The 57909-nt window shown below is 53.2% G+C and overlaps 3 protein-coding genes across 4 annotated transcripts; all 3 read right to left on the bottom strand.

Moving 5' to 3' along the window:
- Positions 1 to 10024: 10024 nt before the first annotated feature.
- On the bottom strand, positions 10025 to 31067 carry UBE2G2 (ubiquitin conjugating enzyme E2 G2). The gene is made up of 6 exons (XM_059822637.1): positions 31022 to 31067; positions 23283 to 23318; positions 23146 to 23191; positions 17419 to 17537; positions 14262 to 14402; positions 10025 to 12324 (listed from the first exon to the last, which is right to left on the bottom strand). Exons 1-6 carry the CDS (start codon positions 31062 to 31064, stop codon positions 12212 to 12214), a joined length of 498 nt encoding a protein of 165 aa, XP_059678620.1. The 5' UTR covers positions 31065 to 31067; the 3' UTR covers positions 10025 to 12211.
- A 550-nt stretch (positions 31068 to 31617) lies between these two features.
- On the bottom strand, positions 31618 to 36030 carry LOC104259405 (small ubiquitin-related modifier 3). 2 transcript variants are annotated; one of them, XM_059822464.1, is made up of 4 exons: positions 35981 to 36030; positions 35502 to 35630; positions 33781 to 33852; positions 31618 to 33111 (listed from the first exon to the last, which is right to left on the bottom strand). In XM_059822464.1, exons 1-4 carry the CDS (start codon positions 35999 to 36001, stop codon positions 33049 to 33051), a joined length of 285 nt encoding a protein of 94 aa, XP_059678447.1. In that variant the 5' UTR covers positions 36002 to 36030; the 3' UTR covers positions 31618 to 33048. The 2 variants fall into 2 exon arrangements, with proteins under 2 accessions (XP_059678447.1, XP_059678448.1); XM_059822465.1 differs by lacking the exon at positions 33781 to 33852.
- A 3940-nt stretch (positions 36031 to 39970) lies between these two features.
- On the bottom strand, positions 39971 to 50206 carry PTTG1IP (PTTG1 interacting protein). The gene is made up of 7 exons (XM_059822816.1): positions 50128 to 50206; positions 47401 to 47453; positions 46344 to 46452; positions 42842 to 42947; positions 42669 to 42734; positions 42255 to 42301; positions 39971 to 40710 (listed from the first exon to the last, which is right to left on the bottom strand). Exons 1-7 carry the CDS (start codon positions 50204 to 50206, stop codon positions 40667 to 40669), a joined length of 504 nt encoding a protein of 167 aa, XP_059678799.1. The 3' UTR covers positions 39971 to 40666.
- Between the last annotated feature and the right edge of the window lie 7703 nt (positions 50207 to 57909).

Genomic DNA, 57909 nt, shown 5'->3' with positions numbered 1-57909 from the left:
CAGCATGTACTGGGGGGATCCTCTGTCCCCTCCGGTCGACTCCACCCTGCCCGAAACAAACCCCAGAACCCACAAGGTGCATATTTCTCCCCCAAAACGGCCTCGGGCAGGTGACGCACAGCCAGTGCCCGGGGCAAGGCTCCAGCCCAAAGGCTCCAGCCACCAGACCCGGCCCTGCCGCGAGGAGGGCGGCAGCGTGCCGAGCATCGGTTCGGAAACCCTCGAGCTTAGGCTCTTCAAACGGGAGAGACAGCAGTGGAAAAACTCCCTGCACGCAGCAAGCTCCGCTGGGTTTCTCCAGCCGCAAAACGAGTTACTTCCATTCCCTGAACAATTGAAATGAGCTCCCACCCCCCCCCACCCCCCCCAAAGTCTTCCCGCAAGGCAAGCGCCGGAATAGAAAGCGAATGGCCGGGTCGAAACGCCAAAAAATTATGTCGCAAACCGGGGCTTTCGTCAGCAAGGAACAGCCGGAGCTGGACCCGCGGCCGTGTCTTGCTGCCAGTCTGCCCGCACCCCTCGCTGGCCCGAAACCCACCGTGCCGGGACCGGGAGGGTGCAGCCCATGGGGCGCGGGCACATGGCGGAGCAGAGCACCCTGCACTTCAGTCCCAAATCCTGAGAGGATCTGCTACCGGAGCCTGGAGACACCCCAACGCCGTCTATGCCTCCGTCTCGGAGTCAAACAACCTGGAGGGCGGCTGCGCACGTGCCCGGGGATGCGCTGCACGGAGCAGGGCTGCGCGGAGCACCCCTTCCCCACAAAGCCTCTCTTTGGGCATCCCCCAAATTAGGGCTCTACCAGGATCGCGCTTAAGCGGAGCTTAAGCACAGCTTAACCTCTCTCCGGAGAGAGCTGCAGAGGCGAGGCACCGCTGGCTCCCCACTCTTCCTCACCCCTGCGCTGGGGACGAAGCCCAGCAGCACGGCCACCGCCCAAACCCGGGGATCCCGAATGGCAGCCGCTGGCGGCGACCGCAAGGGATGCGGGAGGTGCGAACCGTCCCACCTCCCGTGACAGGCTCAGCCCCTCGTGATGCTCCCCGCAGCCTTGGGGATGCCCGCCAACACCGGGGCCGGGAGCAGCCGTCTCACCGGGACCCCACGCCGCGCCTGCTGCCGGGAGGAGCGGCGACCGGCACCCCGGGCTCATCCGGCAGAGAGGTCGGTGCGTTGGAAGGGAGGCTGGCGTGGAGCGGAGCGCGGCTGCCTCCCGGCAGGTTGGCGCAGGGTAAGGCGGCACAAATGAGAATCAGAGCCGCCCCGTTTCCCAGGGCCGCACACATGTGTCAAGTTAAGCGTGGCTTTGGGAGCTGGCAGCACCGCCCCGCCGCCCTGAGCGGGGGACTTGCACAAGCGGCCGGATTTTGGGAAGTCTCCCGCCGATGCCAGCCCTGGCTCTGTGAGGGTCCGGGCAGCCCACGTGAGTCTTCCCGGGGAGGGAGGAAAAGTCCTGCCGGGGACCCTGGAGCGGCTGGTTTTACCGAAGGGGATGCAGCCACCTTTTCAGCGCTTCCTCGGCCAAAACGCCGGTCGGTGGGAACATCTCCAGACCCAAGGACACAGCCGCAGGTATCCCCTCGGGAAGCAGGGGGACCCGGACACTTCCAGGCAGGAGGTGGAGGAACCGAAGGCCCAGTCGATGAGCACGGAGGACGCACGGGGCAGCACCCAGCCCAGCACCGCGGGCTCAGGCTGGTTTTCAGCCACGTGCTGTAGACGAACAGGGACGGCCCCGAAGCCCGAGGCTGAAGCTGGTCTCCTGGTGAGGACGTGGACGTTGATGGTCCTCAAGGATTTTCTCCCTCCTTGGGCTGGGGACCTTGGCACGGCAGAAGATGGTGAAGCAGCTTGGGCAGCGCCCGGAGCTTTTCTCCCTCCCCAGGAGGACCTGTCCAGGGAACCGAGCTGGGATGTGAAATAAGGACAGGGGCCCATCGCTGCCCGCTGTCGCATTGGGTCCGGGACCTGCTCCGCATCCCAACAACAGTAGGAAGCGGTCTGCAAAATTGTTCCTAAACACACACGCGCACATTCCTATGCGCACAAGCAAGCGCAAGAGGATGAAATAAAAGAGACAAACAGCGAGCCGTTTGCCTAATTCGCATGGGTCGTAAATAAAACCATGTGGTGGCTCCGAACAAAATGATCCTTGGATTTCCACCAAAAAGGTTTGGCCATTCCTGGGTTAGAAAAGGTTGAGAAACCCATCTGTAGACAATACATTTCAAGCAGAGCTTCCATGCAGAGGACAGCGCGAGGAGGGCACCTAATCAACGCCAGGGACGGGCTGGACCCTGCACACAGGGTAATGTTCTTGCTCTTCCAAGATTGTAACTCATTCCTTATTATTTGCAGACCCAAAGTCATGTTTCAGGGCTTGTTATGCCCTATTCATTCCAGGCTTTATTCCTGACATCTGCAAGAGCTTTCTCCCATTAAACGCAGCGCGCGTACAGGCACCGGCCGTGGCAAAGCTTCGAGGGACTCTATGCGTAACGCACAGACCAACGCAGCACTGCCCATCTCACGGGTGGCCCCAGCCCCGGCTCCGGCCGGCAGCGGGCAGTGCCGTGTCCGTCCTCCTGGCTGGTGCCGGCAGGGCCAGGGGAGCCAGCCGAGCCCGGCTGGCCACCACACATCCACGGGGATGGAGCTGGAGGTGAACGATGAGCACGCGGAGCCGGTCTCGCCTGCGTGAGCAGGAGGGGCAGGATCAGCCCTTTGGGGTCAGTCACGAAGGGGATGGGGGAAAATCGTTCTCAGAGCAACACCCCAGACGGCAGATGGACAGTTCAGGTTGGGCACCGGGAACAACGCTTTCCCCGGGATGGTGGGATGGAAAGGGACGGCGTCTCCGTCCCTGGCAGTTTCCAAGGTTCCTCCCTCGTCAACTCTGCCCTTTCTTCTGGGCTGAAAATTCTCCCCGTGTTTCCTGGAGCCACTTCAGATCCCTGCGCCCAATCCACCGAAATAAACTGGAGTGCCCGCAAGAAATCTCCGCACCAGGAAACCCGCCAGCATCGTACAAGAAGTGTGAATGTCTTTAACCCCATCGCCTTTCAAAGACTCAATTCCCAGAAGTTTTGGAGGGGTTCTGCCAGGAAAAGTTTTGTCGAAGGACTAGGAGGATTGCAAAAGGCACAGTTTTGAGGAAAGCCGCCACAAAAAGCACAACGCTGCCCCAACGCTGCAAGTCCTGCTGCCAGTTTCCCAGGCACGGAGCTGCCTTCGGGAGCAATCCCTGCCGGGCGGTGGTGAGGCACCAACATCGCTCGCGTCCCAGAGCCCTCCGTGTCCACACACCCGCACGCCTCCCCGGCACTGCCAGCCCCGTGGCCCCAGGGAACGAAGGAGCCGGGAGCAGCCGTCCCGGCAGGGCTCCCCCGGCTTTGGCCACATGCAGCAGGCAGGGTTGGCGACCTGCAGCCCAGGTCCCGTCCCAGGCAGCCGGGAGCGAGCCAAGCATCCTGCCTCGCATTTGGAGGACACATGGCAGCCGAGTTGGCAGGCTTTGAAAGGGCTCCAAAAAGCAATCACTCAGCTTTCACCAGTACGAGCAAAAAGACGGGCTTTAAGACCGCGTTTCTTCACCAGAGCTGCTCAAGATGGGGCTAGGCAGCGCCCAGCACCCGCATCGCCCCTTGCTTCATCCCCGCACGTGACAAACAAGCCCTTTACGGCTGCCTGCCCCTCGGTGACAGTGGCTTTTTTCTTTTCGCCACCTCTTCCCAGCGCGCCCGAACCTCTTGCGAGAGGCTGAGCCACCTCCCCGCAGCCGTGGGACCCCCAACCTTTCGCTGCAGTCACCACTTCCCAGCAAGGCGGCTCCGTATGGATGGAGGGCATCAAACCCGAGCAACCATGAGCATGCAAACCATGGAAACGGTGCTCCGGGTATTCTCTGTAGGTCTTACAGGGAGGCAAAAGAGTAGCAGGAGGGGTAACACGCCACTCGGCAGCGGTGCAGGGCACCCAGGAGCTCTGCCTGCTCCATCCGCAACGTGAAAGCCCTGCTTGCCTTTGAGCTCAGCTAAGATCTCTCTGCAAAGGGAATAAACAGAGCTCCTAAGGCCAAGAGGAAGGAGGCAACGTTCCCATTTCACGTTTACTGCTGGAAAGCCCCCAGAGACCCGTGCCCACCCCAGCCTGCTCTCAGCTCTGCGCTTCTTCGGCCACGGCACTTGCCCGAAGACCCCGGGAGTTTGCAGAACAGGCGCTTGCAAGCGGAGAGGGGAGAACAGGAAAGGTTTTGCAAATGTCTAAGCCTTCTTCAGTCGGGAGCAGCAGTTCACCAGGCTGCATATGCAAACCTGAGGGCTCTGCGTGGAGAACTGTAAGCGGGAGGGTTTGGCCGAGCAAATCCGGTGCCAAGTGCCGCATCTTTCTCAGCAGGCTGCCTCGGGGTAACACCTGAGCCCCAGGGCCAGCTCTGGGACTGGGACAGCCGCTCCCCGTGCAGAGAGGAATCTCCCTTGGCAGCCCTGCGGGAAACCCTCCGCCTTTTGCCTCGTAGCCCTTTGATCCAAGGGGTGACCGCACACTCCAGCTCGCAGCAGGCGGATGGTGGTTAACAGCAGAAAAAGCCACGGCCGGGAAGCTTGGGGACTTGCCCCTGCATGCCTGGGCCCGTCAAGGACCTGCAAGGATAGAAAAGGGGATGCACGAAGCTGCTTGGACCAGAAACGATCCCATGGCTCTCCAGTTAGGGCTGGGCCAGCACCTTCTCTCCCAGCTGAAGCCCACCTCAGACCAGCCAGGGCAGTAGGAAAAGGTGTGGGAATCGCAAGCCCCTCCGCCGGCCAGAGCTCCCCCGGCGCAGGCAGCATATTCCCTGCCTGCACTCAGGGCTGGAGCCAGGTCCTCCTCCTGCCAGGCTGCGCTGCCCGGAGCAGGGGCAGGCTGAGAGCCCCGCAGCAAAGAAAAGCAGCTGTAGCACCGCTTTGCTCTGCAACCGTAAGAAAACCTCTTGCCCCGCGACAAAGAGAATCACGGGCCAATTCTATTGCTTGCCCGTATAACAATGTAGAGCTTTTATTATTATACGAGCGATGATTCAGGCTCTGGAGGAGCTGGCGGGACCGGGAGGGCGGCGGGCGGCAGAGCGGGCGGCGCGCAAGGCGGGCTCCCCGGGTGCCAAGGCGGGAGCACAGGCGGCCACGCTCGCTCTGCCCACCCGCCGGCAGCCGAGTGTGGCTCCATCTCCTCCGACATCCGGGGAGGGAAGGGAACAAAGACAGAGAACAATTGCTATTGTTTTCCAAGACTTTCTTCGGGCCAGTTTCTCCAGCGCGGTGCTGTTGCCCAGCCGCTCCAGCTGCGGCATGGCGGCCCCGCTGCGCTCGGAGCTGTGCAGACGCCGGTGGGGACACGGCCCCCGTCCCCAGGCGCCTGCCACCCAACCGTCACAGCCTGGTCCCCTCTAGCACACACAGAGATGGAGCCAGCATCCTCGGCGGGGTTACCCCACGCACCACAGCTCCCGTCCCGCTCCCCAGCACCGTCGGGCATCCCCCAAATGCTCAGGCACAGGGACATCCAGCTTCCCATAACGCACCGAGGTGCGATCCCCACGGCGGGGAAGGGACGATCCCAGCCCACGGCTCGGAGCGGTAGGGAAGGAGACGAACAGAGCAGGCTGTCCCAGGGAACCTGGCTCGCCCTCCCCTTCGCCGGTCCCGCGCAGCCCACGCGAGGAGGAGAGCAGCCCTTGCTGGCAGCGGGGCCTCAGGTCGGGGAGCGGGAGGTCACGCAGCGGGACCGTGCACGAGCGGGACCAGCATCCCCTTGATTGCACCCTGAGCAGGGCTCTAATTACAACCCGTCCTCTCCCGCCCCAGCGGCGCAGCACCCAGCCATCGCTGCCTTTGAAGTCCGGGCTTTCTAAAACCACCCCGAGGCTGCTCCCAACTGCGCTTCGCAAGAGCGGGGAGGGATTCGAGTCAGGAGGGGACGGGCGAGGGTGGCAGCAGGGGCTGCTGCGGGAGGGGGGAGCCGGGGTCCTGAGGCCGGGGTGCTCAGCATGGGCATCGCCCTGGGCTGATCGGTCTCCATGGGTCCCACAGAGGGAGTAGAAAGGTGTCTACAGAAGGGTGTCTACAGAAGAAGAAGGTATCTAACGCATGATGAGAAATTCAACCTAACACGAGCCTTGTTTGACAGGGATTGTAATTAAGTGGTAAAATAAATCAGATGCCCCCTGGTCACTGACTGGCTGTTAAAAGGATGGATGCTGAAGAGCATCAAATGCTAAAAGTGAGGCTGCATGGGGACAGTTTGGACAAGCGGTTTCAGCAACAATACTGATGTTTTAGAATCATTCAGGTTGGAAAGGACCTTTAAGATCAAGTCCAACCGTTAACCTAACACTGCCAAGGCCACCACTAAACTACGTCCCCAAGTGCCACGTCTACACGTCTTTTAAATACCTCCATGGATGGTGTCTCCACCACCTCCCTGGGCAGCCTCTTCCAATGCTTGACAATCTTTTCGGTGAAGAAATTGTTCCTAATATCCAGCCTAAACCTCCCCTGGTGCAACTTGAGGCCGTTTCCTCTTGTCCTACCACTTGTTGCTTGGGAGAAGAGACCAACATGCACCTCTCTACAACCTCCTTTCACGTAGTTGTAGACAGCAATAAGGTCTCCTCTGAGCCCCCTCTTCTCCAGGCTAAACTTTTCATCAAACCAAGTTTCACATAGAGCCCTAAGACCTCAGTAAGGCCCTCAAACACAAACGCTCCCACCAAGGCCATGCCTAGGTTCCAAGGTAGAAGATCTTGAGTCAAAGCAGGATCTGGCCAAGGACAAAACTCAACCTCTAATTGCTGCTCCAACCGAAGTGGATTTGAAAACACCTGCCCTCCGCCCTGCCCTCCAGGCATCCCTCTTTCATTGCAACGGCTGCGGGATCGATGCGTTGACCAGACCTGCAGAGGAAGACGGGGATCCCAGTGAAGCAGCACACCGGGAGAGGAGCCCGTGCGAACCCGTCACGGGCAGACTCGGCGAAGAAACCCCGATTCACCCAACATCATCATGCCAGCCCAAATTTGGGTTCAATTTGCCAAATTGCTTTGGCGTGGGAAAAAACTGTTTTGGGGCAAAATTCCCAACCCATCTGTGGGTGGCGAGCCTCCCCATGCTGGGCCCAGCATCCAAGCGCGTGGGTGCCCCCCGGCATGTTGCATCCTGCATCTCTGTCGCTTTGAACCAACCTCCCGCATCACCCCGCAGCCTCCAGAGGGGTGGCCGCAGCGGGCGCGTTCAGCCTTCACTCCACAGCTCCGCGAGCCCTGCCCCAGGGCACCCACCCTCCCAGCCGCCCCTGGCACCCCTTCCAGCCAGGGCGACCCAGCTCCTTTCAGGGCTGTGCCAGCAGCGCAGAGCCACAGCCTCTCCCCCCGCCACCCTGCTAGCCGCACACGTCCGACTCCTGCCTGCATCTCCCGGTTAAACGCATCAAAGTGCCCCCGGAGAGCCCTGCCCCGGCGAGCTGGGGCTGGCTGGTGCCCCACGTGTGGAGGAAGGGGACTCGGCCCAGGACTTGGCTCATCTCCCCCCACGCCCTTCAGGAACGACATGACTAGACAGACCCGCTCGCAAATCGCTCCCCGAGAGCTCATGCACACGCTGCTAACACCGGCAGCTACCCTGTAATAACCCACCGTCCGTATCATTACCATTCATTATATATTAACATACCCCATAATCTTAACTGCTGCTAAGTCGCATCTCGGGGGGCGCGAGCCGCTTTCAAAAGCCACCTGGCTGGTTGTCCTCTGGCTCTTACACCACCCGCCCCGGGAGAGGGGCTGGCGGCCGAGGCAGGGCTAGGATCTGGCAGGCAGCTGCAAGGATCAGGGCTGGGACAGGCAGGAAGGTCACCAGGGCTGGAGTCACGGGGAAGGCACTGATCTCCCAGCCGCCGCGTGCTGCCGGGGGACCACGAGAGCACATTATGCAGGACCACCAAGCATTAAGTGGCTCGAGCAATTCCCTCCTCAGGGCTGGGTTTCATCCCTGCAGCGCCAGGGAGCCTTGCACGGCTGTAGCTGCCTGCGTGACCCCGACGGTGCTTTTGGTGCTCGTGACATAGGTGGGATGCGGTTGCATGAGCGGTGAGAGCGGAGCCCTCGCTGAGGCTGTTCAGGTAGCACATGGGGAGAGCAGCTCATCCCAAGCAGACCCTCAGATGCTAGAGGAGTTTTCCAGACGCCTGCACCTTCCCCAGCCCCATGCCACCCCCAACCATCCCACCAGCTGGCAGCAAGACCCTCACCATCCCTCACCTCACACTCCTCCCAGCCCCTGAGCTTGCTGGAGGGCAGCGTGATTTTCTTCTTCCACTGATCGGAGGAAATTTGGGAGAGAAGGAACACGGGGCAGGTAACCAGTGCCGCTTCTTACCCGGGCAGCGCGAGGACCTCCCATGCTCATACCTCCATGCCCCGCACTGCCCCAGCTCGACGCTGCTCAGCCAGCACGCACAGCCCTCACCCCACGCCACGGGGCAGGGGAGGCTGCTGCTTCGAGCCCCTTTCTGGAGCTACCTCCTAAAAGCTGAGCCGATCCCACATCCGAGACAATCCCAGTGTCAGCAGCACGGCTGGCACTGGGGATGGACGTTTCGGGTCTGTGCTGACAGAGGGGGTATTTCTCCTTTCGATTCTCATAGGAGTAAAACAAACACAGCATCCTCACCAAGAGACAACTTCAGGAGGAAAGCAAGGATCCTCCAGAGACACAGAGCTTTCACCGTTTCATCTCGAAGGCAACACACCACCTTCCATTCATGATACAGCTCCAGCCAAAAAAAAGCTGGAAAGAAGCCTGGGGCTGGCTCTGCCCCGAAGCTGCAGCCGTTTCATGTGGCTCCAACGCCTCTCGCCCGGCAGCTCGCACTTTCAAAGAACTGCTTGCATGCACACAGGCACACAAAACACAATTAATGAATGTCTCGCATCCCACTGTGTGTGTTCTGACCCAGCCCCGTTTGCCAAGAAAAAAAAAGTGTGCGTGTGTGGATGTATGTATATACAAAGGCTTTAAAGAGGACGTTGCTTGCATTTTTACAGCTTTGTTGAAGGATTTTGGTTTTTTAATATAAAAGCCCAAAGCAAATACAATTCAGAGAAAGGGGTTTTTTTAAATCTTTAATACTTTACCTGCATGCGTAACACCTTTAGAGCTCCGACACTCCCCAAGGAACATGTTTTATAATAACTGTTTCAGACTGAAAAAAAGGCAACTGCTCAGAAAAACATCGCTACTGGCTAGTATTACACACGCTGCCAACATGAGTATTATTTCACGAAGTGAGAGGATTAAGCCTTTCAGTGAAGTCTATCATGGGATCGACATGGCAGCTTTACAAGCTTTAACTCTCAGGTGTTCCCCAGTTGTAATAAGCTGCCTGCGTGGTGAAACCCTCTTGGGGCAAGCCGCCAGGCACAGCAGGAGCCCAGCCGCCTCCGCACAGGCGTGGAGCTGTGCGAGATGGACCCTCGTGCTGTGCGCAAGGATTCAGTTTATTATGGAATAATGACAGAATCGTAGAATGGTTTGGGTTGGAAGGGATCTTAAAGATCACCTCCTTCCACCCCCCCTGCCGTGGGCAGGGACACCTTCCACTAGACCAGGTTGCTCAAAGCCCCATCCAGCCTGGCATTGAACACTTCCACAGTTGGAGCATCCACAACTTCTCCGGGCAACCTGTTCCAGTGCCTCACCATGATGATAAAGTTTTATTTCTTTCCTGCGAGTAAAACAGGGAATCTAACACACCAACCGCGGTGCCATGTTTAAGCCTTTCAATGAACACAAATGGAAATTCTCAGTAGGAATTGGACATCTAAGTGTCCTTTTCAAATCCAAGAGCTAATATCGGCAGATTTTGAACGATGTATTAAAACTCACGATTCACCTGTGCCAGAACAAGACCTTCCTAGGCCAGACACAAAGGTCTTGTTACGATCCATGTAAGAAGCATACTGCATCACATCTGCCGGCTGTCAGATTTTTACAGTTTTCTTTGAATTATCAAGTCATTGGCATCATTAGAGACAAGACACTTGCCTGGAAAGCCCAAGCAAGTATATCAACTCTTCCACTCCTCTAAAGCATCCCCTGCGCCTTAACTGAGTTAGAATAAACTCTTCCACTCCTTTGGACCAAGCCAGAATTAGACTCTCTTGAGCAGTTCGTTACCCATATAAAACACCCACTGCAATACATGTGCATACATCTATGAAAGGAGAAAATATAATCACTTTATTTTCAGTATACAAACTAAATCCCACCATGAAATAAAGACAATAAGTGAGCACACATGAATAAAATACTCCGCACTTGAAAAAAAGCCTGCTTTTACCACGTCTGCTGAATCCATCGTTTGCCATGGGGCGCTCACAGCTCTCCAGCATTGTTTCCAAAAGCGGCTGCAGTGCTCCCAGGAGCAACGCTCCATCTACTACAATTCAAAAAACGCTCCCAGTTCGCATACAAGTGCTACATTTTCCTGTATACCCTGAAATACTAGTTAGGTACAACACTATTTCATCATCTCTGCCCCCAAACTATGACAGGTCCCCCTCCCACCCTTACACCAAAGCAAGAAGAATTACTTCTACAAGGAGGTAAAAATCAGCAAGTTGTAGCAATATAAACTCTTCAGAAGTGCAGAACGATGGCATACTGCGATCTGCAACACGTGATTATGCAGCACGGACAGCAAGACTTAAATACTGACGAGTTGTACACGCGCGCATGCACACAATCACCTCCATAAAGCTTTCTCCACCGTGCGACTCCTTCCGTGTCACACGCTTTTCACAGAAAAAAAAAAAAGAGCCCTTCTCAAATTTAGCCCGTTTAAAGCTGCCAACAAAATTTGATTCCATGTGCTATCAATGGGCATGTTATTGCTTGTAGTAAATTGGAAAAGATTTGGACCTACACAAGAGGTGCGCTTGCAAAGCACAAAGCTCACCAGTGGCCCCTAAGCAGTTTTACAAACTGATCATTGCAGCTGGTATGTCCCGCACCCTCCACACCAGCGGTCGGCTGCAATACTCTGCAGTTCTAAACATGCGTCGTACCATCCTCTGGAAAACACGGTCGGTGTCTTCTCTGACTCAGATTTAAATACACAAAAGCAGTCCGCATAAAGAAGTGTTACAGTTAATTTTACAAAATGCATCACGTTCATCTTCGCTCGTTCACCTGAAAAAACGGGAGACCTGGGCTATAACGGCAAAGGCCAGCAGCGCCTAATCGTCTCAACACCCGAATAATCCTCTCAACACTCAAACGTCAACAGAAGAGGAGCTGACGTTATTGGAGAGATATTTTACATGTCCAGCAGAGCAGACGCATTCTCACTGGATTTTCAGGCTGCCAATAACCTACCTCGCCCATGGTGAACCTGACCAAAGCGTTTAAGAATCCAGTCTTTACATCTTGCACCTCTAACTGAATGTAAAGTTTACGACTGAGTGTCTTTAAGGAGTAATGAAGTAGCTCTCAGGATTTCTTCCAAGCAAACACTGACTCAAAGGCTCCAGACAAACTCACAGCGTTACATGGGAACATCAGCCCATTCTAGACCCCCAGCCAGTCACTGACAACAACTCCTTAGATCGTCTCTTAAAGTTACATGCTGCACAATCCCTTTCTTTGCTAACGTATCCTGACTATAACCCTCTTTTATAGCCTCTCTTGCTAACTATACTCTTCAAATCACTTCTGACTGCAAATGCTGCCCTTGACTTAGCGATTATCATGAAATCGATAGATTATTTCCTGCCTACTGGTGCTCCAGGTGCAACGCTACCTATAAAAACATACAACTAATTCTTCCAGCAGGTGATCCAAACCAGCTCTGTTCTCGAACAGCAGATTGACGAAGTTGGGCTGCAGATTGCAGTCTCCAAGCTTTCCATACCATGAAGTGAGGTAGCAACAAGCAGCCTTTGAAAGAGCATTGTCTCCGTATTTTCCCCTAGTATTAAATCCCTTTTCCACACGATTTAGTGAGTGAACTAGAGGCTTCTCTGGAGCAGTGGAAGAAGAAAAGAGATGGTAAATAAATAACGAATGATAAGAAGAACTAGGCCAATAGTTTTGCAAATTTTTCCTTTTTGGTACCAGCACTGAGCACTGCTCGTTTTCAGGTGGAGAGAAATACAAAACACTTCAGTCTCTTTGCGAGCTTAAAGTCCAAGTGACTTCTGCACAATCTGCTTGGCAATTTTGTTAAATTGTTCTCTGTCTTCCCGCCACATCTTGGAGGCGTCTACATTGGCTCCGCTTTCATCATTTGGCTCTGAAACGAGAAAGACTGAAAGATAGGTGGGCAGGCAGGCAACGGAGCAAGACTCTCTCGCTTTTTCAACAATGCCTCTGTACTGCCACTTCCCTGTGGTTTTGACACACTTCCCCTGCTTGGGACTACAGAACCACCACTAAAGAAAATCCAGTGACAGCTGCTGAATTCCCCAACGGTTCTGCTTTAACTGACCGTAAGATAGTATCACAGCAAGGTTGAGTTTAGGTAAGAAACAAGTGGCAGAGGAGCGAGACTTCCTTTTGTTTATGCTCTCAGCAATTGAGCCCCAGTACGCACATGGAACAACACAATGCGGCACCACCAGTGCCATCAAGGGTTTTTAAAACTGCACACTGCTCCCTGCAAAATGTTTTTTCTGGTTCTGTGGCTTCACAGACACAAAGCCCTCCCGACCAGGCCACCCAAACAGGCTCTGTCACTCTTTGGGATGGCTTGTTCTATTAAAAAACAACAAAACAAAACAAGAAATCCCATAGAATGCTTTCATTTCTGCAACATCTTTCATCCGAGGATTTCGGAGCGCTTTGCAAAGTACGTTAAGCCCCTGTGACTCCAATGCTTTATTTTGTACAGAGGTGAGCCAACACACGGGATTTATCAGGTTCGTGGTCAGCATGCAGCGGGACAACCGTCATGGGATTACACAAGTCACTAAGCCAGAACGTACTCTACCCATTTTGCTTCACACACTAGTCCAAATCCAGCCCAGCCCGGTTCATGGCAGACATCTTGGGCTCATGTCTTTCTTGACACAATGCTGATGGTCTGCCCTTAAAAGCCAGTAGACACGCAGGTCACCCAGTTTGGTAAGCTTGGGCTCATGCTATCTGCAGAGCCAGAGCCGAGATTTTGCCAGCAGTCTGAAAGAAGCTAACCGTTGAAGTTTTAGACTAATTCTTCCAAATGCCATGGGAAAACAGGACGCACAGGCAGAGAACAAGAGAGACCAGACCAGGTGCCTCCCACGCTAACCAGTCTAGGGAAGGCTGCACCACAAACCAAGTTCTTGGAGGCCATGGGAAGCCCAGCGAGGTACTGTGCGTCTGCACAGCTTCCCAACAGTAGGTTACTACTCCGAAGCTAGAACAGTCCCATCTAAGATTCTGTTGCTTGCTCTTCGATCAATGTTGCTGCTTCTAAACCCTCTAAACTGTCTAAAATCTTTTATCATTCAAAACCGATTTTAAGGGACATGGCCCTGCCCTCTCTAGGCGGTTCAGTGTCTCTGTCCACTATGTGGAAAAGGATCCATCTTTCAGGGAGCTGTACACGACAGGGCTGATCCACAACCCTTGCTGGATTTAGGGAAAGACATTTAAAAGGCTGCACATAAAGTTTTTCACCCCACCCCTCTTCTCAAGAAGCCTTCCTGTGAACCAGCGATGGCAGAATGGGGTATGTTCCCAGGCTGGCAAATAACAAACAGAAATGGAAGGTGCTGGCTTGTGAATCACAGAGGTCAGGGACTCCAGTTTACCATACTGGTTAGATCTGGCTAGTAACCCTTCAGCTGCTATAGCCAAATCCAACATAGGCTGTAATCAACAGCTTTAAGACCTGCAAGAGCTGAACGGACATCATAGCAAATACAAAGGCGGAGCACAGGGAACCAGCTGAGCCTCCGGACCCACCTGACCATCACCGTCTGCTCGGTTGCTGCTGACCTGGAAGGGAAGCAGTGCAGTCGCTCGCAAAGCTGGAAACACCTGCTTACTCATTCAGTCTTATTTTTTTCCAATTATTTTCAGAGAACTGGTTTATTAATAAATAAATACTAAGGCTTTAAGAACTGTGGTTGCTGCTGAGCAGCTTTAAATGTCCTTTGCTCACTTAAGAAATCAAACAGCAAGAAGCAGCTCTAGCTACTCAGTAACTGCTATCTGAGCTACTGCTAATAAAACAGCAGTCCTTACCTGCCAGCATGCTAACAACCGACAAGAGGATCTTTTCCACGCTCTGCACGGGACTCCACCGCTCAGCGCTGCTCTCATATCCCATGGGATCATCCCCAGGAGCATGGAGAATAGAGATGCAAACTCTCCCGTCTGGGTAAACTGCACGAGAAGTACAGGGGATTGATTGTTACTTGGTGGAAACACTTGGCCTCTCCAGATCTTGAGCACACATGAATGTTTGGACTTGGACTTCGTATGACCGACGCTAAACCCAGTTTTACATTTCCTCTTCCAAAGGCAAGAGGACACAAAATCTGAAGGACAAAAATCTAGCAAAAATTTCATTTAAGCAAATCTAACAAATCTGGGTCATTCTGCCCCAACAGAAGCCTGCTAGGAGCACTCGTGTCATTTAATAACCAGCGACAGGCTCCATGGCAAAAATAAGAGATGCGGCCTGGTGGAACAAGGCAACTATTTATGCACAGACACAGCTCCACGTAGGTAACTAGTCCTACTTAAATCAAAGGGTAAGAGTCGCACAGCACTGAATGCACACTGGAGTCCTCCACTGGACCGTGACCATAAAAAGCATTAAGCAAACTCGCTCTTCTGCAGCGAGGGAAAAGTGGTATATGTTACAAACAATATAATTGATCTTATTTTGAACATTACTGACGTGCAACCAGAAGAGTTCACGCTGATTTTTTTTTTTTAGTATTGCTTAAAGCTCAGCTGCATTAAAGTGCATGGAAAAAAGGTAACCTATCAATTAAGGATACAGATGTCTTCCCCTCCCACCTTTAGCATAAACAAAGCATCTGCAACAGTACAAGTCATCTTCACAGACACTGGACTCCACTGACGTGGTAATGAGGCCAAGGAAAGGCTGAAGAGAATGGAGTTCAAAACAGTGCCTTAGCAACATGGCCTAATTCTGCAGCCTCCCAAGGAATGGCAACTTTAGCCCAGTGCTTTCAGTCCTTCTATTCCTCAGGTGACCAAACCTGTGCCATTGCCAGGAAAACAAGACAAAAAAAAGAGAGAATGACCGCTGGAAGCAGTTGTGCTCATTTCCAGTTCCTTTCATTCGCCCAGCTAATGTCTGCACAAACCCGTAACATGTAAGTGCTTTGGAAGACTTTTATTTACATCCCCAGGCTGGGGACTGGAGCTGGTCTAGCTGTAGCTGGAAGAGATGAAAACAGCACGTGCTGAATCAGCACTTCTCCTTGCAAGTTACACACTGGTAGAAGGTGTTTCACCTGTGAGTTACTCTGATGTTTTCCCACAATGCCTCATTTAAAACAGCTGGATCAAAGCAGCGCAGTCAAGACAGCAAAGGCCGGTTCCAGGAGGACGTACGCATCTTCCCACTTTGTCACTAAGTGCTAACGCAAGACTTGCCATTAACTGCTACTTTGAAGTTATCTTCACCAGAGCATCCATGAACATAGTTTTATTTTAAGAGAAGATAGTTCTATGGTGTCTTGATTCTCCCTGTACATAACAAAAACTGCAAAGATAAGGGAACACAGCAGACTTCTAGAACATTTTCCTTGCAATTCCTCGCAGTTGGAGGAGTAAGTACTTAAGGAACAGAAAAAGCACAGCACAGCCACCCACTTCTAGAGCCTTTCTGTCTGGTATAACCAAATCATCACAATCCTACCTGAGAAGAGAGATTCAAGTGTCTACTTCAGGTGATCTCAACTTTAGATTAACATGACTCAGAGTCATGGGGCTTTAAAGAGCTCAGCTGACCATCCAGTATGCTCCAGTTAATCCCACGGAGGAAGCGCCCACATGTAGAGCCACTCTGTAACACGCAAGAGTCAGGCAGTTTCTGCTCCTCTACACCCCACTCTTCCTGGCTACGCTGCACATAAAGCAGCTACGATCAGCAAACCTCAAGCAAAGGCCAGAACTGGAGCTGCAGAATATTGCATGGACATGGATTTGCCCACGGAGACCAGTCCTGCTAAGAAGTCTGGTGCAGCCACACCGCTTCCAGGTGCCAAACGCTGCACTGCTGCAGAAGTCAGAGCTTCAGGGGTGATGCTACACTGCCTTGGGCATGTCCACACAGTTCTACGCTGCAAAGTGCCAGCGTGTCCTCCAGGAGAGCAGTAAGATGGGCTTGCTTGTGGATTAAATGGGCAAGAATCCGTGTCAGTGGTGTTTTGAGAAGGGAAGAACAGAGGATCTTCAAGAAATTGCAAAATTCCTTGGAATAGGATGAAATAAATTGATTCCCAGCTGAGATTTAGATTTGTGTTATGCAAGTGCAGGAATGTCAGCTGGGAAGGAAACACTAGGCAGGAGGACAGCATTTTCCTTTTACTGCTTTCAAGCGGCAGAGACCTAGTAGCCTAGAATACAGACCCAGCCCATCAAATCTGGGTGATGATAAACAATCTTTACACAATCCATGTTGATTTAGCAGATGTCATAAGCAACATTTTTACAAAGAATGCCAAGGCTGATTCCAGAAAGTAGTGCTCCAGGGTACAAAAGGGGGATTTAAGTTTTTTACCTGTCCAAGGCTCAAACTTGCTAGCTGTACTTGTTGTTACTTCAATTACTTCCACTGAAAAGTCTTAAGATAATATTGTCACCATCAGAAATGCAGAGAAAAGGCCAGCAAAGTCTTAACATGAAACGCCTACAAATGTGTCATCTGCTTGGACAGAGCACTCTGTATTTCAGAAAGATCACATCAGAAATGTTACTAAACCCGTAATAAAGCTGCATCCACACTTTGGTGAATATGAATAAATTTTCACTTGTTAAAGTAACACCAAACTACTTAAATACAAGCCACAAAGCAAGACTGGAGTCTGTATTAATTCACTAAATCTCATGTACAGAAGATTTATCTTTAGACTATTTATACAATAGTTACAAGTATTTCTGGAATGATCTTAAAGGCAGTGACATTATTGCAATCTTTATGGGGCTGTTTATGACCAAAAGGTATATGAGGAATAACATGATAAAGTGACCCTAAGACAGAGCAAAATTGCTGGACAGCTGAACACTCCTACTGCACTCTCAAGGTTGGAAAGGGAGAGAACCACCCTTGGTAAGGATGCCACCCCTCCTGCTGCAAAAGTTTGTTTTTAAGGCGCACAAGCAACCCACTCCCCGCGACGTCCTGCTGCATCAGACTCACTGTTCGGATGGAACATCTCGCACGTGAACCTCATCTTCGGAGGACTTAGCGGGTAGTCGAGTGGAAAGCTCAGAATAGCAGGGAAAACCCCATACTCGAAACAGGTGTCTTCAGGACCCCTAGAAACAGATAAAAAGCTATTCACCAGAGTTTTAAATAGTTCTTTCGCCCAAATTCTTGTCTAATGAGACACTTGAGGTTTGGGTTATATCATCTTCTCCAGAAAACAAAGAGTTAACGTGTTCTTACCCCACACCTCATAAACTTCAATCCAAATACGGGGTTTGGGAGGGAAGGGGGAAATCAAAGCTTGCACACTAAATTACTAGGAAGGTCACAACACTGCTTAATTAGCAGGGTGTGTCTGGATATAATTGGAGTATCTGGCTCCAAGGCATGTTCCAGGATTTGAGCGTCTGCACGTCAAGAGAAAGCAGAGGCAGGTGTGGGACTCCTGTGCCTTTGAAGATGCTGTTATGCTGCCCAAGACAGAGATGTCAAACACTGTAGCTCAAAAATAATTTACAAAACCTAAGGAGATTCAAACTGCCAGTATCGAGCGTAATCACACATCAACACTTATCACTATCTGATACAAAAAACACAGCAATGTTTTCTAAAAATAAAAACACAGCTCAGGGACCATAATCGCTAGATGCAGGACAGCAATGTTTCTTTGCAGACTTAAGGTATTTAATTTGCACTCCCTCAAATGCACATGGAGAACAAATGGCTTCATCAGGGTTTTTGTAGAAACATTTCCTTATTGTGTTCATCATCTAGTTCAAAGTACAATCAAGTTGAGAATATAAAGACAACTATTTTACCCTCCCTACATAAAACATTTTTGGAAGGTGAGCAAAAAAGTTTATGAGACGTGATTTATTCGAACTTGATGAACCATCTGGAAGTTATAATACAAACATGATCTCCCTTGATTGGAAAGATCATGAAACAAGCTTCATCACTGAAAATCTTAGCCAAGGAAACCTCATGTATTTAGTAAAAAGCTCTTCAAACAAGGGTTATACTGTCTGGGAAACAAAGTTTAGGAATACATTCATGCCGCCTCCTCCCAATCCACATTCTCCATGCCAGAAAGAACATAGAAGTTCAAGGACTCCTAACAGTTAAGACTGCAATTGGTAACCTACAGAAAAAGAAAATCGAGACCAGCAAAACCTAAAGCCCTAGGAGGCTTACTCTCTTAAACTTTGGCTTTCAAAAGATTTGGCTGGTAGATAAACACAAGAACTACGCGATTAAAACCTTAATATTGACACTGGCAGGTAAGATTAGAGAAATGCATCAACATACTGCAAGAATGAAAGCTAAACCATCTCAACCGTTTTGTTCCCTTTCTGGCCTTTTCCCTAAATTTAGTTGGGATTCAATTCACATCTGAGAGTAAACTGAATGCATTTTTTCATCAACATTTTAATTCCAGCTGCATTTTAAAGGCTTATTGTTGAACTTCTAAGAGTATGTACATACACGCATTGAAAAGCTGGTGGGTGTCTTATGTTCTGTTTTGAGAGCAAACACACAGCCTTAAGGGCTCTTCTGTCAAATATGTTAACCCAACATGCTCCATTTTAGGCCCTGTATTATGTGAGCAAAATGCTTTTGTTTTAGCCATTCATTGCTGCCAGGATCAACTTCAAAGAAATTATTAAAGTTAATCCAAGACAGCATTTGCAACTACAAAACACTCAGGAGGCCACAACATTTAAACTTGACAGCATCACTTTTGTTCAAAAAGGACATCGGCAGGGCTGGAGAGGTAAAGAGCACAGCACCTTTTGCAATCGTACCACCTGCTCTGCCAAGATTTCTAAGTACACGGCGTTCAAAGCCACCGTGCCTTATGCTACGATCTCGTCTGAGCTGCTGTGCTAGCTGAAGTCCTGACTACCCAGTACTTGACTAGGGTTCCTCCAAGAAACACCCAGACCACGCAGTGGTGACACCCATCCCACCAAGCAAAGAGCACGGAGCCAACAGGCCAGTTGCCTTAAGCAGCTCCCATACCCCAGGGAAGACAAAGCACTTGCCATCCGTAACCGTGTGCCCACGGACGGCACTCATTCTGCACAGGCTTGAGGCATATAACTCTAGGAAATACCTTCTCTTAAACCTGCTCCATCTAAGACTCTTTACAGCCTGCAAAGCAGGCAGTCTCTGCATCGTTTTCCACGCATGATGTTACTCTGCAGACTTCCCTAAAGCATTGGGGAGCAGATATCAGTTCTCCTCCGGCCACTATATAGCATTAAATGGCTTTCTAGACAACCAGACTGTTCAGTTGCGTGAGAGATGTTACAAACAATTCTGTTGACATAAGACATGGCACGAAAATAAGAAACTCTGAACTCCATGAGCTGGCTATTACTTAGGCAAGGGGAAGAAAAGGATGGCGGGTATCTGCCAAAACAGGAGGGAAAAACACATTGACAAGGACAATTAATTCTATAATCCTAGCTTCACGTACATTTGTAAATGGCTTCTTATTTGTAAAAAGATGCTGGAAAAAGACCAAAACCCACAATCACCAGATTCTGTAAAGGGGAATTCCATGCTAAACAAAAGTCGTAAGCCTAATTATAGATCTAATTACCTTTCTAGACAGGTTTTTGTTAAGTTGACTTCAATTTATACTGTTTAGTTTTCAAGTAATCTTTAGTTCTTATAATTACGTGGGTTTGTGTCTTTTGGGGATAAATTTTAATAGCAACACACACTTGCATATACCAACCAAAGAGGGCAAAACTTGGTCCTGAAACATTAAATTCATGAACTTGCACAACACAATGCAGCCTGTCGGGCCTCAGGCAGCACTGAGGAATTGAGCGGCACTACGGTAAACTCTCTTGACATGCTGGGGCCATTTATCACCACGAGTAAGTCACCCCATTGCAAAGATCTGGCTTTCAGAAATACTCTAATTCACCTGCTGTCTAACGTCTCATCAGAAGGGTACATTTTACATCAGGCTCCAAACCTCCACTGTTCAGAAAGATTATCACATTTTATTTTCAGTTCTGGATCTGGTACACTCGCTTTGGGAGCATAAGAACTGTTCTATCATTCAGGCACGTCAATATAGCCTTAACATTTATATGTTTAACATTATCCAGCACTGCTGCTGCAGGCAAGAACACCGGAAATACAAATTATTATTACCATTATTTTATCTCCGAGCCAAGCTCTTACATCAATCTGTGTAACATTACCCAGCCCACCTCTGAACTGATAAATGGGCGATGTCTTTTCTCTCTTAGGTCTCTCTTTTTTGTTTTTTTATTTCTTTGCCATTACACGTGCTCTAGCTTTAAATAAATTGGGGGAAGGAAAAAAAAGTATTCTATTCTGTTGTTCATTATTACGCTACTTACTTGCCTTTTGCACTTCATCTGTCTAAAAATTTGACGCCAACTTTACTTTAATTTCCTCATCTGCACTTCTTTCATTCCCATAATCTCATACAGCACATTTGAGATTACAAAACATTTGAGAAGATTATCACAGACAAATATAAACAAGTCATTTAGCTTGCTTTCCAAATGTACGCAAACACTTCTACTAATAGAGTTTTGTAAAGAGATGAAAGTAACCAAACATGTTTAGGGTAAACATGTTTCTATTGTACCACAGCTTCAGCATTTAGCAGATCTTAAAATATAGTTTTATTATGACACACACACACAATACAGAAACCAAAATTAAAGCACCTCCGCCTCTCATTTTGCGCTGACAAAGACCTGAAGCTCAACACTCAGCACTTTAAAGGGCTTTCAAGTCTGCAAGCACCTCTTCTGTTGTTTAAGAATTTGCTATGGGAAACATCAGAAAAAATATTTTCTAGGTAATGAATCAAATCCAAATGTACTTCTGCGTGTCCCCCATGAAAGCTCTTCTCAACCACACAATCTCTGCTATGAGGAAGTACCAATAGGCAGGAATTTCCTTCCATGTTCCAAGAAGTGCATTAAATCCTCCGGGATTTCTACACTCCAAGCAACGCACAGCTGTCTGAACTGAAATTTGGTGCGCTACACAGCGCATATTTCAGAAGAGTGATAACTATCCCAACTTGCAGAAGGAGAAAGCCTAAGACACTGCAGCCAAAATCTTTGGTGTCAGGCAACAAATTATCCATTTCCATGCTAAGTGTTTATTTTCAGGGGACTGAGCCACCACGAAGTACAACCTGTTCATCACAGGATAAATTGCTGCACATAAGCAGAGGCATTTGCCAACTCTTCATATCAATCAGCGGTAATCCAAACCTCCATTTACCAAGGCCTAAAATAACTCAGAGGCTCACACTTGCCATAAAGTAGGATCACCCACGCAGCCAGCTTGTGTGGAATAGGTAATATGCTACAGCTCGGGATGCTTTTCTATTGGTTGCGTGCCTGATCCCAAGAGACAGAAATCTTGGTTTTCATCCCTTGTCAACACACTCCAAGCAAACTTAGTTAGGAAAATTCTGCCACCCACGCTGGCTGAGAATCTCTTAAGTCAGCACTGGTGGTTGCAGTGAAAACCTGCCACGAGCACAGCAGCACGCTGCGAGTGGGGCTGTGGCCACCGTCTGCTGCCCTCAGTGTCCTCCAGGACCCCCTGGCCCTGGCTGAAGGAAAGGAAACCACCAACTCTTACTAAAGGAATCTTGAAATACAGAGCCTGGATCTACCCTAACAACAGACCATCAGCTTCAAGACAGACTTAGCAGTTTGGAGCTTCTTCATCTTAATTCTGTAGCATGTGCGTAAATTGTCAGACCTGAGCGACAAAGGTCTCTTTTCCTCTCCCCGACCGTTCTAGAACTTTATTTTCTAAAAATCACCAGTTATTCCATGTACTCAAAGTTCCCAAAGAAGGGTGCAGCATGAGTAAAAGAGTACAAGCAAGAGAGAGGACAACTTGTAAGATGTTGGGCAAGAAGATTTTGTCTTTTCATGGCAAGTTTCGCTACGAACAGCTATACCTGTCAGTTCAGGAGCGGAAGCGGGAGGACACAGCTTTGTAAAGAAGTCTCTGTCACCCCCAAAAACGTAGCAGGTAGCGATCAGAGCTATTCACCAACAGAAGAGCTTTCTACACGGAACCGCTGCACCCAACATCTTTTCAACACCAGCCAATTCATGAAACGTAAAGAATTTCAAATTTATTTTTTTTTAATTTGAATACTTTCTCAGATCAATCCCCTTCCATTTTTCTAGAAAAAAATTGAATGGTAAGTAAACTAATTTTAGACACTGATTTTTTTTTCTCTGCTCACTGATAATCTGTGTATTTTGCTCCACTTAAAACATGAGAAAAACCTATCCTGTACTTTCAGTTGAGTAATGTTCCCAACAAGTTTGTGTGATCTACAAGCAATTCATTGCTTCCTACAGTGTTTGTATATACAACATACATCCAAGGGAGCCCAAATAAGGATCCTGTCAAATTTGCAAGTTACATATGCTGAGTGTTGCTTATTATAATGACACCTGTACAACAAATGATCACTTAAGCCCCAACGCTGCCTCTGTCATACTGTTTAAATTCCAAATATAATTCCCAGTTTGGGTCAGAAAAGAAGTTCCCAGCCAAAGGTAGGCGAAGGTCGATGTTACGCAGAACTGTAAGACATTTCTTTTTTTACATTCTTGTTCTCCTAGAAGCTAATCATAGTGTACAAGTGCTGATTTCAGATACAAAGCAGTATTAACTCACATAATCAGAGCTTCCCACTCAAAGAAGTTCTCTTCATTCATAGGACCTATTAAGAAAAAAAAGAAACAACAATGCTCAGCGCTACTCGAACACAAGGCTACAGCTTCACAGTGCACAAACCCTGCTCAGCTCCTCACCTGCTACGATCCCTTCGGGCGGGTTCAGGGTCAGTTCTGTAAAAAGAAAAACATGAGGAAGGTTAACACGACCTGCAAGCCTGAGCGTTTCAGCTAGCCTTTGGGTGGCCACGGCTTAGCACAGAGGTCCCAACAGCAAACACCCTTGGAGAAAAGCTTGAGGACACCATGGGAGGAATCTTCTGGCCATGCTTTACTGGGCAAGACTCCACATCCAGAAGCCCCAGTATCTCACTGCTGACAATTTAACTTCTTCATGCAAGACAGTTTTCTAGCCAAAATTATTTGGCACTTTGTGCTTTTTCAGGCTCCCAAAACTAGTCTTCCCAGGGGCAACAATTTAAAACTGAGAAGGATAAAAAGAAAACAACCTCTTTCTACAGTGCATGGGAAACATTCTCCCCTTGGAGCACTGTGTTATCTGCAGGTACAAACTCAACGGCCTGAAGAGAAAACAGGTTGTATTCCCATAACCTCTCTGCACCAATTCAGACTTGACAGCATCTCAATAAAAAACCTAAAACGATGCAAAAAGGTGGAGAAGCGAAGCAAGAGAGTTTTGATGAGCACCTCTGTTTCCTGAATTCAATCCAACTCCCCCTGCAAGGCCTGGAAAACACAAGTAAAAAAAAGAAACAGCAAACAAAAAGCAGCCATGGCTGCACACGGCAAGTTTAGATCCATCAACCCTCACAACCAGTACAATTCCCAATTCATATAATAACCTTCAGCATCATTACAAGCCTGCTGAAGCCCAGCACTCTGTGCGCTGGTAAAATAATAACCAGGTTTTCTAGCGCAATGACCATCAACTTCCAGTTTCTGAAGTCCTGCGGGGTAGTAGCAGTTGGCGAGGCGAAGTTCAGCTGTGCCCAGGCAACCAGCGGACCTGCAGTCCCTGGGGGGCTGAACACCAGCCCCACAGCTCTGAGCGAGACGCGGGACAGCCGGCAGGACGCAACGCTCCGAGGGTGCCAGACCGGAGTAGGTGGCGGTAATTAGGCCAACTTAAGTAAGGGCTGTGAGCTGCTTATCTAGAATAGTGTTTCCTAACCGATGACCTGTGGACTACTAGTGGCCCATAACACAAAAAACCCAGCCACAGGAAGCGCCACGTGCATTCCCACGCATGAAAGCGAGCACAAACGTGGACCTGGGGAAGATGGGAAGTCACAAACCAATAAACAAGACGCTTGACCCGCTTTCTGTTAAGCTATATGAGAAAATTGTGGGTAGCGCTGCACAAAACAGCACACAGATTTTTGTCTTAAAACAGCTAAGTTACTGTTGGATTCAAAAACGTGCCGAGATATGCTGTCAGGAAAGACAGAAAAACTCTTCAGTTCACTCAGATTCCCAGTAACTTTGGCACAGACCTCTCCGATTGAAGTTCAAAAGCATAGCAGCAGATTGAAACGCAGCATTATGGTTGTTATGGTTTCCCACGACGTCCTGACATTAAGGAGCAGGTTTTTCCAGCTTGATAGTGGGTCTCTAACAGCTCTTCTTGTTGATGTTTTTAGACAGAAAGAGGGAGATGTCAAACCCAGGAGCTCCTGGAATCATTTTGCTCCATCTTGTGGCTCTCTCCAAGAAGAAAATCCCTCTGATATTTCCCATGATTTCCCTTGAAAACCCCGGGAGCGTTTTCGTTTCGGCCCCCGCGCTGGCAGGCAGCCCTTGCTACTGCCCCGTGGCAGCGTCTGTGCGTCCCCTGCAGCGGGCAGCCACACAGAGTTGTGCCGTGCAGCTCTCCACCCCCAAGGAAAACCGGGGCGACGGGAATTAAGAGCCAAACCCCGGCGAGCAAAGGGTCTTCATGAGGACGGAGGTTCAATTCTCCACCTTGCTCAGCTCTCCCCTTGGAGACAGGCGAAAGAGGTGTCCATCCTTAAGGATAAGCAAAGCAGTAACTGGGCAGTTCAGGGGCACATGAGCTTTGATTTTTGAGTGGCTGCTACTATACCTGGTCACTGAGGAAGGAAAAATCCCTTTTCCACATGGATGGTCACGTCCTACCCCATGATTTCTCTAGAGCCATTCAAAGGGAAATTGGGAGCACAACTTTCGGGAGCTAGACAGCACAAACTGCCAGTAACTGACGCAGCATCAGCTGCTTCAGTCTTATCAGAGCCTCCAAAATTTTAATGGAAAGTCAGAGGGAAATTTTGTCTGATTGTTTTTAAGCGAGCAGCAAAAAGCACACAATCAGAGCATTTGTTTTAACCTTTCGCTGCAGAACGACTTTGACAAGTCAGCTAGGCCAAACAGTCTCCTCCTCCACTCTCCTTTGCCACCCCATCCCTCTGCGCCTGTCCTCCCGAGCAAGTCGCGTGGCACTACAGGAGCACGTCAGCAGATGAAGAGCCCACCCTCTGCTCTCCACAGCATCCAGCCTGGGGGTAACTTCTGGCTAGCCTGAGTTTGGCCTCCTGGCCTGCAAGACCCGCACCCCCCGCGTGCACGGTTTAAAGCTTTCCGAAGGAAAGCTCTCGCCCTCTGCAAGGGCCATGCTGTCCTCTCGCCTGTCCGCCCAAAAGAGTAGCGTGCCAGCGCTCACCCACACCTGAGCCACCATCACCTGATGGCCTCAAACACTGATGTGCCATTTCTGTTCCTGTGTACACCATGTCCCAGTGATAGCAAGGAGCTGAGCCCTCTGCCCATGCTGAGCATGGACAGCATCCAACACAAGGCACTGACGGGGGAAACAGGGATCCTGAAGCTACAGCAGTTAACTTGAGAGAGGCAGCTTGCACAAACTGAGAGCCACCTCCCTTGATCCCCTTTCTCCAAGAGGCAAGATCAGCAGAAAGACTTTGCAGGAAGCCTTGATGCGGCCGCTCCTTGCCCATAGCTGGCTGATGACTGTGGGTCCAGGAAAAAACCTCCGAGGAGCAGAACCTCATGGACTGTGGGACAACCGAGGCAGAAGCTGAGCCATGAGACACAGAGGGGCCCTCCTGCCGCACTGGCACCGCAGCTCCGCCACCCTCACCTGGAGCTGTGGGATCCCACGCCTGTGTCGGAGCGCAGCCCCCGTTCTGCAGAGCATCACGACCTTCCCCTGCTACCAGCGGGTGGATAACCTCTTTGGGGCAGGCAGAGCCAGACCACCACCTTCCTGTGCAGGTACTCTACACAGTGCCAACTACCAGAGCTGCCATCAGCACGAGCCATGAGATAAAGCAGCCTCCCGACGCACCCACGGAGTACCCTACCGCCAGGCAAGCCTTCAGGGTTTCTACAGAGCAAATGCACGAGCAGCAACATCCTATTAAGGGATTCCCAGAGGCGGACAAACAAGCAGCCAACGTGGAAAAAAGGATAAAACAGAAAGCCAGAAAAGGAATGAGTTTTGAAAGAGGTAAAGGGGAAGGCCAAGAAAAGTCTCCGTGGAAAACAAAAGAGTGGCAGAGCCATGAGGAAAAGCTGAGGCTGGCAGCTGCTGCTGGAAGGGAAGGCAGATAAGGCACAGGGTCACTTACGTATCACCACAACCACTTTAGGGTGCCCCAGGGTCTGGGGGCTTGTGGAGGGCTTTCTACTCAGACACATGTTAGGTACATGCTGGAGGAGCCCACTGTGGTGCAGCCCACCACCTGATTCAGAGCAACGTCTCTCTTCAGCACTGGAGAGCATCTGGAGCAGTTTCCATCTTCACATCCTCCATGAGGCACCCGGTTAGGTTTGCAGGGTGGTTTTGCTGCACGCAGTCAGGGGATCTGCTTCCAAACCGAAACGCGATGAAGTCCCAGCTTGTAGCACCGTAGTTAAACCTCACTCTAAAGCTTTGCTTGTAAGCTAAGACTGAATGAAACAGAGCTGACACTAGTGAAGCGCAATGCTTCCATTAGGAACTTGGGGCAGATTTGAGTGCACACACAACCAATGCCTCCCTTTTCCTTTCGCTGCTCGTTATGGAGTCATTATAGGCCAACTACACCTCAGCTGAAAGGAGGAGAACCGAAAACACACCTTCTTGTTAAAGTCTTAAAAAGACTGATCGCATTCTTAGAAGGGAAGTTCAACAGTGTTTTTCCTAAAAACCGTATCAATTTAGCATATCTCCAAGGTGAGTAAACGCACAAGGCTCAGGAAATACTAAGGCCACATACTCATTTCAGTATCTGACAGCATCTGGACTGAGATGCTTGAAACCAGAATCATCTTCTTTCTACTCTGCCAGAAATTCTGTTTCCTTCCCTCTTCTCTTGACGTAGCATCCAGTTGGCATAAGGCAGTTTGAGTTCACGCAGACACACGGCGTAGTGTGTGTCTGAGATATTTCCTAAGTGTTATGTTCAGGAAAGAGCATTTTCAAAGAAGGTTTAACGGGGACAGCTGCAGAGGCCTACCGCAAACGTTCATCTCTCTCTTCCCCCCGGAGAGAGCAGCTCATCACAACCCACCCCACCGCAGCAGGAGTTTTCTTCCAGCTCACACGAACTCTCTCCAAGCAATAAGGACAGGAAGCATCGGCTGAAGTGCTGCCAGATTTCGTTCCGTACAACGAAGGTGTACTTCGTTTATGAATTCTGAAATCTCAGAATTAACTTAAATCGTACATTTTTAACCCAACAGCACTCCCAATGATACCTGTTGGCATTACAATCTACTGCTCTATTGCCTGTTTGCACCAGAAAGGAAATACAGCGCATACAACTAGGTACTACAATGCGTCTCTACGGATTTGACTTAATACTTTCAAAGTAACCCATTTTAGATTTTAAAAGTTCAGCCAGCCATAAGGTATCTTCAAGATCACATAGCAAGGAAACAGTAAACATAGAAAAAGAAGGTTTCCGTCTCTTAACTCTCACAAGCATAAGCTGCTATTGAGAGACTAATTTCAGGCTTAATACTATTAATTCTAGATTTAGAACATTTAATAACAAACATATGCTCTAACAGAAATTATGCCCTTTTTTATATCTGATTTTTTGGAAAGCTTTATCTAAATTCATTCCGGCAGAGTAGAAAAATACTTGAATAAATATGAGACAGCAAAAAGTCATCACACTCCAAACATGCACACAAAGATCTAAATGAGGACATCACATAAATCCATCTCATCTGGCTACCCATAGCCACCTTCCTTTCCTTCCCTACAAGGAAGTGAAAAGAGGGCAATTTCACAGCCTCTCCCAAAATGGAATAACGTATTTGGGCTCTGACAGGTAGAAACTCCTCACAACGTCGAGCATTTTTCACATAAGGTAACAATAAAACTTTACTTAAAGATTGAAACACGCGCGCGCACATACACAGAGAAAAATCAAAGACCAAACCTAAAAAAAAAAAGCAAGTAAGGAAAGAATTAGAAGTCAGGTAAACAAAATACACGCACCAGCAAGGCACTGACTGCCAAACATCTCTGTCACGACTACAAGTAACTAAAGAGCAGAGATAGAGAAGGAGAACGAATAAAATTAAAGAAAAAAAACCCGTGTGCATAAATATATACATAGATGTATACAAGATTTCATCCAAGGTGGGCAGCCAGGAGGAAGGGGTCGTTTAAAGTCCTCTCCACACTCACATTCACCCAGGGCCACGCAGTGCTTACGCCAGCACTGGGAACACGAACCGGGAACACGCATCGTCAGGAGGGAGCCAAAAGTTCATGCCAAGCTGACTACAGCCCTGTCCCCAGACAGGACCTTCTCTCATTCCACAAAAAGAGGCAGCAGAACTACCTACAACTACGAACTATTTTTACTTTTCAAAATAACTTTTGCTGAAAATTTTGACAGGGCAAAACTGCTCCTCAAGACAACTGCCCAGTTTTTTGTGAAACACTAGGGAAGCGTTGTAATTCAGGCTTGATTCTGGGTTTTGTAGCAAAGTTTGATGAGAGCACCCACTAAAGGAAAGTAACAACCCTGGAAATGCACGTACAGCACAGGGTAATCCAGGAGGCCACAGAAACTGAGAAGTTTGGCTTACTCTACTTCTATAGCTCAGGTCTCCAGAACTAAAAGCGTTGTACACTTAGTCATTGTAGATTACATTCATTTTTACAATACTATGTTTTATTAGAGTTGGAAAAGTATTTATAACGGAAGATCACAAACAAGATGTCATCTCCGTTCATGGTAAGCGTTACCCTGGGAAACCACGCCGAGAAGATTCACGTAGCGTCTGCCTGTAGCACTAAGTCAAACTCTTTTTAACTCTTTTTTCCCCACAGAATTCATTCGTGCAAGAAATTCTAGTAAGATCTCAGAGCTTCTCAACAACAAAGGCTCAAAACTGCTTTTTGGGACTAAGAGGATTTATGTAAGAGAACAGAGAGAAGCAGAGTCAAGTCTTTTTGCAGCTGCCTTTCAGGTCAGCGCTTCTGGATTACAACAGAAAAATGCAGGTTTCTAGGACACACCGTCAGCACAAGCTTCACCCGCACAACGGCCCCGGTGGGGCTTGCTCCCCGCCCCGAGCAGCTACCGCAGCAGCCCGAGCGGCGGAGGGCCCCAGGCCAGCCCTGGCCCTCGCAAACACCTGCGTGACGGTTCTGTTTAGAAACCTGTGCTCTTCAGAGTGGCCTGAGAATAAACGCAGTATTTTGTCAGGAAACACACGTCTATAAATGCTCTATTTTAGTCTTCTGCTAAATGATGGTAAAGCGAGAAACAACTCCTCATCCCTAGACAACCTCGGGAGCTCTGTAAACGACCTTCACTGGAGCAGGAGGCCAGTTCTTACAGCTTAACACCATCCTTCACCTCCCAAACACTTCTTTTTTTCCCCCGTTCTACTTCCTTGCCTTAAATAAAAGCCAAAACATCAGAGGTCAAAAGCAACTAGGTAAACGACAACAACAAAAAAGTACTTCTTGCCCAAAAAAGGCACCTTCAGACACCTCGCAAGCTCACTGGGGAGCAGACCACCAACCCTGGGAGAAATGGGATGTCCCAGAGGGACCCAGCCGGCAGCAGCAGGTCCCTGCTCCCTGTGACGGGGCCGGCGAAGATCACCGCTCGCCACCCCCTGCAAATCATATTTCACACAGGTTTTTAAACGAACAAACAAGTTTATGTCGTCGATCACTAAATTCCGAGTTTAAATGCTGTCAGTAACCGTGGCGCTTCTGTTAAGGTCGTGACAAAGACCTCTAATTATCTTTGAGGTAACAAAGCTCTGCTGCAGAGGCTTCCGTGGCTGCATTTTGTTCCACCTGGAAAATTTACCTGGACAAAACCAAAAAGAACTAGCCACTTGCCCAGGATTCCCAGACCTCCCCCAGGACAGAGCTCCCCGTGCCAGGGAACCTCAGCTGTGTCAAGCGCGCACAAACCGCCCCGAAACAGCCGGGGCTCGCAGCCAGGGTTGGTGGGCAGGATGGTTTCCCACCTAGGCCTCCAGCAACGGCGAAGGGAGAAGAAGCTGGAAGAGGGAAGCGGTGCCATCCATGACTCCTCTCTTCCACAGCCCCACTTCCAAGACCCCGGGACCCCCGAACCCCCGCCCCGGCTGGCTCTCTGGGGAGGCAGGGAGAGCTCTGCAGGCCGAGCGGAGCGGAGCAGCCGGCGGGGGCTGGGAAACCGTGGCCGGCGCGGCAGAGGGAAGCGCACCGGCTGAAGGGAGTGAGGCCCGCGGCCTGCCCCACCGCCATCACCGCCCCTGCCCGGCCCGCGGCCTCCGGCCCTCCCGGGCTTTACCAAGGATCCCATCAAGAGGTGGCAGCGGCGGAGAGGGAAGACCAAGGAGCGCCCGGCCCCGCCGCTACCCCGACTCACGCTTGTACTCGGCCATCAACCGCTTGAGCGCCGTCCCCGCCATGGCGCGGCCCCGCCGCTGCCGCCGCTTCCGGGCGGGCGGCTAGAGAGGACGGCGGCCCGCCGCTCCTTCTCGGTGGTGCGCCCCCAGTCCTCCCAGCGCCGGGCGGGGCCGCGCATGCGCAAGGCGGCGCCCGCCATGCGCAGCTCCGAGCACACCCCACACCTCCCCACCGGCGTGGGGCAGAAGCGCTGCGTGAGGGCGGGAAGGCCGTGAGGGCCGCGCGGGCATCGGGAAACACCCGCTGCTGGTGCCGATCCCTTGGGAAAGGGGCTGCAGGGACGGAGGGAGACGCTACAGCAGCTCCGCGGGGAAGGGAGGAGGGAGAAAAGGAGTGCCTGAAGTTGTATTAGGAGGCAAAATCCCCCAGGGAGGGTGGGGTTTGCTGCTAACGGAGGGGCGCAGCGGATACCCCGGAGAGGCCACGGCCTTCTGTTACCTCAGGAGCCGCCGAGGCGGAGGCCTGAAGCGCCGCTGCCACGTCCGCCTCCCCAGCAGGAAGGGAAGGCCGAGCCCAGGCGAGGGGAGCGCGGCCATATTAAGCGTAAGGCAGGAGACAGAGTACCAAACTATATTTACTGTATACAATCGTAAAGGACGACAAATAAATGTACAAATCGGTGAATAAACGACGAGATCTACGGGCCGCCCAACCCCAGCCCACGTACGAGAAACTGAAAAAGAAAAATAAGGGCCTTTCCAGCAAGGTTGCCAGTGAGCGGGAGGCGAGCTAACGTGGCCGGATGGGTCGGGTAAAGGTGAACAGCAGGTACCGACCCACGGAGCAGCAGCGGACAAACGATCCAGGGACAACAGCAGGGCCTGCGTAAGAATTCATCCGGAAGAGACTCCACGCTTGGCGTGGAGCTCAAACCCATCACACAAACGCACGTAAAATTCAGTTAAGTAGAGCAGATTATTATTTTTTTTGAACACACGTACACACGTGTACCTCTTCCCTTGCTCGCCAGGGTCTTGACAGCTCTTCTGTGCGTACACCTTGGGGACATTAAAAGGCTTTTTTTTTTTTTCTTCTCATTTATAGATCAAGTTTATCTACCAAAAACAAGTATTAAGAAGAAATCTGAACCCACACACTTTTAGTACCCACTGAGGAATAGAGAGACGTACTAAAGGGAGCAGGAAAAAGGTGACGGGTTTTGCCTGTCACTCAGCGAACGGCTGCAGTTGCAGTGACGGATTTCTCTTTTTATAAGCTTGCACAACAAAAAATACTGCTGCTCTATCACAAGCGCTAAGTTTTTGGACCAGCTGCTCTGCTAACTCTCTTTCTGATAATAATTCAGGACAAATCTCATTTCTGCATTAAAAAAAAGTATATTTTCAGATGACTTTATCATAGTATGACAAAGCACATGTAAATCTGCAATATTTTAAACTCCGACTCTATACTAAGCATCGTATCTGCATGTACCAGCCTTGTGTCATAGGCTTAACGCTTCTGAAGTAACTGTGTTTGCAACACGCGCTAAAAACTTAAAATCGGCATCTCTCCTCCTTCTCTCAGGCATATCTTAAAAGGAAACTTTTACGCTCACAATTGGCAGGAAAATATACTGAATTATTTACATGGTTAGGATTAAACAGAGGGGCAAGACCGACAAGAGCCAGGAATGAACACTCCACGTCCCAACACATGGATGAATATTTAGGCCACAGGTTTAAAGAAAGAAAAAAAAGAAAAAAAGGTAACAGCAGAGAGACAACACATAGTACTTAATTGGAACTTAAATCAAATTGGCCCAATTTAAGATACAGATTAATCCCTGCAGATACTGTTTTGACTTGCACACGCAGTACGTCAAAGACAACAAGCAATTTTGGTAAATGTCCTCTACAGTTTAGAAGAATCCCGTCTGATTGGCATGTTCATTTGTTTACTATTTAATAGCAAATCCAAGGACAGATGAGAGAGTGAGGTGTGATGAGGATCCTTAAATTCCTCTTCTCAAAAGGACGGCACGTCTTAACACACTCCACCTGTCTGCTGTTGGAACACATCGATGGTGTCTTCATCTTCCATCTCCAGCTGTTAAAAGGAAAATACAAGACTTGAAATACACACGGTTACAAAAGCACTTAGCTCTCCACTCCTAACCAGTACCAGTAACAGAGCACTTGAGGTGTAATTTTGATTAATTAACGCATGAAACACCTTCCATCAGTCACTCCAGAGCGGGCACTCTGTCCTCTCTCCGATCGGAGTATCGCCGATACCAAAATGGGTTTCGGAGGCACGGTTCTCAGTCAGACCGAACTCGGCAGTTTAGCACCTTCCGCAACAAATCACCCAGCCAAGCGTCTCCTCAGTTCCCTGCCGCCGGCCTTGCCAGCCCAAGAAACTCCCCACCTTCTCAGCACTGCCAGTGCCGACGGCGGCTACAGCTTCAGTGCCAGCTCTGAACAGGCTGACGCAGAAGTAGGACAGAGCCAAAAATGCCAGCACTTGCCAGAGATCCTTTCCACACCGGTGCCGGCTTGTTCGGCACCGATGCTCTTCCACGTTTTCCTCCTCCCGCCCCAAACCAGTGAAAACATTCAAAGGAGAAAAAAAAAAATCCCACCCTAGACAAATTATTTAGTGTGGGCTAAACTTACAGCAACCATTTCAGAATCATTTTGATTTCAAACCGTTTCGATCTGCACGCAGACATCAAAACATCTGTACAGCAATTTGCAGGAAGAGTATTTTTCATACCTGTGCAGGTGTGTCTGTTTCACTAATTGGTTGTCCATCAAATCTGAATCTAATCTGCCTCATCGACAAGCCCTGCAAGTTTAAAAGTAGTTGATATGAGAACCCACGCTTTCGGTTCTGAACCCAAACACAACATTTATGGCTTTACCATCGTCAATAAAATTCAGACTCAAAAGATTTAACCGGATGGGGAAACTCAGCACATCTATCTCACTATATAGAACGAGGAGCGACGTCTGTCGCGACGTCCCGCTGAGCTGCTGTCACAGCAAGGACTCTATACGGAACCACAGGTGTTGGCTTTGGCACCTGGTTCCCATCCGGGTTCTGATCCTGCTCTGCAAGGCAGAAATATCAAAAGTTAATTTACAAATTTAAGAAGAGATCAAGCAATACAGCGTTCTCTAGAGCCTCAGAGGACAGGTCGGGAAGGAGCAGCAGTCGGAGAAGCAGCGGTAAATTAAGTTGACTCGAAGGAAAACGTTTTTAAAAAATGTCTGAAAAAGCTACTGTTTTGTGTAACTGGCTGTCAGCACCGACTGCCCATATTTAAGACAACTTTTCGCTGGTGCCAGGTATCCACTCCCAGTTTTAGTTCTTTATCTTCTGATGAAAAAAGGAACCACAAAGACGACTATTTGAGGGAAAAAAGCACTTGCAGGACTTGATGCCGACGTTTACTTGCAAGGTTTATTAGAAAAACGCTAGGGTCTAACGCTAGTTAACATTGCCCGTAAAACCTGAGCTGAATTCACGACTGATTCCGGTTTTGACAGCGTTTAATCACACGAGGCCGTCTTTATTCCCTGCCTCAGGGACCAAGGTCTTTGCTTTGCCCTCTAAGATCCTTCAAAATCCCCGCACGATTCACGCTTCCAGTCACAGACAGAGCCAGAGGAATGCAAGAACTCCCTGCATCTCTCCGGAGACCCTATGTAGTCGGTTCTCGTTCCCAACCTGAGAGGCGTTACGCTGCATCAGGCACGGGACAGGGCAGAGCGTAAGGTTCAAGAAAGCAAAGAAAGGATCCCGCAAGTAACGGACAAGGGGAAACGCCGGCAAAGAAAATCCGACTCCGCTCCCAAAAGCCGTTTGCATCCCCACTCTCCGCTCTGCACCACCCAGCACAGTGCAAAGCGCCGGCAGTGAGGGCTGCAGGCTCAGGAACCGGGCCATGGGGATACATCCCTCTCCCGTTTAGCTCCGGGTGGCACTGAGGAACAGCCTCCGACGCGGAGCGGCCGGCCTGCCACCTGCAGAATATGGCAGCCCAAAGCACACAGGGGGCAATGGGAGAGATGGGTGAAGGCGGGAGGAAAAATAAAACCAACTCCGCAACGGAAGTTGTGGTGTAGGAGTTTGTTTTGCGCCGTTTTCAAATGGAAAGCGCACTGTGTGTAAAGCTGACGAAGTCTTTAGAGATGATAGAACTGAGGGTTACGAGGCTCAAAATTCCCAGTGAATCGGTTTGGAGAGCCAGGATCAGAACTCCGGGAATTTCGGTACTGCTGTCACGGGACGTTTTTAAAGCTCTGGGAGCACCCGATGAGGAAGAGGTGGTTTTCGTTAACTGAAGAGAAAACCTCTGACGCTCTGACAGCATCCCGAGCCCTCGCCCCGGGCATCCTCAAGGTGCGACAGGAAAGCCGGGAAGCTCCCGCCATCCCGAGGACTCATCCCCACGGAAAGGGGCGAGCCGGGAGCGGCGGGGCCGTGCCTACCTGCCGCTCGCAGTACGCCTTCATCAGCTTGCTCAGCGGGGTGTGCCGCTTGATTTTGAACTGCACCACGGAGCCGTCCTGCCCCGCCACTTTCAGGTTGATGTGATCGTTCTCCGTTTTCACGCCTTCCTGGAGGAAGGAACGGGAGGAAGAAGCGAGTTCAGAGCCCGGTCGGGCGAGCTCCCGGCCCCGCCGCCCGCCCGCCCACCCTCCAGGCGAGGCGGAGGCCGGCCTCGGGTCGGACGCCGCCCCGCTACGGCCTGCGGAAACGGCCCGGGCCGGCGCGGGCCTCCGCGGGGCCTCCTCCGCCGCCTCCTCCTCCTCCTCCCGCCGCCACCGGCCCGTCCCACCCCGCCATCTTGGCCGCCGGGCGGGGCGGAGCCCCACCGGCAGCCCTGCCCCAGGCTCCGGCGGAGAGGCCTCCCCCACCTCCGCGGGCCCCGCCACGCCGCGGCCTCCCGGGCCCGGCCGCGCCTCACCTTGGGCTTCTCCTCCGACATGGCGGCGGGAACGGGACCGGGGGGCGGGAGGGGAGGGCGCGCGCGCGCGCGCTGAGGGAGCGGCCCGCACGCTCGGCTCCCGCCGCCACCGCCGCCGCCGCCTGCGAGAGCGCGCGCCTCGGCCCCGCCCCCGCCCTGCCGCCGCGCCAGTCGCCCCGCGCGCCCGTTGGCCGCCCCGGCGCCGATCACGTGAGGGGCGGGCCGAAGCGGGCGGGGGCGGGGAAAGCGACGGCGCGCACCCGCTCAGGCGGCTCTGGAAAGTGCGTCACGGGGAACCGGAAGCGCCGCGGGGCGGGGCGGAGGCATAGGGGCGGGGCCAAGGGCAGCCGGGTTCCCGCCGAGCCGCACGGGGTCGCTGGCCGCAGCCTGTCAGGGCGTTCCACCGCCGCGCGTAGAGCGGCCCACGGGACGGAGAGGCGGCGGCTCCCCGGGGCAGCAGCCGGGGCGGCCCCCCCCGGTGCTGCAGGCAGGGGGAGTGGGCCCCCCGGGGCAGGCGGGGGAGGCCCAGAAGCCTTCCAGCCCCAAAGCACAGCCCGGCCGGGGTCTCCGTTCCGGGCCTGCCCGGGAGCCTCCGGGAAGGGCCCTGCCCAGCCCGGCCTGGTGCTGAGCAGCCGGGAGGGGAGGAGGTTATTGCTCCTGGAGAGGAGCGGGGAAGGGCTCCGGCTTTCCCTGAAGAAGAGACTCCCTACACACGAGGCACATCCCGGCTGGGGCCGCTTCTCCCGCAGGCAGCACCCGCAGGTGCCCTTCGGCAGGCGGCTGTGCCAGGGCTGCCTCCCCCAGCCCGGAGAGCCTCCCCGCGGGATCGCAGCCCTCCGCAGCACGGGGGTGTGCGGGACCAGGGGAGGAGAGGAGGGTCTCCCCCAAACCTCCATCTCTGTCCCTTTCCCCACCCTGGCCTTCAGGAGAGCAGAGAGTGGCCCCTTCAGGGATCTGCTTGGAAGAGCCCCAGGGGACTCTCCCTTCCCCTCTCCCTTCCCCTCTCCCTTCCCCTCTCCCTTCCCCTCTCCCTTCCCCTCTCCCTTCCCCTCTCCCTTCCCCTTCTGGGGTGCATCCCCACAGGGGCGACCAAAGCTGCACGGAAGAAACCAGCAATGGCCCCTCTCCTCCAGCTCCGACATCCACCTTCCTCCCTCTCTACCAGTTCTTGAGCCGTAATCCCACCCTCTCCTCAAGTCCCACAGCCATATCCTTCCTTCTCCCCCAGGTCCCAGGGCCATATCCCACTTCCCCGGTTCAGCAGCAATGAGCAAACCGGCACGGAAGAAACCAGGCGAGGCCCCTCTCACCATCCCCAGGGTTTTTATTCCAGAGGGACCCCGGGGGGCCAAGACGCTCACAAGCGGAGCCAGGGGAGGCGGCACGCGTGGTCCCCCGAGCCCGGCTCTTCCTCCCGGACCCTGCGCAGACACGATGGGTCTTCGCTCGTCTCCGGGGGGTAGCGGAGCCGGCTGCGCCCATCACTGTCCCACGGCCCGGACAGGCTCCGGACACGCTGGCGGAGCAGGGCAGGGCTGCGCGCCCCACCCTCAGCAGAGAGACTCCGGCACCGGGGACCTCCAGGGCCCCGCTGCTGCTGCTGCTGCCGCCCCTGCGGCCACGGCCACGCGCGTAGGGATGGAGGCGGCCGCGGTGACGGCGGGCCACCCCACCGTGGGCATCCTCCAGCTGTGGGTGAGAGGCCTGTGCTCACAGCTCAGTTTTCACCCAGGGATTTCATCTCCCTCAGGGCGTTGGCTGTTTGTCCCACCTTTCCTATTAAATGGCAGAGCTGCCGTGCCCTGCCCTGGGAGTCGGCCCAGTGCCAGCGTTGTGTGGCCTTTTTCCTTCCAATTTCCCCTGTGCACCCTCAGCGCTGTCCCACCCCTCAGCCTTGCTGTCCCCATTGCCATCTGCTCCCCCTGCCCCAGAGCAGGGCAGCCTTCCCAGCGTGGAGGCCTCATAAGGGGCTAATTAATCCTCATGAAGGGTCTTTTTAGATGCCAGGGTCAGCTCTCAGTTACAGTGCGGGCATGTTTCTTCCTCAGACCTGGACAGGCATCTCAGCCACCCAAGAACGCAGCTTCACCTCCCCGCCGTGAACCAGCCAAGCCAAATAAATCACCAGCTTTACAGTGCATCAGCCACATGATACCTGTACGCAGCAACCTTCACAGGACTAATTAGAAAAATTAGCAGAAGCTCCATCACAGGCTATGGAAGGCAGCCCCTGGGCCGGGGATACAAGCAGAGGACACAGTGCTTCTGCCCAGCAATAACCGGTGTTGCTCTGGCAGCACGGCGTGCCCTCTGCTTGTCCCCAGGGCACGGTTATGCTCCATCCAGGCAGGGACCCGGTTCCCCAGGTGGAGCCGGTCCCTCTGGTGCCCTGGTTCAGCAGAGGAGGACAGAACCTGTAACGAGTTGGGTCCCAGCCAGGGGAACCCACTTGCAAGGATCCCCCCATCCCTCCTGGTTTTGGAGGTACCACCCTTTAGTGCTGAGCACGGGGCCAGTGGAAGTACTCGGGTAGCCCAAAGGGATTATACTGGTCCCAGTCCCCAGGGCAGGATGGGACCCAGAGCCCATTGCAGCCCGGGAGGGGTAAAGGCAGCTCTAACAGCGTTGTGGTTTAGCACCAGCTGCCCCCATACATTGCTTGTTCTTAAACAAAGCTCCCACAGGGTCCCCCGTATCTTTGGCTGGCAGGGGGACCACGGCCCCTCCAGGCCAGCGTACCCAGTAAAGCACAGGGCACAACCAGCATCTTTATCAACATTTTCACTTCTCCTTACAGGGCTCCGCGCTTTGTTTTCCACGCGCACAGGTCAGTTTGCGCAAGGAGCTCCAAACCAAACGCAGGGCATTGGGGATTTCTTTAAAGCCTCATCTCCCAGCCACGCACAGCCGGATAAGATGCTGTCACCACCTCCCACAGCTCTTGACTGGTAGCGCCAGGATGCAGCCCCTGCCTAGACAGTCCCACGGTCTAGGACAGAAGATGGGAGAGCACCCATGAGAGCTGGGCAACCCGACCCTACTCTTTCAGCCTTCCCTCCCAGCACTGCAACCGAGTTCACACTAATAGGAGCCCAGGTTACAGATCAGGTGCTTATTCGGCATGGGCAGTCATTCAGTTTGTTCCTACCACCTGAAGCCGAGCATCTTCTGGCAGCAGCCAGAGACAGCCTACATTAAAAGCCACCTGCAAGTCTTGCATCTCTGACCATCCTGGAAAAAGCCAGCCAGATGCTGGCAGCCAGCACACAGCTCAGGCAGCAGCGAGGTTTCACAGCTGACTTAGCTTCAGAAGTTCAGCTCGAGCAGTTTGTGTTCAAGGGCGATAAGCCTGGCAATTCTAATGGAGCATTTAATGCAAGTCCACAGAAATGCTACCATCTGCAGCCCAGAGCGAGTCACCCCATCTGGCAGAAGGCAACAGTCAGCTTTTCTTAGACAAAATTATCAAGATAAGACGTATTGTTTGTATGCAAGGCTCCTTCATACTGCAAAGCCAATTTTGGTCAAGTATAGGACCACGTAAGAGCAGTCGGCTCCTATCCTCCTTTCCTCACCCCTGGGTCCCTTAGGCAGGTAGCACAGCACGGGGTTTAGTCTGTGCCCAATGCAGCCACCCCACTTAGACAAGGGCTCTCAGGGGTGCTGGGGGACACAGGCCAAGCTCTTGCAGAAAGACCCAGCTCCTTTCTTAGGGAGCAGCGTTACTCCCAACACCCAGCTTTTCCGAACAACTGAACACCTCCATGAACAGATTCCTCCTTTCAAGCCCAGCAAGAGTTCAAGGCAGCCTTGCTTCCACCCTCCCTCGGCTACCCCAGCAGGGCCCCACCAGCCAGGACCATGTAATGGTGACAACTCCATCAGCCATTGCTGCCAACCCGTTCTGGAAGCAGAATTAAACTCTTTCAGACTAGGATAGTAATCAAATCAGTTTAATATATAGTCAACATATTGTAAATGCATCTGAATCCTACAGTATTGCTATCAGCCGTGGCCATCAAGCCCAGGAGGACCACCTTTCTAGAAAGGCACAGAGAGGTAGGAGAGTTGGGGCATTGCCCCAGATTAGTTGCAAGTGAGAACGTGCACGTGGGACCTTCCTGCCGGAGGCCCGAGATAACCAGAAACTTGTGCTTTTTGAAAGGAATGCTAATGTGCTGGGACAAATACAGGCACCTGGAATAACAGCCAAGGCCTCCCTACTGACTGACAAGTCAAGAAACTCTTGCTGGCTTTTGCCCATACTAAAAAAAAAAAAGAGAAAAAAGAAAGGGGGTGGACAGAACAGCCTGACTCTGTGTGTGTGAAGGGTATTCGGTGAGGCCGGAGCAAGAACGATGCATAAGGTTGCTTTTGCCCTTGGCCAGGGACAAGGACTGTTATTTGCATTGCTTTGGATTCCGTTACCACCCCAGGTGTGAGTGAGAAGAAACCTGCTCCCCGTATTGCCACCATGCTTTCCTGCACCAGCAGAGCAAGAGCAAAGCTCCGAGCAAACCAAGCATCTGGAGTGGGGACAATGGTGTCACCAAGCATTTGGCTCATCTTCTGTGGCAGCTGAAGCGGGAAGTGGCACCACAGTGATCTCCTCATGGCAGGGAAAGCATGGAGTCCTGCAGCTCTGCGGGAAGGCACTGTTCACCGGGGTGGGCAGGTCCGGAGGTGCTAATTCTCAAATTTTGCATAAGGGTTCTCTTCCTTGAACAGGCCTAGGAGAGAAGAGAGATTCGGTCAGACAGCAGCAGCCACACCAGTCACGGCCAGCAAGAAACCTAGTTCTTGGTTACAACTCTATCATTCGTGCTTCATCCAGCCTCCTGTCCTGCAGTCCTTCTGAAAGACCTGCTCTTACTCGAGCCGTGCACGCAGTCAGCACTGTTTCACTCTGCCTCTGCACAGCAGGAAGAGATCCATTAAGAAGCTCAACCTGATGGCAAACTCCTCTCCCAGGCACTCCATATAAAGTCCAAGTAAAGCAGCACGACTGATCTTCCAGAGCACCCCTTCTGCATGCTCCTTCTGTTGGACTGGACTCCGAAGCAGAGAGCCCCAAATTAAACTCAAGCCATTCTTAGACCTGCTCCCTGCTCCTACATCCACAGACTGTGAAACAGCAGAGCAAGGATACAGGGCTGACTTCTGGGCCAGCGACAAGTCCCCGCGCCGTTCTGTTGGCTGCTTTCCCAGCCCCAGCCCAACACTTTTGAGGAGGAACGGCCAGAAAGGACGAAATTGCAAACTCTGCGGTCAGGCTGCAGCAAGACAGAGCCCTGGCATGGCAAGACAGTCCTGGAGCACAGCTCTTCCAGGAGGTACTTCCTCCACCAAATGCTTCTTCAGGCACAGCTTTGCCTGCTTTTCCTCCCCCAGAGGAGCCAGCCCAGCCAGAGACCCCCAGATCTCCGGCCCAACCCGGACCTGCAGCAGGCAGCAGTTGCAGGCAGAGGAAAAGTCTCCAGCTTTCCCTACAGCCACCCCTAAAGCCAGAGACTGCTATGCTCGGTGTGCATGAGCCCAACTGCTCCCTGCTCCACGGCCACCCTGGGAGAGCCCCCGGCAGCCCTGATAGCCGGGCAGGAGAGATCCCTCCACCAGCTCTGAGCAACTGGCTGCTCCCCGCTTCTTTCCAGGCTGCTGTCCCCCTCAGGCAGGTCCCTACCCACCCTGGGGCCATGGGACTCACCCGAAGGACAGTCCTGTCCCAGGAGGGAGGCTGTGCACTCCCAGAACTGAGGAGGAGTGAGCCACCTCTCCGGGAAACGCTGCCGGCTCTGTGGTTGGGCTGGTGCCTGCTCTGTGCTCCTGTAACTGCGGGCACCCGGGCTCCCGCCTGGCCCCCCACCCCGGGCTGTTGGCCACTCGGTGACCACAGGGCTGCTGGAGGGCCATCCCTGAAGGGCAGCAGCATTACGGCTGGTGCTGCGTCTACCAGCTTCTGTTTCTCCCCGCCAGTCAAGCCCCAGCAGCTTCCCCCATGTGGTTAATTCAGAGGACACAGGTCCCAGGGAGCGTTAAACACACCCTCTTCCCTGCCCAAGAGGAGCAGCACTTGTGTGGGGTCACACACCATGACCTGAGCATCTCTCCTCTTGCTCCCAGAGGGCAAGAGAGCAATTCACTGAGTCAAGGGAAGTGGAGACGGTGTTTTCCCTGGGGCCAGGTCTCCCCTGAAGCTGTAACCATAGCAAGGAACACAGTTACTGAGGCTGCTCAATCTAAAGCTTAGTTTGAATCGCTCATGTCAGCACTGTACCGTATTTTCTTCGGATTTCATCGTGCCGTGATTTCATCTCTGCTCTCCTGCAAGAAGCAAATGGAAAAACCATGAGTCAATGGCTGGCGATACAAAACCAAGCAAGAGGAGCTACAGCTCCTTGCTTCTTCCCAAGCTCCATGCTACCAGGTTTGCTCAGCCCCCCACTGCCCACTCCTGGAAGCTCTGGGGACCACCAGAGCCCATGCACATCAGCAGCCCTCGAGGAGTCGGATACAAGACACTGTTGTGATGCTGCATCCATGAGTCACCCCAGAAGGAGGTTGCTCGTGAGGTTTACATTTGAGCTAGGGTTGAAGCAGCCACTGACTGCATGTATTGAGCCCCACGTGCCTCCTGGCATCGTGTCTGATGCTACAACAGACTGTCCTGCAGCCTGTGGCACAACCTCACCTCTCCTCCTGCCGCACCCGCCTCTTCTCCCGCTCCCTGGCCGCTCTCTCGTCATCCTTGTCTGGCCTGCCAGACAGAAGAGCCCATTAGCGGCGCTTGGCACTCAGTTCTGCAACAGCATGTGGTTGCATCTGAGCTACTCCAAGAAAACAGGGAACCCCTCCGATACTTGCTTTTTGCTCTTTTTCTTACAACAGCAGCAGCAGCAGCAGACCCCCAACATGATAAGGATTCCTCCTCCCACCACAGACATGGCAATGATCAGGGCTTCAAAGTTCACTAAAGGATTCGACAAAACACATTTAGCACGCAAATACCTGGCTGCCTGGAGTTACAATATTTACAAGCATACGGCTACTGTCACCAGCAGCTTCAGTCACTGGGCTGGAGACATGCGTAACAGCCTGGGAAAGCAAGGTGGACATCGTTATCTATAGGTATAACAAGTGTTGGCACCAGCGCGTACACACCAACGGAGTCTATGTAGCTGCTAACCATAGCGCTCAGTTACTGGCTATGAAGAAAGGCAAGAAAAAACGCACTCAGGTCAAACTCCTCCAGCAGAAACAGGAGCAAAGCTGTCTTAATCATTAATCCAGGTGAACAGTAACCCATCAAGGGAAAAAAAAAACTGGAGGCTTCAGTGCTGAGGAGCAATCTCTGACAGAGAGGCCACAGCTGGCACTGGAGTTACTGCCCACACAAGCCAGCCTCAGAAGTCATCTAAGATGAGATGACAGTGGACTGGAGGCACTTACGGGTGTCTGGAGTCCTTGGGCGAGAGACAAAGCAAGACAAGATCCATTGGGATTTATCGGCTTGGGGCCAGCAGTGCTGCTGAAGCAGCTGAAGGCGGAGGCCTGCTCTACACACTGCGCCACCACGTCTCTCCGGGCGTCAGGGGATCTGCTCGCCCAGGCACAGCACAAAACCCGCTGGGACATGGTGGTGAAGAAGCGGCTTTGAGCCCTGGCCCCAGGGAGGCAGTCATTCTACTCTGCTCCTGCAGTAACAGCAGCAGAGATGCCAGCCGAAAGGGATGTATCTAGACATCACCTGAAATCCTTTGCAACAAAGAGGGTTTTCTTCCAAGTGTGATTCAGGCTGTTCAGAGACTTGGGCCTGTGGAAATATTTGTTTAAGAGCCACTTCGCACACAGCAGCCAAGTTACAGAAGTCTTAGTTCACCTGAGCCTGCTCAGAGCACTTCCCATCCCCTCTTCTCCACGCAGCTCAGACTGCGAGCCCAGCAGAAAGCCTGAGCGCTGCACGTGGTGCATTTCAGAAGATACCTGCCTGTCCCCTCGCTGCATGGGCTCAGCGGTAGCAGACTTATCGGGGTGCTCCAAGCTGAGCTGACTCCACCACTGAAATTACTTTCAAAGCCTCCTGCTCCCAGCGGAGAGCTTCATCGCTGCCAACAACCGTGCCATCTGATTCTCCCATCGTACTGTGTCCCTCCCCAGGCTACCGTGGCAAGCACCATGCAAGGAATGTGGTTCCAGATACCAACCGCAGACAGCTGCCATGGCCTAGCAGGTCACCAGCGAGACCAGAAGTCAACAAGCCACCAGCTGGCAGACACTTGCAGTTGTCCCCACAGGCGGGCTCGCGCAGCCTCTCCAGCAGTCACCCAGCAGCAAGGAGGTCTGCAGGTCCGTGTTCCCAGTAAGGCTTTGAAAAAGATGGTATTTGAGACCTACCTGTTCACAGCACTCTCTTGCCTTGGAGCAAGGTGAAGCTTTCCCTGGCTGGCTGCACTGTGATGGACCCATGGAGTCACGTAGGGGAGAACCCAAAAGCCAAGGATCAGAAATCAGCCCAGCGGGTGCCCCACAAACCCAAACAGGCTCTTCAGCTTAAGAGGGAGTTTCTCCACCAGCACAGGTCTGCGTTGGTGCTTCTGAAACCCTGGCCCCGAAAGGGCGAGCCTGGGGTTCAGGTCACCCCTTCCCACATAGAGAGGTCTGTGGCGGAGCACTGGGCACTCCTCCACCTGATGATAAAGCCTTAAGTCACACACACACTAAAAATGCAGACTCATTTAAGAGCTAATCTCCCGCAGGACTAATCTCCTCTAAAGCGAGTTTTGCAAGCTAAGGAATGCGTTCTTCTATAATGAAACCTTTTGTGAAGCTATTCACATGAAAACTAGTATTTCAAGGTCTTACACAAGTTTCAGAAAAGCATACTGTAGTGCTCACAAAGAGGAGATTCTTCCTCCACAAGGAATGGGAGCGGTTTTTACTCTCTTGTGGGTAGAGAAGAGAGCCCAGCCTCGAGCACAATAGATGACAGGTTACCACAATTCAACTTCAAGTTCTCCATCAAGGGGACAGGTGAGAGAAATCAAGCCCCAGCTTGCTTCCTAGCTGCCCCAACCCCCAAAAGCTGGGTTCTCTCTGTGCACTAGCATGCACCAAGCTTGGTCTAAACAAGACTAATTTCTCTAGAAACCCACCAGGAAACAGAGCACCAAGGAGAAAAGGCAGCCAACAGTCAGCTATCAGCCAGAAAAAGCTCCTGGAGGTGACCTGGGCTCCTCACTCCAAGAAGGACATTGAGGTGCTGGAGCGTGTCCAGAGAAGGGCGACGGAGCTGGTGAGGGGTCTGGAGCACAAGTCTGATGAGGAGCGGCTGAGGGAGCTGGGGGTGTTCAGTCTGGAGAAGAGGAGGCTGAGGGGAGACCTCATCGCTCTCTACAACTACCTGAAAGGGGGTTGCAGAGAGGTGGGTGTTGGTCTCTTCTCCCAAGTGACAAGTGACAGGACAAGAGGGAATGGCCTCAAGTTGTGCCAGGGGAGGTTTAGGCTGGGTATTAGGAACAATTCCTTTCCTGAGAGAGTGGTGAAGCACTGGAACAGGCTGCCCAGGGAGGTGGTGGAGTCACCATCGCTGGAGGTGTTCAAGGAACATGTGGACATGGCACTGCGGGACATGGTTTAGTGGGCATGGAGGTGTTAGTTGATGGTTGGACTGATGATCTCACAGGTCTTTTCCAACCTTAATGATTCTGTGATTCTATGGCCGCAGGCAGCCGGCTGCAGCACAGCTTACGCAGCGCTAGTTTTGGAAGAGAGTGTTTTCTCAGGTGGGTAAGAGCTGAGCAGGACCGCGGCACGCTCAGCACTAGAAGCAGCCCATGCAGGCCTCCAGAGAGGTCATCTCACTTCTGGTTCCAAGAGCCCCCGGGAATTTAAAGAGCCTCCCTGGGACAGCAGCCACACCGCTAAAGGTGAAGAGCTGGAAGCCATGCAAGGAACGATGCGCGGGGTGCAGAGGAAAGAGCTGCCAAAGGGTCAGACACTGGTGTGCACTCTTTGAGCACCGGGAAGGGTTGCACAGGCAGCTGCCCGCAGAGCGCCTTTGACTCTTGTTCCTAGGCGCTGACCACGTGTGGAAGCCTCCATCACACCAAGGCATGATGAATGTATTTAAAGTAGCTAAAGCCCACGGGTCCTTCTTGCCAGAAGGCAGGGACTGCTCACGCTCTGCTTTCTCGCCCACGCTTCAGGAAGTTTGGAGAACCCTGATTGACTTCAGCCTGTCACCGCAACACCAGCGGTGAGAAAGGGAGGCAAGGGAGACCTCCCATTACCACTAGCGTGAGCTGCAGTCAGCACCATTTAGCAGCAAGCACTAAACGCAGTCATCGCTCGAGCGCGATTCACTTACCCCAGCAGACTCCCCAGCGCGCAGAGCGGAGCTCGCAGAGGTCGGCCGGGGGAAGGACTCTTCGGACAGGGTACTCCACGCACCTCCTGCTGCTGGCACACCACAGGCACTGGGACACAGGAACCAGACAGGACTGTGTTACTGGTGCACAGCAGTGCTGCCAGTTAGCCGAGCTCTGCTTTGTTAGCCGCAGCAAGAGGGCCGCAGCCGCCGCCTGCTCCCGAGGTACCACCCAGCAGCAATGGGATGCTCGGGAGTAGCAGTTGTGTCTGGTCAGCATGGGCTGCATCAGGCTTGCCTGCACCAGGACAGGCAGGCGAGGGGAGTGTAGATTTCTAGAGCAAGTAAAGATGCCGAGAACCCTTCTCCTGGCTTGCGTGATGGTAGTAATCACCAAATCCTTCCTATTTATTCAGTGCAGCATTTTTGGGACAAGAAGAAAGCCTTTGAGACAAGCCACTCAACACAGAGCTGAGGAGCAGGAGAGGTTTGTGTGTGCCCTCACTAGTCTTTCCCAGCCAGACTACCCGCAACAGCTTTGCACCTTCCTCTCCCGGTGGCTCCAACCCCCAGCGCCAGCATTCGCCTGGGTTTGGTCAAACTGGTTCTGGCTAAGTCAGCTGAGAGATCTGACTCAGGTTTGCTGATATCAGAGATAAGGCAGCGGAGGCTGGCAGGACCCAAGCACGCATCCCGCATTCACCCAGTGCCACAGCACCCACAGCTTGACCAGCCAGTCCAGCCCTCACAGCTCCTTCACCGTGCACGTCCCCCTGACAGTGTCTCCAATCCCTGAGGAGGAGCTCGGCAATTCCATTACTCGACTCGAAAAGCATACAACAAAACCCCAGCAGTTTCCAGCAACCTCTTCCCAGAGCACCGAGGGGCATTTGCCCTCTCACAGTCATGGGTGAGTGGCATTTGCAGCGTGTTCAGGACAAGGGCAGGGAAGGACCCCCCCCTTCCAGGAGGGAAACTGCTCCGTAACAGCCTCGCAAAGCCCACACTACGTTTTCAGGCATCGCGACAGGTTGGGAGTTTTACTGCTGCTACTTACAGTGACATTTTTCAGACACTCTTCACAGCTCCTGTTCGTATATTGGCGACAATCTACAGGAAGGAAAAAAAAAAAAAGACACCTCAGTACTTTGAAGAGCTTCTCAGTGGTTTAAAACTCCGGGCTCCTCAGAGCCTGCTCCTGCCCGCTGCTTTGCCCGCTCCGAGAGGCGATCGCTCCCGTCGGACCAGGGGCAATGCAGCTTAACGCTGCTGCAAGAGCTGCCAGCTTCAAAACACGCTTGGTGTCGCGGTGGGAGGCCCAAATGCAAACGGAAGTCATCTGCCTTGCTCACGCTGACCCAAAGCCCTGAGTTCCTCTCCCTGGGTCTTATTTCCCTAAAAGCCTGAGCATCTGCTGGGGCCGGCAGGCAGCGGGACAGCTGAGGGATACAGCTGGGGTCGGTCCGGAGGGACCCTGCGCAGATGAGGACAAGCATTGGGCAGGTGGTGCGGTCCCATATCACCGGATGACGGAGAAGCTCAAGCAAACAAGCCCCAGACAAGGAAGTTACTACCAGGAAAGGCAGAAGCAGAGGAGCCCAAGGAGGGACACGCAGCTATAGTCCCCGCTGGAGCCCATACCCTCCCGCTGCACGTGAGGGCCATATCCTGCCCCAGCAATTCATCCTAACCCTCCTTCAGCAGGAAACGCTCCAGGGGATGGGAGCAGCACCGCAGCCAAAATCTGCGCCCATGTTCAGAACGTCTTTCCACCCCCATTTGGCAGAGGAAGACCCCTGCTCTATAGACACGGGCGGTTCTCGGCACCAGTGCCGCCATGGACAACGGCATTCCCAGGGAATGCAGGTCAGCTGGGCCAGGGGGATGGATCAGGTCGGAATGCAGGATGAGGTGGCCCAGTCCAGCCGCCTTCCTGGGCTTGCCTGCAGCTCCTGGCAGCGCTAGCTCTTCGGGAAAGTCTTCCTATGGGATACTCGCCTGCCATTTCACTGGTATGCTCCCCCAGATCCTCAGGAAGGGTGGTTTGCCAGCCCTTGAGGATCAGCCATTTAAACCTCACCCCTGCCTACAGAGTCTAAGCATAAGCCTTTTTTGACTGTGGTGTAAAAAAAAAAAACACCACAAACCAATTTGCCTGACTACTCAGTAACTGGTGGAAGAAGGATCACTGCTTCGCAGCACCTTAATCAGGAAAAATAAAACCAAACAGTCCCAGAGGTACTTGTTTTCCGCACTCACAAGCAGCAAAGCTGCATTTTCTCTCTCCGGCTGGCAGGATCCCTCAGCTGTGACCCACTGTCAACAGTCACATGCTCTGCGCAGCCCTCCGAACAACAGGGCAATTTATTAACATAGCTCAGATAAGGGTATTTACACACTGCCTGGAGAGGCAGAGATTGCGGATTTTAAACACTCTAGGAAGCTGCGTCTTCCCCGTTTCACCAACCGAGGCCGGAAAAGCATCATAGCGCCCATGCTGTGCCTGAGACAGTTTGCTTACAAGGAGTCACGAAACAGCCCTCTCGCACCGCAGGAGGCCATCGGCGGGCAAAAGGAGAGCCTGCGGTTTTAACCGGGCTTCCTACTGATGCTCCGCTTTCCCCTCTCCCGGCACCCCCAGCTGGGGTTCACTCTCGGAGCCGTTAAGTCAAAGCCACCCTCTTACAGCTGTATGGGAACAGGCTGTTTCCAGGACCTTGGAGCCCTTCAGGATTGAGGTTTTGTCTGAACACCCGCTCGCCCAGGACGGCACGGGAAGCACCGCAGGCCCGGGGGACAGAGGTGAGAGAGCAGCTCTTGCTGTGCTAGAAGCCTCCTGGATAATGCTTTCGCCGCTTGGCTACAAGAGAAGTGAAATGAATGGCTTGGGGTGGAAGGAAAACAGCAAAACACGTGCTGGTCCTCACTCTTCTCCCAACCCTCAGAGGGATGGTCATCACGTGAAGATCAGTTCCTCAATCAGAAGAGCGGGCAGACTTTTCGGGACACCCCCGAAGGGGCTGTCCCCACCCTTTGGTAGAGCTTCTCCTCTACCTGGCACAGCACCCGTGGGGCTACGCTACATCCTCCCACCCACCAAGGAGAAGCCGTCAGCTCCTCGCCCGGATATCCGTGGCACTCATCTTCTTCCCGGTCTGAAGCTCTCAGCCTGAGGCTCCCCTGGCCTGAAGGAGGATGGGTGGCCAAAGTGCCATGGGTGGGGACCTGGCTGCCCAGGACAGGTACCCAACTCCCACCCGAGGCCTGGCCAAGCCGTTAGCGTCACTAAATGCACAGTTACACCCCAGTGGCAGCTGGAAAAGCAGCAAGTAAAGTCTCTCTTCCAGCACCCCATCTTCCAGACCCCCGAGGGACGGCGTCGGCACCCCGTGTTGCGCAGGATCGCGCCCCGCACAGCTCCCAGCAAGGGTGGGACCTGCCCTCCCGCTTCCCACTGCCCGTCCCCATCCCCAGTGGCCACAGGGCCTTGGCCAGTGGCCACCCCATACCCGATGCACACCTGGAGCGCAGCCCACGGGGTGAGAAGCTGCTTCACGCCCCAGACACCCCATAAAAGTGGGGTCCAAAGTAACTGTGAAGCCAGGAGGTTGGGGTGCTCTGCCCGGAGGACTCGCTGCCGGGATCCCCCCCCCATCCCCTGCGGCCCGCGGGGAAGCGCCCAGCGGAGCCGGGACCGCAGTGCTCGCTGAGGGCTCAGGAGCCCCCCGGGGAGGGGGTGTCACGGGGCCGGGGCGGGCACCCACCCCGTCGGGACCGCGCTTACCTCCCGCCACGTCCTGCGCGGCGGCGGCGGGCAGCAGCACCAGGGCCAGGGCGGCGCAGAGCCGGAGCGCGGGGGCCATAGCGGGGCCGGGACCGGGCGGGGCGGGCGGCACCGCCTATGTAGGACCGAGCGCGGGGGCGGACCGGGCGGTGGCTCCGCCCGCCCCGTTCCCGGCGGGCTCCGGTTGGGGGGGGGGCCCGCAGGGAGGTGGCGGCCACCGAGCGGCGGTTGGAGGGGAAGGAAGAAGCGGAGCCGTGCGTGGAGGAGGTGCCCGCCCGGTTAGTCCGCCAAGGGGGCGGGGAGCCGCCCACCCCCACCCCCCCCCCCGGGGTGCCGGAGAACCCCGCGGGGGGGAACCGCTCCCCGCGCAGCCCCGGGCCCGGCCGCAGGAGGGGGCCAGACCCCCGCGGGAGGAGGAGCGGGGCGGCGGGAGGCTGCGGGGGGACCTGCCCTAATCGTGACCCCCCCCGGCTTTCACAGAATCACTACGGTTGGAAAAGACCTGTGAGATCATCAGTCCAACCATCACCCCAACCCCACCATGCCCATTAAACCATGTCCCGCAGTGCCACGTCCACATGTTCCTTGAACACCTCCAGCGATGGTGACTCCACCACCTCCCTGGGCAGCTTATTCCAGTGTCTCACCACTCTCTCAGGAAAGAAATTGTTCCTAATATCCAGCCTGAACCTCCCCTGGTGCAACTTGAGGCCATTTCCTCTTGTCCTGTCACTCGTCACTTGGGAGAAGAGGCCAACACCCACCTCACCACAACCCCCTTTCAGGTAGTTGTAGAGAGCGATGAGGTCTCCCCTCAGCCTCCTCTTCTCCAGGCTAAACAACCCCAGCTCCCTCAGCCGCTCCTCATCAGACTTGTGCTCCAGACCCCTCACCAGCTCCGTCGCCCTTCTCTGGACACGCTCCAGCACCTCAAGGTCCTTCTTGTGGTGAGGGGCCCAAAACTGAACACAGCATTCGAGGTGCGGCCTCACCAGCGCCGAGTACGGGGGCACGATCACCTCCCTGCTCCTGATGGCCACACTGTTTCTGATACAGGCCAGGATGCCGTTGGCCTTCTTGGCCACCTGGGCACACTGCTGGCTCATCTTCAGCCGGCTGTCAACCAACACCCCCAGGTCCTTTTCTGCCAGGCAGCTTTCCAGCCACTCGTCCCCAAGTCTGTAGCGTTGCATGGGGTTGTTGTGACCCAAGTGCAGGACCCGGCACTTGGTCTTGTTGAACCTCACACAATTGGCCTGGGCCCATCCATCCAGCCTGTCCAGATCTCTCTGCAGAGCCTTCCTACCCTCCAGCAGATCAACACTCCCGCCCAACTTGGTGTCATCTGCAAACTTGCTAAGGGAGCACTCAATCCCCTCATCCAAATCATCAATAAATATATTAAATAAGACCGGCCCCAAAACTGAGCCCCGGTGGACTCCGCTTGTGACCAGCTGCCAACTGGATTTCGCTCCATTCACCTCAACTCTCTGGGCTCGGCCATCCAGCCAGTTTTTTACCCAGCAAAGAGTGTGCCTGTCTAAGCCACGAGTCGCCAGCTTCTCCAGGAGAATGCTGTGGGAGACAGTGTCGAAGGCTTTACTAAAGTCCAGGCAGACAACGTTGACAGCCTTTCCCTCATCCACTGGGTGGGTCACCTGGTCATAGAAGGAGATCAGGTTGGTCAAGCAGGACCTGCCTTCATGAACCCGACCCAAAACGGCGACCCTGCCCCTGTCCCCTGCACAAACCCACCCCTGAAGGGTCCCCACGTCTCCTCCCCTTGCTGTCACAGCAGCCTTTATAGCGTGAAAGCACATTAACTTCATTAATATATATATATATGAATTCACACGATATGCTGCAATGTAATGAGGTAGTGGAATTTTACTAGAGACTCTGGTGTTGTTCATGCTCAAGTAAAACGAAAGGACAGCCCGGCCCTGGAAAGGACTTTGCTCCTGGGAAGCTTAGAGCGGTCCATGAAGGATAACAGACAGCTTTATCCCTGGGACAGCCGCAATAACGCCAGCATGCCAGCCCCTCCGAGACGTCTTTGAAACCCGCCCAGCATCGTCTGGTGTCATAGATCAGTTAACTCGAGCAAGACGGACTCCAGGGACGTCCTGGATCGATAGACAAGCGGCAAGAATGCTGCAGAAATAGAGTGGCTTCCCAAAGTTTTACTATGACTAGCAGTCGGTAGCATGGGTGCTAGTGCTTAGTCCGATCGTGTTGTACCTGACCGTTTGAAGGGTATAAGAACCCCGTGTAAAACCACATTCGGGGGGCCCCGGTTTGGCTGGGACACCTCATGCCCATGAATAAATATTTACCCCTGTAATTCCATGCTTTGCATCCCACCTTCTCGCCTCATTCGGCACGGGCCATCTGCGAATGTTCGTGTCACTCGGGGTGTTGGGATCTCCCTCCCGGGCAAAGCGAGAAGCCCGCTGGCCTCAAGCCCGCATGTTCAACGTTCGAGAAGTGAGAAGCCGCATTGATATAACAGGGGATTTTCGTGTGCTGTAGATCAAGAATACAGCTGAGTGCTTTCCTGTGCCGGAGGCGAAGAGCTCCCCACCGCTTGATTCATGCCCAGGGACGGAGAGACCCCAAAAGAAATGGGTTTCCAATGGTCACTGCGAGGAGGGTTGCGATGCTGCCCGCGTGGGGCTGCTCTGGCACCTGGTTTTACCCCAGATCCCTTGGGAATGGGGTAAGAGTATCACTACATGTACGTGGGCTTCTTGGCAGCAGCAGGGCAAAACCGCTGTTCCTACGAGTGCACCCGGCCTGTCTTGCAATCCTGCGCCCGGGCCCCCGTGGGTAGCGCGGGGTGCTGTATCCCCGCCAGATGCTGCTTCCCCGCTCTGCGGTGATGGCTGAAGCCACCGTCCCTTAACGCTGGGTGGGCATTGGGCTCCGGCGTAAAGGCACGCTCGGGCCAGGCTAATTCAGAACAAGACCAAGCTTTTTTGGGCAGACACATGGCTGCAAATCCCCAGAGGGCATCATGCCCTGACACCATCAGCCCATCCCTAATGCATCCCCGAAACACACCTTGCCCCTCTCCAAGTGCAGGCAGGAGCAGGCAGCCTGGCACGGGCAGCGGGACGGGGACACACGAGCCACCCCGGCACCGGCACCATGGCCAGGCGCACCCTTGGGATCCCATGGAGGGACTAAGCACCGCGGGGCTTTTTCTCTGTGGGAAAGCTGGCTGAGTTGTTCGTGGCTGACTGATTTCGGCCGTGGGGCAGGCGTGGGCAATGCGAAGGAGCCCGTGGGCCGGAGGCAGCCGGCGGCGCCGGAGATGCACTGCGGAGCTGAGCGTGGGTGCTGACGGCAGAGCTCTGGCTTGGCGAGTAACTAACTCCCCAGCATGGAGGCAGCTGGGGGAGAAGGAAGAAAATGCGTTTTGGATTGCCCTAAACTAAATTAAGACGACGACTAATATTTTTCAGCAAAACGGAGAACAAAACCTGAAGAAAGCAATCCCGTAGCTTGAGCAGGCAGCAGCGCTGGCCGCCCCTGCCGCGCCAGCTTCATCGTGGAGCTCATTGTCGTTCTGTTCCAAAAGCTGTGCTCTCCCTGCCGTGTTCCTGGTGTCCTTGAGAGCCAGATGGGCTGGCCGCTGGTGACAGAGCTCCTGCGGGCTGGGAGAGTAAACGGCCGATAGCATTGGGCCGGCCGAACCATGGGACGCGGGGGCTGAGCCATGGGAGGCGCGTGATGCGGAGGAGGGAACGGACCTCTCTTGCTTTTGCCACCACAGGCGAGCCCTCCGATGCCAACAGCCGCCTCTTGCAGCTTCAGATTTTGGCAGCTTCTCAGGAGAAACACGGGGCTCTGCACGTAGCGGGGACTCAGGAGCTGCTGAAAAGACACGGGACCTGCGTGTTTGCTCCTCCGAAAGCAGCTGGGCGCTGACATCGCTCCAGCGTTAGCGGGCCCGGGGAAGTCTCCCCAAAGCCACCTCCTGGGCTGGAGACAGCTCTTTCACACTTGCTGAGCAATGCCCGGACACCAGAGTCACTGCCGGCCGGCTTGGGCGGCGGGAGGAAGCGTTCACCGAACGATTTCTCTTTGCAAAGTGCCTCGTTCGTTTGTCCCACGTTCGTTCATGAAGCAACACGTGGGGTACGGAGCATCTCGGCGGCACAGGCAGGGACCCGGTGTGAGCACCCGTGGGTGGGCACCCGGGCAGCGAGAGCGGGCAAGGTGCCGACGGGCAAGCCGGGGGAGACCGAAACGCCGCTCTAATCCCGTCGGCCTTTCTGCTCCCTCTCCTTATTTGTCTCTGAAGGGTATTTTCAAACCCTTCAAGATGGCCTCAAGTGGTTCCCAAGGCAACGGCGCTAAAGTCATCACTGCCATGGAAACCCTCTCTTTGGCATAATATAAATATTTCCCTTGAAGGAGGCTGGATGAGTGGGCGATGTGCTATTTTCTAGCACTCCCTGGCTGCAACAGGACAATCTCCAGGAGATGGACTGGGGCTGGGAGGATAAAATTAGCTCGCCACACCGGCCGGCGATGGAAAGGGGCGATTGCCAGCGTTTCGGTGCAAAACCTGGGCTTGTTTGCGTCAGCAGGGTCCAAATGAAAAAGATTTCCTCTGTAGGGAGCAAAAAAAAAAAGAGGAAAAAACAAAAGTAAGGGTGAGAACAGTCACTTTTTTTCTTGCCCTTCTTCAAAGTTTCCCCTTTAGTCCCAGCCCCATGTCCCCTCTGGTCAGCGCAGGCAGAGGGGGCTCCTGGAGCACCCTCGGTGCTGAGCCAAAGGCGGTTGAGCCTGAGCCAGCCTCTCCTGGGAGCGTGCGTGTGGCCGAGGTACTTCATTTTGCTTTAATTGCCTCCTTTCTGTCCCATCAACTCGCCAACACCTTCACTTGAGCCCGTGGAGAGGTGCCTGCCTGCAGCCCCGAGCATCAGCGGTGGAGCAGGAACCCCCGAAACACCCTATGTGCTGCCGCGTCCCCCAAATCCAGGGCTGCCTGCGAGGGCGGTGGCTCTGCCATGGGCCCCCGTCCATCGACCCCTCCATCCCCCTGCCCGCCTGGGCTCCTCCGGCTGCACCGTCGCATCTCTCCAGCGTGCCTGGTCCCCGGCATGGCAGGGACGCCCCGGCAGACCCCTGTCCCCCAGCACACGGCTGTCCCTGCTGCCGCCCTGCCGCGCCGGCTCTTGTCAGTCTCCTTGTCAGGGAGGATTTCCAAGCTGCTGCAGGAGATCCCGGCGCGGCAGAGCGGGTGTTTTCCTAAACAGAGACGGCTGCATTCATCGCCGGGGCCGAGCGGCGCGATGGGAGCGGGGGACAAGGCGTCTGCAGAGTCCGTCTCTGCCCAGGCTGGCGCGGAGGCATAAACACTGCCTGTCCCCCGAGCAGATGGCTCCTCTCACATCCACGCTCCAGGCAGACACCAAAGGGCTTTCCTAACAAATAAAACCCCCGCCGAACACAGGCACGTTCCCAGGCCCGGAGCAGCGCTTCTCACTTTCCTGGAAGAAGGGGATGCTCTCGCCTCGCTGGACCGCCCAGGCTATTTTTAAATGGCTGTAGCAGCCAGAGGATGGGGAGACACGGCGTGGTGAAGTCCCCCTGTGCTCTCGCCTGCTGATCGTTGCCCTTTGAGAGGGGCTGGGGATGAACACGGGGTCCCAGAGGGTGCAGCCCCTGCCAGCCGGGCAGGCTGGAGAACAGGGGCTCACCCTGTGAACCCCCCCAGCACCACCCCAGAAAGTCTCCGGGGAGGGCAGAGAGCCACCCCGAGACCCGTTTGCCCTCCCCGGCCCGGGAGGTGCTGCCGAGGGTGTCGGGAGGCCGGCGGGGTCAGACCCCGGCACCTGCTTTCCTTTTTCTCCCTTTGGAAAAAAAAAAAAAAAAACCAACCCCCAAGCAAACAATTAAAATGTTCCAGCTGCTGGCTCGGAGCAGCGATCCCAGATAAAACCCCAAGGATCTGCCGGCTAAATATAGCCTGAGCCCCATAAATTAAACAAAAGCTTTTCGCTGGGCTCTCGGAAAGCTGGTTCCAGCGGCGGTTTTATCTATGTAAGGTATAACTCCGGCAGTATTTGTTATTATTAGCTGTACCTCCCCCATGTCACCGACCTCCCCAACGCCGTTGTTTAGGAACAGGAATTTTGCAGAGCCAAACTTCTCCCTCCCGGCAGTTCCTTTGCTGCGGCAGGACCGCACCTCTGGCTGCTTTCCTGCCTTTTTATAAAAATTTACAAAATCTTTTTTTTTTTCTTTCGGACAACTTCTGATTATTCGGTACTTGCCCATCTCAGACGTCCCCCGTTTTCTAGGGCTGCCCTCGTTTAAGGCCTTTCTCAGGCATCTGCTTAATTTATATTCCTATCAGCTGTCCTAGAAGCTGTGAACCCTTCGATGAGTTACTGCCTGCAGTGCAAAGGTGTTGGAAAGCTCTTGCAGATATCGTGCAAGCCAACGCACATGTAGGTAGCTTGTCTCACCTCCTTTATCTCAGCAAGGTTATTAACAATATTTTATAACATTATATATATCATATTATATTTATATGATATTACACAGCCAATGACTTATGGCTTTCAGGGATTTTTCTCCCCCAACCCTTTAAAGAAGTTTCAGCATCCTGCTGCCTCAAGTGCACGTGGCCGGCTCGTGAGCAGGAGCAACGCTGCTTGTGTCGCCGAGGATGAGTTCGCTCCGCTTTCTCTCCAACGCTTCCTCCCAGCACACTGTGCTCGGCGTGAGGAGCGCATCCGACGCCTGCTTTCCCGTCACAGATATTTAGGCTTTGTTGCTTTTTCTATGGGCTTTTGCAAAAGTATTTCACTTATTGCACCCAGAGCTGCTCCACCCCAAAGCGGAGGGCTGGCTCGGCCGGCGTGCAGCACCCCTGAAATCCCAGCCCCTTGCTCCATCCCACTGGGCTTTGATTTTGTTTTGGCATTTGCCAGTGGGTCTATGGCTGAGTAATCCATCCCACGTCTCGGAAAGGTGTGAGCGGGGCTGGCAGCCCAGAAAATCCAAACTGCCTTTTCCGCGTGGAAGCACCATCTCCTCGCCGAGTTTTTCTCAGCCTCCCATCGCTCCCGGCCCCCGGCAGCACGACTGGCTCTGCCGAAACCACCCAGCAAAGTTGCTTCTTGCTGAGCTACGTGCGGGCGAGCCCCCGCGGGCGCCAGCCTTCCTCCCGGGCCACCCGCTTGTCTTGTCCCCCGTGTCATCGTGGGCCCCCCGCCTCCCCCCCAGCTTTTTTGGTTCCCCGCAATGGTTTTTAGGCAGCTAACCCTTTCCTGGGCATGGCCCGAGGAAGAGGAGGCCAGAGCTGCCTCCCTTGGTTCCTCCTCCTCCTTAGTGGCTGGAGGCAGCCCAGGGACTCCGCACCCGCATCCCCTCCATCCCTCCGGAGCATCGCAGGGCGGGCGGGATGAAGGGTGAGGTTCCCCCTCCCACCATCTCCTTGGGTTTGTACCTCTGTTTGTAAACACGCCTCTACCTGCCCCCTTGGCAGGGCACAAAAAAAAACAACCCACCCCCCAGGCTATTTTAAGTGAACTCAACCCCCCCCCCCCCAAAAAAAAAAAGTCAACTCTGAGGCTGTCATGGCTATATTTAGTTGGAACTTTTCTGTCCAGGATTCAGACTCTATTTGGAAACCCTGTACCTTGGCGTGCAGCCAAGCATCTCGGTTTTATACAGTAATCCCTCAGCATATGGCAAATGTTTCTCATCTCCCGGTGGCTGCGGCACTGGCCCCGGCAGCCCGGCAGCGGAGGGGTTTAA

The sequence above is a fragment of the Gavia stellata genome, chromosome 11 (genome assembly GCF_030936135.1).
Source record: "Gavia stellata isolate bGavSte3 chromosome 11, bGavSte3.hap2, whole genome shotgun sequence".
Lineage (NCBI taxonomy): Eukaryota > Metazoa > Chordata > Aves > Gaviiformes > Gaviidae > Gavia > Gavia stellata.
Note: the sequence above shows the minus strand (reverse complement) of the source record. Positions and strands in the feature narration are given on the sequence as shown.

Excerpts from the sequence above, each read along its gene's own strand:
- PTTG1IP (XM_059822816.1), bottom strand. The coding sequence starts at position 50,206 with ATGGCCCCCGCGCTCCGGCTCTGCGCCGCCCTGGCCCTGGTGCTGCTG. Across the intron at positions 47,454-50,127 it reads CGCGCAGGACGTGGCGGGAG|ATTGTCGCCAATATACGAAC; the intron begins GTAAGCGCGGTC and ends TCCTTCCTGTAG. Across the intron at positions 42,948-46,343 it reads GCGCTGGGGAGTCTGCTGGG|TGAACTTTGAAGCCCTGATC; the intron begins GTAAGTGAATCG and ends CGAATCCTTTAG.
- UBE2G2 (XM_059822637.1), bottom strand. The coding sequence starts at position 31,064 with ATGGCGGGGACGGCGCTCAAGCGGTTGATGGCCGAGTACAAGC. Across the intron at positions 23,319-31,021 it reads GTTGATGGCCGAGTACAAGC|AACTGACCCTGAACCCGCCC; the intron begins GTGAGTCGGGGT and ends TTCTTTTTACAG. Across the intron at positions 12,325-14,261 it reads GGTTGTTAGCATGCTGGCAG|AGCCAAATGATGAAAGCGGA; the intron begins GTAAGGACTGCT and ends TTCTCGTTTCAG.
- LOC104259405 (XM_059822464.1), bottom strand. The coding sequence starts at position 36,001 with ATGTCGGAGGAGAAGCCCAAG. Across the intron at positions 33,853-35,501 it reads AGGCGTACTGCGAGCGGCAG|GGCTTGTCGATGAGGCAGAT; the intron begins GTAGGCACGGCC and ends TTAAACTTGCAG. Across the intron at positions 33,112-33,780 it reads AAACAGACACACCTGCACAG|CTGGAGATGGAAGATGAAGA; the intron begins GTATGAAAAATA and ends TCCTTTTAACAG.